Genomic DNA, 72,089 nt, shown 5'->3' on the forward strand with positions numbered 1-72,089 from the left:
TTAATTCTTATTAATTATTGACTAATATTAATTAAACAATATGATTTCTCTTTTAATATATTATTCTCATAATATATTAATAGATCATATTTAATCCTTTCTCTCCATAATTCATCCTATCAAGTTGCTTTGGTGAAGGCAACCCAAAAGGACCATGCACCATCGGGTCAAGTACATACCAAAATAGTTATGGACTTAGACACTAATCCAACAGTCTCCCACTTGGATAAGTCTAATAACTATTATGTGTACGACTTCAGATCCTGATCTGCAATCGTAGCTTTCCTAAGCCGCTGTCAACTCTTATCCTATCAGATACATGTGTCCTTTAGATAAGGGATCATATATTCCTCCATTCTAGATATCATATGAGATATGGTTTCAAATCATTCTCTTTGTACTATATCTCGATTCTCGATTTATGACGACTGACTAATTGAACAAATCAAATTAGCCCTAGCCCGGCCGAGCATTTACGTTTGTCATCACAAAATCATCGAGGGGTCCAAAGATATCACTTTTATCCTACTTTAGATAAAAGGAACGGATAAACTTTGATACAGTGCTTGCTTGCACTCACTCACCGAATTACACACAACAATATGTTTTATGACACCAAGTTACTGGTGCGTTTACATATTATCAATATGCAACCGACTCGCAAGATACAACTCACACATCTCGGTTTCAAGAATATAAGATGTTATCGTCTCACCAATCACTCGTGATACAATTCATGGAGTGATCCAAGTGAGCGTGGGTTTAATCCAATGCTTAAATTCATATTCATAAGCACACACGAACGTTGCAGCAAACATTTGCTTATGTCTAATACACTTTTAGACAATCCACACACCAATTCATGACAGTCTTCATTCATACCTACTTCCAACATATGAACGACTGTGGCCCGTTCGAATAATTCGATTATTCTTAATAAACTCAATTATTCTGGAAGTCAAAACATGCAAAGTGAAACACAAGAATAATACTAATCCCATATGGCCTCAAACCTTTGAGTATAAATAAAACTTCTTTTATTTATCACCATATCGATTACTCATTATTTGTCGTTTCGGGTAATCAACTTCTTACTTGAATTATTACACTTGTCCCATGCTCTTAGCATGCACACAATGTTTACCTACGTTTCTTGCTTTTTTGAAATAGATCAAATTGAACACATTTCCAACCATTCTCATTTCACAACTCCAAATCCGTTTTCATAAGTGTAAGAATATCAAATACTTGCCACTTATAGAATATGCTAGATTCTAACATTTTATGCAATGATCCTTTCGTAATATCACTTCACCAAAGTCACAAAGACTATTGTCAATGTTATTACAAAGTCTTCTATCGGGGATTGTTACAAGACAATTCCTTAGATATGATGTCTCTCACTCAAAGTACATTCTTTTGAACATCCTTTTGCATAAAAGTTTCTAATCTAGTCATAGATTTTTCAATATTCAATTCCCAATATGGACACATTTCCATATTTTCCATATGACAACTTATTCTTAATAGAATCTTATCTATTCATAATAATGTCGATATGGTCCATCTAATATGTAAATATTTCCATATTTTCCAATACTATACTTCCACTACTCACAAGCGACCAATCCTCGTCGAACTTTGGATTGTCCTTTGATAGTTGTTTAATTATTTTAGTCAAAACCGATTCTAGTCCTTTTTCCCTCTAAATGCGCTAGACATTTGGAAAATTTTAGAATGGTCAAGCATTAAAGCATTTGCAATCGGTCTTATACCCGAAGCGTATGGGACACGATGCATAATGTTTTATTTGTTGTGTTCTCAAAAATCGAATAGTGAAGAGGAATGCCGTAATCATAATCGAAATTTTAAGAACACACTATGTACCTTTGACTAAATTTTATTAACATTTCACAACCTAAGCCTTTAGATTTGAAATGAAGCATAATATTCTCTCCCTTAATTATAGCAAAACAACTATTCCATCCTTACAACTTTGCAAAGAATGACTCTTGTTTTCTATAATTAATATTGCCAACTTGCAATACTTTCCTTAATAATCATACAATCATAACATTTATGCTCCCACTATCATGATGATTATTATAAACATAACACTTATGCTCCCACTAGCTTCGACATGTATTCATAAACATCTTAACTTTCAAAAAAACAATACCTATTGAATTTCTTAAGTTCATGTTTCTAATACTTAATGCTTTGATAATCTTTTATCAAGGATTCTTGAACTTATACACCTTTGCCTTAGATAGTTCATATGTATGTCTAAACAATTAAGACTAATTGCCAAACCTCACAATTCAAATTATGGAAAGGGATACCGTAACCATAATCGAATTCGAGAATGAAATTTTACAATCACTATCTTCTTAAAATCTTTCTTAGTGAAATCATTTCCTCACAATCATTTTCATGAAGGAGGAAATCTTATGACACTTAGATTTAAACGGTGTATTTGTTCCTATCCATGTGAATTTGTCAAAACCAAAGTTTACGACGAATTCAAACTCATATGGATCGAACTTTCTTAATCTTGATTTCTTGCCTTATGGTAGCACAACTGCCCACCATGTCTTCCAAATAGTCAAGTAGCTCACCTTTTCTTATCAATGTACTTTCCATTGATCAAGGTCCTTGCTTTTTATGCATTCAAATGAGAACTCATAGGAATCATATGCATAATTAACTCAAGTGGAACGGCACAGAAACAAAATAATGTCAACACGATAGGTTGTAAACCTCAACTCGTGTGCTAGTGATGATCAATAAGGTCTATTTGATTTGTTCTTGAAACCTTTCAAGACCAATAAGACTCCCACTGACTCCTTGACATATAAGATTCTCTTGTCAACAAACATTTCTTGACAAACAAATATTCAAGAGTTAGTGTAGTTTTTATCAAAACATTTCATAAATTGGTCCTAGTTGGTCTTTGTCTTATCCAAGACATCACAACTTTCCACATTTGATGAATGTTATAAACCTTCTTAATACTTATCCACTCAATGTCACAATCTTAACTTTAAGACTTGTTTTGGAACGAAGTATGATTGACTTCTTGATTTAACCATTTCTCCAATCCTTGATTCCTCTTCTTAAACATACAATTGTACTAAGACTCACTTAGAGGATCAATTGAGATATGGTTCTTAATCATTAAGACCTATCATAAAGCATAAAAGCTACTCTCCCTTCTTCTTAGAATGGAGAAACTTTTATCTTTCTGCCTACTTGATTCTTCTTATTCGTTTTGCTATTGATTTAAACCTTTTTAATCAATTATGAATTACACTTAATCTTATAAGTATAATCATATTTACTAAACCTTTAGTAAATCATGACGAATATCTTTGTTACTCTTATGGTGGACTTGATCAACACGCAACTTTGTGTATTCGATCTCCTAGTCCTTCACTTGACACTTTGTCAATGAATTAGTCTAATTTCCAAATATGAAATTTCTCATTCATCGTGCAACCAAGTTGCATGATTCCAAGTTTCTGTCCAATTGAAACTTGGGCGATGAGAAACTCTCCCTATTTGGTAAACTCTCGACTTTCCATAAATAACATAATAAGAACCAAATCCATTATTGCTAATAATAGAAACATTCAAACATCAATTTTTCATATACGCCATTGCAAGGATAAATAAATAATATAAAATCAAAATTTATTTTACTGCGGAAAATTTTTTGTCCTTACAATGCAATTCATTGAAAAACTATGCTAATACATCTTTCTTAGCAATCTAATTCTAACTCTAAGTAGTAGCTCAAGAATCTAATCTTCGAGAAATGTGATCGAAATCCATTCCTTCACGGTTAGATTCTGCTCACTTCTTCCCTTAAGCTTCCTTTCTTTTCTTCCATCCTATAAGACATCAATTGTAATCTTATCACATTATGTATTAAGAATCTAGAACAGAAGCTTAAAAGAGTTAGTTAATGGATTTTACCTATATTAGAGCCATACATTTTCGACTCTCCCATCTCTTATATCTCTTAGGTAAATGGGGCAGCTTCGTCTCCAATGCCCTTTCTCTTGGCAATAAAAGCAAATTCACTCTTTTGGAACATGACATGGAACTACTTCAGATATTGCCTTTCTCTTATGATCAAACTTTTCGATCATAGCATGTCTTTCGTTGCCATTAAAAAACGTCTATATCCATAGAGGTCTTGAAGGCAGATTCACCAATCAACTTTGTTTTTCCATTGCGCCAAAACATTTCTGATTCAGCAGCAATAAGCATATAGGTGAGATCTATAAGGGTCACGTCACGGTTCATCATATAGTACTCTCTTACGAACTCACTATATGAGTTAGGAAGTGACTGAAGAACCCAATCAACAGCCATTTCCTCACAGACAACGGATCCCAACATTCTTAACCTATCAATGTGTGACTTCATCCCTAGGACGTGTACACACACCGACTTTCCTTCTTTATGTTTACTTGCCAAAAGGGCTTGAGTGATCTTGAACTTTTCAAGCCTTTGAACTTGTGGGTTAGGGAGAACAATTGGAGGAGGTGGAGGAAATGAAGCATGATCTCTTGTTCCTCGATCGAATCGTGGAATATCATCTTCATGTGGAATGCTTGTTCCATGGGATTTGGGAAGACCATAGTTGTCGAACTTTGACATCTACAAAACGGGAGAAAACAAACTCAAGTTATTTGATTGATTGAGTTCTTAGTAAATCACCCAAATGAGATACTAAGGCTAGGACCCAACACAATATTCTACAACTCGGGAGAGGGATGCCATAACCCTAATTGCAGAATATTTGAAGGTAAGTGAATGACGATTCACTAATTTCCACCACGAAAAACGAAAAAGAAATTTAAGTTTTAAATCTATGAAAACTCCTAGATCCTTTGAGATTCATTGAACATTCAATGGCATGTTTAAATCTCGATATGCCCCTCTTGTTTGTGACTGGGATGCCGAGGATCACAAAGCGGGTGTGAATGACCATGCAAACTTACATGGTGCCCTCACATGTTACAGTCACCTATTCGACGTGCCGGTAAACCACACACGCTCCACCGAAATATGACAAACATTGAGTCACCCTTTGCTACCTTTGCTTAGAACCATTTAGTGTGCCGGTTAACCACACACGCTCCACTAACGTCTTCGCAAGGGCACAAAGTGTAATTTCATGGAATTGCATCAATTCACTTTTGCCTAAGTAACTAAGATTGGGAATTTTATGAAAACATTTAGTTACTTTTGTACTTCATTATACTTATAATGGAAGGTTTCGTCCTATCCTACCCGTTCGGCTAACGACCCTCCACTAGTCAAGAGTGCGGTGGGTAAGAGTGGATACCCATTCAATCGCCATTTTATAGACAATTTCCTTAAACACCCCTTATAGACCAGCTTCGTGAATGAGGCATACTAACGGTAAGACTGACTTTTACTCATACATATATATATAATGTTAGACTTTTAATGTTATATATAGTATAGGGTGTATTTTACACTTTTAAAATATTAGGTGGTCAAATTTAACAATTATACTTTTAATTCAATTAAATTTTAAACCAAAAACTTTATGGATTTATTAAACCTCTTTTAATTATACACCTTAATTAATTAATAAAACCATAAGGATGTGATTTGAACTTTTTCAAAACAATACTAGGGTTTTAGAATTTAATATTCCTAATTAAACTTTTAATCAACTTTTAAATTCCAAAACTTGAGGGCAAGTTTTGAAACATTTCAAAAAATTAGGGTTTAGAATTTAAATATACATCAAATTAAACTATTAATCAAAATTTAAATTCCAAAACTTAAGGGCAAGTTTTGAAACCTTTTTCAAAACATTAGGGTTTCAACTATTTAAATTTCAAAACGACAAAACTTTTTGGGTTCAAATTTAAACTATAAAACCTAAAGGGGAAAATATGAAACTTTTCAAAGCATAAGTATCAAATAACAAATAATCTAAATTAACATTTAATCACATAATTATCCATATTTGATTTATTTAATGATTTCTTGCAAAACAATTTACCAATTTAATCAAAATAAACAAATATTTTATTAATTGATAAATATCTTCAATTAGATCAAGAATATAGTCAAATATATCATAAAAATGGATTTATATTGATCTAATATGATAAGGCAACTATCCTTAAGCAAAAACAGCAAAAAATCCCGAAGATAGCCCCATCTGACGAGTTGACTCGTCGAGTCAAGCATGGACTCGTCGAGTCAGCATGGACTCGGCATGTTCAGCTATGGACTCGGCGAGTCCAGCCTCCAAAAACAAAAAATCAAAATTTTCAAACATGTATAGCATCAATACAATAGAAACTAGTCTAGGCTCTGATACCACTGATGGGTTTTGGTCCTAAGAACATCTTATGTGCTCATACAAACCCTAATGCTTGGATCTAGGTTTCTCTATTGTACATGCAAATTATCCAAGACTATAAACCCTAATTCTAGCATTCAAGTAATCATATTAACATGATAATAGGTTTAAGATGTTACCTTGATTGTTATGTAGCAATAACAATCCCAAATCTCCTTGTATTGACTTTGGAAGGCTTAGAGTCACAAGTGTCGCTCCTCTAATGGTTCACAAACACCATAAGCAAGAGGATGAAGAGGAGAGAGGTTAGAGGCTGCCCAAAAACATGTGAAACCCTAGAACAAGTCTTAGCCACGTTTTTGGTCATAAGGGATCTCTTTATATAGGAGGCAATTAGGGTTATCTAACAAGGAAACCCTAATTTGGATGCTTAAGCCCTAAGCAACCCATGGAGCCCTTTCCTCATGGCCTTGGACGATTTCATATGGGCTTCCCCCATAGAATTCGTCCACCTTATAATATAAGGCAATCCATGGCCCAAATTGCAATTATCTTATAATTACAATTCCAGTCTCTTAAGTTTAATTAATCTCTTTTAGTCACAAACTTAATTCTTATTAATTATTGACTAATATTAATTAAAAAATATGATTTCTCTTTTAATATATTATTCTCATAATATATTAATAGATCATATTTAATCCTTTCTCTCCATAATTCATCCTATCAAGTTGCTTTGGTGAAGGCAACCCAAAAGGACCATGCACCATCGGGTCAAGTACATACCAAAATAGTTATGGACTTAGACACTAACCCAACACCATCAACAAGAGGTTAATTGAATCACCAAATTTAAATAGCTAGTTACAAGTCTTATTTAACCCAAATAACTAACCTAGAAAATCTATTAGTTTAATCAACTGGACAATGCTTGAATTGGTAAGTTTTCAAAGGATTAGTAATAGTGACTGCGAATCTAATCACCAGAGTCGGTAACCAATAACAATTAATCTATAATATTATCATAAAATTGACCATAGGAGTAAAAGAGTTGAGCCTAAACAGAAACCCTTTTTGATCATTGAATTAGTTTGTTTTTACGTGTTTTCATCTTTTCATTGAGTAGTCAAGTTGTAGTTAAATTTATAGTCTTGCAAAACTAGAGAAACCCCTAATTTATATTACTTGTTTTTAGTTAATTCTAGTTTTTAGTATTAATTTTCCGTTCCCTGAGTTCGATACCCTACTTATTTAGTTTTAGCACACTTGATAGGTCCACTGCCTTTGTGTGTCAATTTATAATTAAACGTAGGATTAAAACTAGTTGAGTAAATACACATCAAGTTTTTGGCACCATTACCGGGGAACAGTTCAAAAATTAGCACTAATTTCTAGTTTTATCGATCCATTGTGTGTGATTTATCTTGCACAAAGTTATTTTTAAGTAATTTAGTTATTAGGTTTAGTTTTAATAGTTTTCTGTTTTAGAAATTTAATTAGAATTTTTTTCTGTTTCTGCCTTGAACTCGCCGAGTGTAGTCGAAGCTACTCGACGAGTCCGTCGCAGTTTCACACTTTTGTTTTTTATTTACTTTTTGTTCTTTTTACACGTTTTCTTACTTTGGTTGCAGTTGTTACTATTGGATAAGGTGTCTAAGTCCATAACTATTTATGGTCAGTACTTGACCCGACCCGGCATGGTCCATTTGGGTTGCATGGCACCATGCAATTGGATAGACTAAATGAGAGAAATAACACTTGGAGATTATTAATATATTATAATTTCTAATATATTAATAATATTATTTGATTAGTTTGATCAAAGAATTAATTAAGTGATCAAAAGATAACTAATTAAATATATGGGTTGATTATGTAAATCATTCATATCTTGTATAGTGGGCTAAGAGGCTCCATGGATTATCAAGTTGGGTTCCACCCATAGGATGCTCCATGGATGCTCCATGGGAGTTACAAACCCATGGGTCATGGAAATGAAGAGTCATGACACATTAGGGTTTACATGGTGTAACCCTAGATGTGTCATCACTATATAAGAATCCCATTCTCCACCAAAATCGACTACACATATGAAACAAGAGGGCTAGGCCGATTTCAAGAAGTGTGTATTCTCTCAAAAGTCTTTCCAATAGCATTTGGTGTTGTGTGAAGCGTTTGAGGCATCACACTTGGGGTGCTAGGCTCACAAGGTTTCAAGGAACATAAGCAACAACAAGGTAAGTTATTCTATCTTTCATTCAAGTTAAAAAATTGTTCCCCATGTATGCTAGATAGGAATATAACCTTGGAATTCAACTTTGCATGATAATTAGACAAACATAGATCCAAGGTTATTAGGGTTGCATTTACACTTAGGAAGTGTTAGAATGCTCAAAACCCATCAGTGGCATCAGAGCTTAGGCTTGTTTGTTTGTTATTTGTGCTTAAAAGTTGAAAAAAGTCGAAAAGCTTGTTGTCTGCCTGATGAACTCGCCGAGTCCATGGGGGGACTCGCCGAGTTCACTTGTATCTTCAACCTACTCGCCGAGTAGGTTCATGCACTCGGCGAGTAGGAGCCACAAAATGCATATTTTCGACTTTAGTTGCTGGAAATGGACTAGAAACATTACCCTAAACTGTTTTGGTACTTGAAAACTTGTTTTAGATGGTGTAATGTCTTTGCTAATCCATTTACAACAACTAGTTATCAAAATTACAAAGTTTTAAGTGTAATTTTGATTCATGAAAGTGTTCATGTTCATGTTCTTGATCTTATGATGTTTAGATGATCATAGGAATTATTTGTAACCTATGTGGTAGTTTAATTCTTGATCATAATGTGTTTTAATGGAGTCCATAACTTGTTCTCAAGTTATGTAAAACCAAAAGACACTTGAATTAAAACCATTAAAAGAACACAAGAGTTAGAAAAATGAAGGTCTTCATTTTTATTACTCTAATAAACTCATAAGTTACAAGAAAATGAAAAGTTTTCAAAGTTTACAAAACTTGCCCTCAAGTTTTGGAACAAGAAAAGTCATGCTAAAACTTTAGTTCCAACCCTTAGAATTTTAAAAGTTAAAATTCTACCCTTATACTTATAATATTATAAGTTAATAATATATATATATATATATATATATATATATATATATATATATATATATATATATATATAAGATTAAAGTCGTCTTACCGCTAGTATGCCTCATTCACGAAGCCGGTCTATAAGGTGGGTATAAGGTTGTTGCCTATAAAATGGCAACTTAATGTGTGTCCACTCTCACCCACCGCTTGCTTGACTGGTGGAGGGTCGTTAGCCGAACGGGTAAGACAAGGACTTATAAATTCTCATTAAAAGTGTGATGAATATTATAAAGTAACTAAATGTTTTATCAAATTCCCAATCTTAGTTACTTTAGTAAAAATGTGAATAATGTTTCTAGTCCATGAAATTACACTTTACACTTTGTTTAAGTCGTTGGTGGAGCGTGTGTGGTTAACCGGCACACTAACTTGGACTTAACAAGGTAGGTAAAGGGTGAATTAAGGTTTATTATAGTATCGGTGGAGCGTGTGTTGTTTACCGGCACATCGATTGAGTGATAAACTTTAAGGGTACCAAGTGATTTGCATGGTTACTTCACACCTCGTTTTGTGATCCTCGGTATCCCAGTCACAAAACTTGGAGGGCACACTCGAGATTGAAACATGCCTTTGAAAAGTTCATTGAATCTCAAAGAATCTAGGAATTTCTAAGAACCAATCAAAAAGCTAATATTTAATATTTCGTTTTTCGTGGTGGAAATTGGTGAATCGTCATTCACCTACCTTCCAAATATGTTATAGCTTGGATTACGGCATACCTCTTCTAAGTTATAATATATTGTGATTGGATCCTAGCCTTAATATTACATTTGGGTGTTTTATTAAGGACTCTCTTAATATCTAAACTAATCTTGTCCTCTTCCTTCAGATGTCTACAAACAATGCTGCTTTTGGCTCTAATCCTAATGGCTCTTTTACTCTTATGAACTTGTGTGGGAAAGTCAATTTTGATGGATCCAACTTCAATGAGTGGATCAGAAACATCAAGATGATTACCCGCTACGAGGACAAAGAATATGTCCTTGACAAGGAGCTTAAGGAGATTGATGAGACCACTACAACTCCCCAGGATATCGCTGACTTTCAGGCACATGAAAGGGATGCTACCAAAGTGGCATGCATCATGATGGCCACGATGACAGCGAAACTCCAAAAGTCCTATGAGGATTTCTACCCTTATGAAATGCACCAAGATCTGATGGAAAGATATCATCAAAGTGCACGACAAGAGAGGTATGAAATCATCTGCTCCATGATAACAACCATGATGAAGGACGGGGAATCCGTCACGAGCCACATGCAGAAAATGCAAAGGTATGTGGATCGATTGCTGAAGCTTAATGTGAACTTCCCTGAGGAGCTTGCAATAGATATCATTTTGCACTCCTTACCATCGTGCTATGATCAGTTCCGCATGACATATCACATGAATAAGGATGAGGTCACACTCAGCAAACTTCAGGGACTTCTCAAGACCGCAGAAACAGGTCTTAAAGGGAAGTCGGTTGTTAACACTCCTACTCCAAACTCCACTCCGGTTTTGGCAATTGGGAAAAGTCGAGGGGAGAAGAGAAAGAGCTCTTCAAAGGGTACCAAGGCTCGGACCCTTGATGGCTCTTCTTCAAGTGGAACCAAGAAAGGTTTCATCACTCCTTCTTCTGACCCAAAAGAGGCTGAATGCTTCTATTGCCATGAAAAATCACATTGGAAGCGGAATTGCCCAAAATACCAGCAAGACGTGAAGGATGGGAAAGTTAAACCCAACCATGCAGGTATTTACACTATCATTTCTAATAACTCAACCCATTCTAAATCTTGGGTCCTTGATACCGATTGTGGTATTCCTATTTGTTGTGACTTGCAGGGACTAAGAAGAAGTGAGAATGTGGAGCAAGGAAGAATAAACCTAATCATGGGGAATAGGAAAGCTTTACCTGTCACCAAGATTGGAGTTTATACTTTATCGCTAAGTAGTGAGTTTAGTTTAGATTTGAATAAGTGTTGTTATTCGCCAGAAATGGCAAGAAATATTATTTCCTTTCTTGCATTGTATAAACAAGGTTTCACCTTTTCATATGATAATGAAGTTGGTTCGATTAATGCTTTCTTTAATAATGTTCTTTATTTTAAAGCATTACCTTGTGATGGCGTGTATGAAACAGTATATGTGGTTGATAACTTAGGAAATAATGTATTGTGTATTGATTCTGTTAATAATAACTTGGATAAAGCATCATTATGACATTGTCGTCTTGGACATATAAGCAAGAAACGCATAGGCCAACTCCAAAAGGATGGAGTCTTGGAGTCATTTGACCTAAAGTTAGATGATAGTTGCGAATCATGCTTACATGGAAAAAAGGACAATGTCACCCTTCACAGGCTCGTGTGAGAGGGGTGAAGGTTTGTTGGACCTTGTACACATGGATGTGTGTGGACCATTCAAACATGCCACAAGGGATGCTAATCGTTATTATTTGACTTTTACTGATGATTACAGTAGATATGGATATGTCTACTTGATCAAGCATAAGTCAGAGACTTTCGAAAAGTTTAAGGAATTTAAACAGGAAGTCGAGAATCAATTGGGCAGGAACATTAAGATGCTTCGATCCGATCGTGGTGGTGAGTATCTTAGTTCAGAGTTCCTTGACTATCTAAAGGAATGTGGGATAGTCTCACAATTGACACCTCCCAGGACACCACAGTTGAATGGTGTGGCTGAGAGGCGTAATCGAACCTTGTTGGATATGGTTCATTCCATGATGAGTCGAGCTTCGCTACCAATTTCATTATGGGGGTATGCCTTAGAGACTGCCACCCATATCCTTAATCTAGTCCCTACAATGAAAGTTGCCAAAACTCCTCACGAGATGTGGACTGGTAAAGTACCTAAACTAGACCACATCAAGATTTGGGGTTGTGAGGCTTTCGTGACATGCGAGACTCATGATAAGCTCGAACCTCGAAGCGAGAGGTGTATTTTCATCGGCTACCCACAACAATCCTTTGGTTATCTCTTCTACAGACCTAGTGAAAATGTGGTCTTTGTAGCTAGGAGGGATTTCTTTAGAGAGAGGGAGAGAGTTCATAAGCCAAGGAAACAGTGGGAGGCAAGTTGATCTTGAAAAATTCAAGAGTCAAACGATGAAGGAACTTGAAACCCTAGCACTCAACTTGAGGAGGAAACTCCTGAGCCAATTGACAAGTCTGTACCTATGAGGCGTTCCACAAGGGCTAGGAATGCTCATGAGCATTACTATGGATTCCACATTACTGCAGAAGGTGATACACTTATCAGTGATGAGACACTGATAGGTCTGGATGAACCTAACAGTTATGCGAAAGCCATGGCAGGCCTTGAGTCAGCCAAGTGGAAAGAGGCAATGGACAACGAAATACAGTCCATGTATGACAATCAAGTTTGGAACTTGGTTGAAAATGTACCAGGTCATAAGACAGTAGGGTGCAAATGGATCTTCAAGAAGAAGACCGACATGGATGGTAAAGTACACACTTATAAGGCTCGACTGATTAGAAAGGGCTTCTCTCAAATTCCTGGAGTGGACTATGATGAGACCATTTCTCCAGTAGCCAAGATTAAGTCTATTCGGGTTCTGTTAGCCATAGCTGCATTTCATGACTATGAAATATGGCAAATGGATGTCAAAACCGCTTTCCTTAATGGAAAGTTGGCTGAAGATGTTTACATGAGTCAGCCAGAGGGTTTTGTCAGCAACGAGTACCCTAATAGAGTGTGTAAGCTTGAGAAATCCATTTATGGATTAAAGCAAGCACCTCGCAGATGGAATCTTTGCTTTGATGAAAAGGTCAAGGAGTTTGGCTTTTCTAGGAATGAAGATGAGTCTTGCGTGTATGTCAAGGCTAGTGGGAGTATAGTTAGCTTTTTGGTATTGTATGTGGATGACATACTACTCATAGGAAATGACATCCCAACTCTGCAGGAAGTTAAGTCCTGGCTTGGGAAGTGTTTCTCTATGAAGGACCTAGGAGAAGCTGCCTATATTCTAGGGATAAGGATCTTGAGAGATCGGAGTAAAAGACTAATTGGACTTAGTCAGAGTACCTACTTGGATAAGGTGCTGAAGAGATTCAGCATGCAGGACTCCAAGAAAGGAGAGTTACCCATCCAGAGTAATGCTAGATTGAGTAAGACACAAAGCCCTAGCACTGAGGCTGAGATAGCAGAAATGAGTCGAATACCTTATGCTTCGGCTGTAGGATCGATCATGTATGCAATAACGTGTACTCGACCTGATGTAGCCTTTGCCCTGAGCATGGTTAGCAGGTATCAGGGGAACCCTGGCAAGGCACATTGGATTGCGGTAAAGAATATCCTCAAGTACCTATGGAGGACTAAGGACTGGGTCCTTACCCTTGGTGGGAGTGATGACTTGAGAGTTGTAGGGTATAGTGATGCTAGCTTCCAGACTGATAGGGATAATTTCCGCTCTCAGTCGGGCTGGGTCTTTACCCTAAACGGAGGAGCAATTTCTTGGAAGAGTTCCAAGCAAGAGACGGTGGCTGATTCAACTTGTGAATCAGAGTATATTGTAGCTAGCGAGGCGGCAAAGGAGGCGATATGGCTGAAGAACTTCATTGGAGACCTTGGAGTTGTACCAGCTATTAAAGAGCCAATGGAAATTTTTTTGTGATAGTGAAAGCGTTGTTGCCTTAGCCAAGGAACCAAAGGATCACGGGAGATCCAGACACATCGACAGAAAATACCATTTTATCAGACATCGGATAGAAGAAGGACTCCTCCTGGAAAAGAGGGTATCATCGGATGAGAACCCAGCAGATCCCCTCACGAAGGGACTGACTCGGGTTAAGCATCTCCAGCATGCTCGGAGCATAGGGCTGAAGGATGATATTAGATTTAGTAGTTAGATAACCTTGAAATTTGTAAAGTGTAATTGACATTAGATGATGAATAAAAGGTGTTTTATTTATGAGTGAAGTGTTGCTATCTCTTGTCGATCGTTTACTATATTTCTTTTGCAAGTTTTGACTTCCAGAATAATTTTGTTTGGTATAACATATTATTCAAACCTCCACAGTCGGTCATATGTCGGAAGTAGGTATGAATCAAGACTGTCATGATTGGTTGCATAGGTCTACGGTGTTGGACAAGGCCACAACAATCATGAGTGCTCATAAGTTCTGAGCATTGGAATCAACCCACGCTCACTGGAATCACTTCATGGAATTTATCTCGAGTGATCGTGAGACGGTAATATCATATAAGTCTTCAAACCCAGAGATATGATTTGTTACTTACAAGTTGGTTATGCATTGATTGTACGAAAACGCATCGGTAACTCGATGTTATAAAACGTGCTTTTGTGTATAATTCAATGAGTGGTAGAACAAACATATGAGTCGAAGTTTATCTGTTCCTTCTTGGATTAGAAGCTGATATTTGGGACCCTCGATGATTTTGTTTTGACCTATGTACCGGGCCCGGTTAGAACTAAGTTGATGTGTTCAATTAAGTTCTTTGTCAAACAAATCGGAAATCGGGAAACAAACTGCTGGACAATAAGTAAGACATTGTTCCATGTATTTGTCCGGCTGATATCTAGAACAGAGGATTATATGATCACTTATCTTAAATGGCGTATCAAAATCTTCTCAGTTCCGAGAGACCTTGAAAGTGCTACGATTGCCGGACGGTTCCTGAAGTACTGGAGTTATAGTTATTAGACTTATCCAAGTGGGAGACTGTTGATGGGTTTGTAACTCCCATGGAGCATCCTATGGGTGGAACCCAACTTGATAATCCATGGAGCCTCTTAGCCCACTATACAAGATATGAATGATTTACATAATCAACCCATATATTTAATTAGTTATCTTTTGATCATTTAATTAATTCTAAATTAATTCTTTGATCAAACTAATCAAATAATATTATTAATATATTAGAACTTATAATGTATTAATAATCTCCAAGTGTTATTTCTCTCATTTAGTCTATCCAATTGCATGTATGCTAGATAGGAATATAACCTTGGAATTCAACTTTGCATGATAATTAGACAAACATAGATCCAAGGTTATTAGGGTTGCATGTACACTTAGGAAGTGTTAGAATGCTCAAAACCCATCAGTTACATGACCCGAGGATCCAATACGCCTTCAGTCCTTCCACTTGAAGACTCGGAGTCCGCCCTAAAGAAGAATAAAGGAACAGTCGTTGGAGAATCCGTTTCTTCGAAGAGCTTGCCTTTGAAGAATCTAAAGTCCGTTTTTAGCAAGAAGAAGAGCAGCAAATCAGGAGCATCCAGCAACTCTTCCTTGGAAAACGAAGACCCAATCAAGGAAGACACCGTGAACGAGTCCAAAAGGGAAGAAAGCGAATTTGGAGAAGACAGCGATCTAGAAGGTGAATTTGACAACACCATGGCGAACATTGATGAAGTTCCCATGGGCGAATGGAAGAAGAGGATACGAGATGACACCGGCCCGGGACTTGTGCAACCTGCCATTCCCGTGACTGCCACTTTTGAGCTCAAGGGTCACATACTTGCTCAACTCAAGGAGAACCCCTTTTACGGAAAAGACCACAAAGATGATGATAAACACTTGGATGAAGTCAATGATATAGCTGATTACTTTAATGTTCCAAATGTGCCTCATGAAACCCAGCTGCTTCATATGCTTCCAGTTACATTCAAGGGTGCTGCAAAAGATTGGCTCAAGTCACTCCCTCCCGGATCCATCACTACATGGGCTAAGATGAAAGAAGAATTCATTGACCAGTTTTGCCCACCTTCTAAAATAGCCAACTTTGAACAACAACCTAGAGAGTCCCTTTATGAGGCGTGGGAGAGGTACAAAAGTCTACTAAGGAATTGCCCACACCATGACCTTAATAGCCAACAAGAAGTCTCCATCTTCTATGATGGAGTCAATGTTACAACTCAACAACTCCTTGACTCGCAAGGACCCCTCACAAAGAAGGCACCCCCGATAATCAAGGAATTGATTGAGGAGTTCTCTAACCATTCTAGAGAATATCACAACCTATGAAATGAAGTAAGTAGGCGGGTAGTGAACACGGTTAACGATGACATGGAGGCAATGATGGCCAAACTAGACAATTTAGATAGGAGGATGACAAAGATGGAGCAAACAATCCATGTTATTCGGGTAGGATGTGAGAATTGTAGAGGACCTCACCTCACAAGGGATTGTGACTTGGATGAGAATGGAAACAAGAAGGCTCAAGTATTCTATTCAAGTGGCGACAAATTTGATGATAATTCGCGGAAACCAAAGAAGGAATGGGTCCTGTATGAAGAATACAAAAAGGCAAAGGAGAAGAAATTCAAGCAAAAAGAACGACGTTACTATCAAAAGGAGGAACCGGTTGTGGAGAATAAAGTTGATTTGGAAAAGATGCTTACTAGATTTGTAGCCGCGTCCGAGAAACGACACAATGATACCGATACTACACTTAAAGATCAACAAAATATTTCGAGGGAACACCAACTTATGATGAAAGATCAGCAAGCCTTACTTAGGAATCAGCAAGCATCCATTCTCAACATAGAAAAACAGCTAGGGCAACTTGCCCAACAAGTGAATGAGAGAAGACCGGGTGGACTTCCAAGCAATACCAGAAGTAACCCGAAAGGCGCACATATAAACATTGTCACAACTAGGAGTGGGAAGATTATAACCCTTCTAGCCCCTATTCAGAACGAATATCCAAAGCTGGTGCAAGAGAAGGAGGCAGAAGGGCAGAATCAAGACCAGAAACAGTTGAACCCAGACCCTACTCACCGAGTCCACGATATGGACTCGACGAGTCCGACACCTGATCAGAAAAGTAAAACTCTTGTTAGGCCATATCAGCCTCCACTGCCATATCCAGCCCAAGCTAGACAAGAAAAGAATGAAGAAGACTACCAGAAGTTTCTAGAACACATAAAGGCTCTTCAAATCAATATACCATTCATAGAAGCGGTTTCCTAAATGCCAAAATACGCCAAGTTTCTCAAGGAGCTTCTAACTAATAGAAGGAAGATGGAATAAGTGAAGAAGGTGGTCCTAAATGAAAACTGTTTTGTTGCTATGTTGAACACACTTCCTAAGAATAAAGGAGATCCGGGAAGTTTAACATTGCCCTGTCAATTTGGAAACTTGGCCACCATATATGCACTAGCTGATTCGGGGGCAAGTGTAAACCTCTTGCCTTATTCATTTTTCAAAAAGTTAGATCTCCCCGAGCCAAGACCCATTCGCATGGCAATCCACCTAGCAAACAAAACGGTTACATTTCCTAAGGGAATCTGTGAAGATCTTTTGGTAAAGGTGGACAAGTTCGTGTTCCCCTCGGACTTTATAGTTCTCGACATGGAAGCGGATCCCCAAGTCCCGATCATATTAGGAAGACCTTTTCTCAATACAGCAAGCGCTATAGTCGATATGAGAGATTCTAAACTTACCCTTCGGGTAGGGGATGAATCAGTCACTTTCGGAGTTGATCAAGCCATGAAGCATGCAAGGAGTAGTGATGACACGACATTTTCAATTGACATGTTGGAAGAGTTATTGGCAGATTGGAAAGAAGAAAAGCCAAGCAAGCCCACCGTTTCATTTGAAGAAGAGTTTGATGCAGAAAGGGACCTGATGGAGTTAGAAAGAGTGCTCGAGGAAGCTGAGTATGACGATCTGATCAGAAGTGTTGAAGAAACGACTCGCCGAGTAGCCTCGATCTACTCGACGAGTCCATTCGAAGAACCCCGTACATTCGCGAAAATTACATTGGACTAGACAAGTCCCCTTTCTGGACTCGACGTGTTCAGCATACAGAACACAAAAACCGAGCTCAAGGCACTACCAGATCAATTGGAGTACGCATTCCTTGAAGATGGCCAACAAAAACCTATAATTATAGCTGTTGATTTGGCCAAACATGAGGAGAGCCTTGTGGGGGTACTAAAGAAGAGACAAGGTGCTATAACATGGAAAATAACCGACATAAAGGGAATTAGTCCAGCCTATTGTTCCCACAAAATCAACCTAGAAGAAGGGTCAAAAGCTGTAGTACAGCGCCAAAGAAGACTCAACCCGAACATGCAAGAAGCTGTGAAAAAGGAGGTCGTGAAATTAATAGATGCTCGAATCATTTATTCAATCTCCAATAGCCCATGGGTGAGTCCGGTCCAAGTAGTTCTGAAGAAGGGAGGGATGACGGTAGTGGCTAACGAAAACAACGAATTAATTCCAACAAGGACGTTAACCGGGTGGCGAGTTTGCATAGACTATAGGAAGCTAAATGAAGCCACATGCAAGGATCACTTTCCATTGCCTTTTATCGATCAAATGCTTGAGAGGCTTTCCGGTCATCTCTATTATTGCTTTCTCGACGGGTTTTCGGGGTATTTCCAAATTCCAATCGACCCACAAGGCCAAGAGAATAACACTTTTACATGCCCAAGTTGTAACAACGCAAATTTTCAAACAATTTTTTCATTTTTAAAATAAAGTATTTCCATTCAAAACAAGGCATAAATAATTTAAGTATTATGTCAAATACAAATAGTCTAAATCCCAAGATCATAAAAACATCCTTTAGTGTGTATCGATCACGCCGGCGCCTTCCCACGGTCCTCGCTAGTACCTGAAACACATACATAACAACTGTAAGCATAAATGCTTAGTGAGTTCCCCAATATACAACTTACGCACATACGCCTTTCCAGGCCCTGACCTTCCGGTCCTCAACACAACGCCTTCCGGCCCATAGCATAATCGCCTTCCGGCCCATAACATATTGCCTTCCGGCCCACATAACATACATAACACATATAACAAATAACTTACCACATATAGCATACATATCACATATCATATCTGACCTTCCGGTCACACAGTCAAACCCTTCCGGGTACAGTATAGTGAGAAGACTCACCTCGTGAATGCTGAAAGCTAGCAAATCCTGAAATCACTCGTGCACAATCCGACGAGCTACAACCTCCCTATAACATCACATATCTCTCATTAACACGTATATCTTCTAAGTGTGACTATCCCTAAGAAGTCAGACTTAGGTCAACTCTGGTCAACGGTTAACGGTCAACGGTCAACTCGTCCGGACTCGGCGAGTACCATGTCGACTCGGCGAGTCTAGACGTCCTCCAACTCTCTGAGATTCCCTATCTACTCGTCGAGTATCCTCCTTGACTCGACGAGTTACTCCCGGAAGAATCGCGGGGCCACCCCGACTCAACTCGCCGAGTCTGAAGAACAACTCGACGAGTCCCAGTTAATCTTCAAGCTACTCGCCGAGTCTGTTCATCGAACTCGGCGAGTCCATGCCATGCAACCGTTCAAACTGCATCCTAAGGTCAGAACTGCTTCGACCATTCCTAGGCCTGGCCTTCCTAGGCTGATCCATCACATAAAGTCCTCATTTCAGTTCTCATGATACACCATATGATTCATCATTTACATTTTGACCTAAGGCATAAGGATTCCAATCCAAAACCTTCATCAATTCCCGAAATGCACAGACATGGGACATTCTGGACCTCCCAAAGGTCTCAATACAGGGTTACACTCGTTTAGGGGACTAGGGTAACATTCAATCTAATCACAAAAGGGTTCCATAAACCCTAAATCCATAAATACATCAATATAGCAGAGTATACTCAAATTCTTTCCTGGATGATGTATTCTCTGTGTCCCCAATCCTCAGAATGTGACTCCCTTGCTGTTCCTCTAGCCAATCTCTTCTCTTCCTTGCACAACAACTCTTCTATGATCAACAATGGCCTATAATCCTTGCTCCAGATGCACACAATCGATTTAGGGTTCTTCTCAGAAGGCTAAAATGAACAATGACGGCCAATGAGTCCTTTTTATACGTCCCAAACCTGAACGGTTAGGGTTTTCGCTAAACAGCGTAGACTCGCCGAGTCCATATCTGGACTCGTCGAGTCCAGTCGCGAACCCGCGACCAAGTCTGCGATCCTACTCGGCGAGTGTAGGCTCCAACTCGCCGAGTCCCCTCTTAAATCGCCCCAAAAACATAATTTAACAATACCTGAGATTCCGGGCTGTTACACAAGTGGGACATTTCCATATAGACGCATTCCCTTTGGGTTATGCAATGCACCAGCTACTTTCCAAAGGTGCATGATGGCTATCTTTCATGATATGATTGAAAGGTTCATGGAGGTGTTTATGGATGATTTCTCGGTTTTTGGATCCTCTTTTGAAGATTGCTTGTCCAACTTGGATCTAATGCTAGCGAGATGTGAGAAGACCAACCTTGTCCTTAATTGGGAGAAGTGTCATTTTATGGTGAAGGAAGGAATTGTATTAGGACACAAGGTCTCAAGGAGGGGGATAGAGGTGGATAGAGCAAAGATGGACATTATAGCCAAATTGCCACCTCCAACAAATGTCAAGGGAGTAAGAAGCTTTTTAGGCCACGCAGGGTTCTATAGGCGCTTTATTAAAGACTTCTCCAAGATCACAAGACCCTTGACTCAACTACTTTTGAAGGACGCCCCATTCAACTTTTCTAAGGAATGTATTGAAGCCTTTAATTTGTTGAAGGAAAAGTTGACTACTTCACCTATTATGGTAGCTCCAAATTGGAGTCTCCCTTTTGAGCTAATGTGTGATGCTAGTGACTTTGCGGTGGGAGCTGTTTTGGGACAAAGAATTGACAAGCATTTTCAGCCAATTTATTATGCAAGCAAGACATTGAATCCAACTCAAGAGAACTACACTACTACCGAGAAGGAGCTGTTAGCGGTGGTATATGCTTTTGACAAGTTATGGCCTTACTTAGTGTTATCCAAGACAATCGTGTTTACCGATCACTCCGCATTGAAGTATCTATTTGCCAAACAAGATGCAAAGTCAAGATTGATACGTTAGGTTCTACTTCTTCAAGAATTTGATATCGAGATACGCGATAAAAAGGGGATGGAAAACGTAGTTGTCGATCATTTATCAAGACTAGAAAACCCACTTTTGGAGAAGCTAGATGAAGATAAAATTGGGGATGATTTTCCCGATCAGTACATATTGGTAGTGGCGGGAGAAGTGCCATGGTTTGCGGATATAACAAATTATTTGGCAACCAAATACATCCCAAAGGATTTGACTCACCAACAAAAGAAGAAATTCTTTTCAGAAATTAAATACTACTTTTGGGACGAGCCATATCTTTTCCGAAGCTGCGCGGATGGAATGATAAGAAGATGTGTATTCGGGAAAGAAAGTCAAGACATTTTGGCACACTGCCATAGTGGACCCGCTGGAGGACATCATGGAGCACATTACACCGCGAAGAAGATTTTTGATATTGGGTTTTATTGGCCTACAATTTTTAAGGATGCTACTAAATATGTCAAGGAATGTGACTCATGCCAAAGAGCGGGAAATATATCATCCCGGAATGAAATGGCCCAACATAGCATCCATGTATGTGAAATATTTGATGTGTGGGGTATTGACTTCATGGGACCCTTTCCCATGTCTAAAGGAAACAAGTACATCTTGGTGGCGGTGGATTATGTATCCAAATGGGCGGAGGCACAAGCATTATCCACTAATGATGCTCGGGTGGTGGTACGATTTTTAAAGAAATTATTCTCAAGATTTGGAGTTCCTAAAGCTCTCATTAGTGACCGGGGCACTCACTTTGCCAATGATCAATTAGCTAAGGTGTTGCAAAAATATGGTGTTCAACATAAATTTTCAACATCCTATCATCTTCAAACGAGTGGGAAAACGGAAGTTACAAATAGAGCATTAAATAGAATACTAGAAAGATCGGTTGGAAGTAATAGGAAAGAGTGGTCGGATAAGCTTGATGATGCACTATGGGCATTTAGAACAGCTTTTAAGACACCTATTGGCACTAAACCATATAGGCTAGTCTATGGAAAACACTGTCACTTGCCGGTTGAAATAGAGCACAAGGCTTATTGGGCATTAAAGGTGTGCGATTTTGATCTAGTTGAACTTAGAACTAACCGGTTGATGCAAATGAATGACTTGGAAGAACTTAGGAATGAGGCATACACTAGTTCCTTAATTTACAAAGAGAATACCCAAAAGTGGCATGATAAAAGACTCAAGGACAATAAGGACTTTTCCGAAGGACAAAAGGTGTTACTTTTTAATTCAAGGCTCAAATTATTTATGGGCAAGCTTAAGACACGGTGGGATGGTCCGTTTATAGTAAAGAATTTTTTTCCATATGGAGCTATTGAGCTATTATCAAGAGATGGAACTCCTTTCAAGGTCAATGGCCATAGGGTGAAAAAATATGAAGAAGGAATTTCGAGAAATGAAGAACTTGAAGAAGGGCTGCTGCTGGAAGGGATTACAAAGACGTAAGCAGGAAGGAGTCCAACTAATGACTCCTTAAAAAGAAGCGCTTCCGGCAGGCAACCCGCGTTTAGAGTTTGCTTTCTTTTCTTTTTCTTTTCCTTTTCATTTTGCTTAGGATTTGTTTCTATCAATCTTTTTCTGTGTTCAAAATGATTGCTTGAGGACAAGCAATGCTCAAGTGTGGGGTGGCATATATTTTATTTTGCAAACTCAAAATTTTCACAGAATAAAAAACTCGACGAGTCCATTTTAAAAAAATTGAAAAATCGATGAATCAGGCATCAACTCGCCGAGTAGGTCCGCCTGCTTGACAAGTACACATATTTATCCGATTTTTTTTTATTTTTATTACATTCTATAAAAGGGGGGGGGTTACCCTAATTTGTAAATACCCAGCCACTCAAACGAGCAGCCTCCTCATACTCGACGTGCAACGCTCTCAAGTATCCATCTTGATTCTTCTCCTCTTCTGCGAATTTCAGCAACATGGTAACAATTTTAGCCCTTAATCCTTTACAAGTTCCGATCTTTGGTGGAATAACACCTTTAATTTCTGAAAAATCTCGTTTTTGGGAAGACTTAGATTCTAGGGTTTTGATTTTTGACAAATTAGGATGTTTTAGACGAAAATTTTTACATTCATAGACTCTTGGAACATACCGAACCAAACCCCTGCAATGATTCATGGATTTGGCCGGTTAATTTCGACAAGACAAAATTGACTTCCGCTATTCGTCCTACTCGCCGAGTAGTTTGTGGACTCGGCGAGTCCATACTGCAGATACCTAGTATTTTGCCATTCTTAACAGTTTAGGTTTTTTGTTTGTGGTTTTCTTGTTTCTTTACTGTGCAGGAACCATGTCAAGGAGAGGTCAAAGCTCACGAGGAGGCAGTTATGGGGACATCCCATGGTTGGCTTTTCCAAGCATCACCAACAAGTCTTTGCTCATACGAACAAAAAACAAGCTGGAAGCTTTAAGGAGGAAGGAAATAGATGTTCCCAATTAGTTGGACTGGTCATGGATGGGGCAAGTTGGGCTGGAAGAAGCACTAAGCTATTATTTGGTCAAGTCTTGTGAAATTAATGGGGTGCAAATCATCTGTGACTGGTGGACTCAGTTGTTTAAGCTGCAAGAGTCGGTGTATCAGGAGCTTTGCTGGGAATTCTTTGCCACCATCTCTTTCCGGGGTGGTGATGACTACTATAGTCTAAATATTATTTCATTCTGCCTTGGAGGAGAATTCCGCCAGTGTAGCATTGCTGAGTTAGCATGGAGGCTAGGGATTTATGATCAAAATGAGATCATGTCTGAGACTTTTGAGTCATTTCTGGAGCAATGCCACAAAGATTTGCCCGAGGGTGTGGTAGCCTCTACTTGGTGGAACACCATTGCCAACCAAGTCTATATTCCTTCATCCGCTCAAGAGGGGATGATCCGCTCCCCGATCCATCGCCTAATACATCGTCTGATCACGAGCTCTATAAACATGCGAAAGGATGACGATAAAGTCCCCACCCTTGACGTCTTTTACATGTGGAGTATTATTACTCCTGATGTATTTTGCAATTTGCCATATTGCATGGCAAAATACGTGGCAGAGGGGGCAGTCAAAGAATGAATAAATTCAAAAATCAATGGTGGCATGTTTGTGACAAGGCTTGCAAGAACCTATGGCATCTTGGACCGACCAGAGGCACGAGTATTGACTATGATTCCTAGTCCTCCCTTCACCAAAACTTTATTTAGAAGGGCTGGGATCATTGAAGATTATGGAGGAGGCCATGTTAGCATTCCCAATGATGATGAACCGTTGGTACCAGAAGAACCGGGAAGGAGGGTAAGGAGAAGGAGAGAGCGGGTGCCACAAGACCCACCAGTTATTCCGGTGGAGAAGGAGCTACCTATGGATTGGTATAATGTGGAGATGCGGAGATACCAAGACGACATAGGACGGGGAGTGAACTTTGTTAATGAATCTTTTGCTTGTTTATTTGAGCAAATGCATTCTACCCCAAGGCCCGGATTCCCGTATATCTCCAGTTGGGATGAGAGTGTGCAAGCAAGAGGAAACCAAGTGAGTGGAAGTGGAGCCGGAGGAGATGAAGACGAGGAGGAAGATTGATGTTTTATTATGATTTTGGATGTTTAAGACTATTTATTTTTATTTATGTTGGATGATGAACTTGTAGGATGATTAAGTAGGAACTTGTTTTATTTTATTATTTGTGGTTGTTTTTTTTTTCAGATTGAAGGATTGGATGCATCCAAGAGTCATAGTTCTCAAGTTTAGAGTGAGGATCGGGTCTAGGTGAGAATGTGCATGAGTTAGGGTGGAGTCCGTTTTCAAGGAAGGTCTTAAAGTGTTATTTGTTGAAGAAAACTGAAGAAAACACTGAAAAATCATACCCAGCCACATCAGAAACGGAACCCACAAGCAGAATAATTTTATTTCACTCAGCGATGGACTCGCCGAGTGCACGTTACGTACTCGACGAGTCCGGGTTCAGTTTCACACTTTCTATGCTTAATACGCTACTGCTCGACGTGTTTCCGTATAGACTTGACGAGTTTATCACTTTTGCATTCTCAAGGCTTATATTATGCTCATATTCACCATGGGTTTCACTCATATTCCTTAGCATTTTAATTTCTGAAGATTTCCGAGTATTTTTCCTGCATTTTTGGAGCTTTCTCACACAATATATGACACCCAAGGCATGGATGGGTTGTTCCCATGTCTAAAGTCAATTGAAGATGGAGCTTTAACATGAAGAAGATCGACCTCGCCACTACTACCCTATGGGAGTTTGTTCCAATTCTCTCTTTATTTTATTATTCTTTATCATGCATAATATGCAATGGGGACATTGCATAAATTAAGTATGGGGTAGGGGGTTGGTTATATTAGTTAAAATTTTAGTTGAATTTTGAAAATTTTGAAAAAAAATTGCATACAAATTGCTAGGGCTAAATTAGAAAACTTTGGTAAAGGCAATTAGGAATCATGCTAGTGTTATGTTGATAATTGCATAAAGACCCAAATGTTTAGTTGAGCTTATACACGTTATAACGCATTTGTGGCCTCCTTTACTCTAGTGAAATCATGGGACAAAAACACAACCTCGCTTAGTTTGAGGGATGCAATATGTTTAGCATCGTGTACCAGAAATGTATCCAGGAAAATTATTATCCTTAGTCAATAAAGGTTGAAGTTGAGCGCCCCTGCTTAAGCATGTAGGGTTTTGAGTGAAAAAAAAAAGAAAAAAAAAGTGAGTTACATGTAAAAAAAGAGAGAAAATTACAAGAAAAGTTGTGAGAATTTTGGAGCAATTAAAGTAAAGATCAAAAGATCAAAATTCCAAGAATTTAAAAGTTGAAGATGCCCAAAAATCAAAAGGTTGACAATTTTGAAGAATTTAAAGAAATCAAAGTTCAAATTATCAAGCAAGTGAAGAATTCCAAAAGTTCCATAATGGTATCGAAGAATTGTAATTTTTAGAATATGTATGCTTGGGTTGCTCAACCAAAAACACCTTGAGACTGAGAGGTTGTCTACGGATGGATTCAGCGGGATGCATAAAATGAGCATTGTTTGGAAAAAGTGGGCAAGTGTTATGCATGCGTTGCGGTCTTGACATAATGACTGGTTTAGATTGGGAATGTCTATACAAACATTGACACTAAATACTTATGAACTCACCAGCTTAAATACTCATCTACGCTTTCAAAATAACTTGTATTCTCAGGTCATCAGTAGACAGGTACAGTCGACCAGGTTTTGAGAAGATGGAGCATGTTCAAGACTCGTCTTTTATTTTGATCACTTGTTTTGGTGTCTTATTACTATGAATGAACACACTTGTATCAAATTATACTAGTAATGTAATGGATGATGTTGTTGCTTGTTTACTAATTTGCATTGTTATAATACTGTACATGACGTCCTCCGCCCCCGAACGTTTTCACCGTTCCGATTTTGGGGTGTGACAGTAGATGTAATAGACGATGCGTGATAAAATGATGAGAGGCCTCGATGTTGTTGTTGTTGATTTTGTCATCTAGCGGAGTATGGATGACGACCATAGACTCTTCTTGACAGTCCAGTGGAACACTATCAGGCTCGCAACCTGTAGGTGTTTGTGAACGATGTGTTCACCGGTGTACTCCATCCCTCTCATAGTTGCCTTAAGGACATTTATTGCTGAGGAATCCCCTTGGTAGTAGTGTCCATCCTGATGATGATCCTTAGCCTAGGTCCCTTATGATAGGTGTTTAGGGTCGTAAGGTGAGGATAACGGGAACGGGTAATCGGGTTATCGTTGGTTGATTAATTTAAATAACTTATTTATTATGGGTTGAAAACCTTATGTGCTCACCAGGCTCCTAAGCTAGACCCACTCAGTTTCATGTATTACAAGTAGTGGCGTTCGAGCATAGATGTGATGTTTTGGATGATGGATTACAGATATAGGCCTGTAGATATGAATAAATGTAGTAAAACTTATATTGTACTGTTTATGCTTTTGATCTGTATCGAACATGACATCATGAGGTTTTTAATGAAACAAATTTCTACGAAAATGCTTTGATAAATCTTTATCATATTTTATTTTGGGAACAAATTCCGCAACACTTTATTTAAAATGTTACTATGATTTTTAAACAAATCATAAACAAAATCGGTCTTTTCTGGTTGTGAAAATGGGGATGTCACAACTACATCGTGCCATAAAGATCCTCCCCCTTTCTTAAACCGCCACCACCATTTTGAGAGGAGAGTTAGGTTAAGTGATTGAAGGCTTCCAATTCCAAGACATCCATTAATATTCAAGTTTATAACCTTCTTCCATGCAACCAATGCGATTATTCTTTTATCCGTTTCACAACCCACCCACGCACCCCCCCCCCCCCCCTAAAAAAAAATTGCACCAGATACTTTCTAGTTTATTGATGACTTTGGCAGGAGCCTTGTAGAGCGAGAACATGTGCGATCCCAAGTTCCATAGAACCACTTTACAAAGCACTAATCTTCATCCAAAGAGAGACAACAAGCTTTCCAATTTGAGAGTTTATTGTGAAAAATTTCAATTATAGCTCTCCGGTTTAACATGAAATACATCCACCAACCGACATTCCAAGGTAATAGAAAGGGAGAGTCCTTTCCTCACACCCTAAAAAGGTAGCCATATTCATCACCTATTCCTTATGCACGCCAATACCCATAACTCTACACTTGTCGATGTTGATCTTTAAACCTAAACAAATATGAAAACATCTCAAAAGCCTCATAAGATTTAAGGCGTTTGATATATTCCATTCTCCAAGGAAAAGAGTATCATTCGCAAACTGGATGGTTGAAAGATTGGAATCATTGTTGGTAAGGTTCACGCCTTTGTAAAGGCCTTTGTCCAAAGCTTCCGCCAAAGCAACTTGAAGCCCTTTTGTAGCAATAATAAATTGGAAGATGGAAAGCGGGTCGCCTTGGCACATTCGCTTTTGAAGTTTGAATTGTTGTGTGGCAACCCCGTTACCTAAAGACTCTTGAAGAAGATATATATAAGTGATACCCATTTTCTCCATTTCTCGCCAAAACGCCATTTGTCTTATCACATCATCTAAGTAGTTCCAATTTAAAGTATCAAACACCTTCTCAAAATCAACCTTAAAATCAACATTTTTTTCTTAGCCCAAGTAATAGCCTCAATGACCATCAGAGGTCCGTCAAGAATGCTTCTACCATTGACGAAAGCTGATTGCGCCTTACGAAGGCATGACATTTTTAAGTCGCTCGGCAAGGCATTTAGATATAATTTAACCAACACTCCCAATAAGGTTTATAGGATGGAAATCCGAGATGTTAACAGGGTCATTACAATTAGGAATCAATGTGATAAAGGATGCATTGCTACCCGAATTCAAGACAAAGTGCCCTGCAAATTAACGAACAACCATGAAAATGTCTTCACCAATCTTGTCTCCACACCTTTTTATGAAGGCAAATGTGAACCCATCGGGCCTGTCAAAACAACTTTTTCCGCAATATAGTAACACTTTTAAATTTAATATTTATGTATCAAATTCAAATAAAAGTTTAAGTACAAATTTTTAAAAAAGAAAAACACACCAATTTCAACCGACATACAAATTCCAGATGCAAAAAAAATGCCACAAAATGATTATATAAGTCTTGGATGTTAAATATGATTATTACGTGATATAAATTAACAAACGAAAATGAATGTCATGAATAGAATGATAAATGTTACAATATAAAAGCCATAAAAAAAGTTTATTTAAAAAAATTCCAAAGTTTGATTACAATTATAATTTTCATGCATAAACTTATTTACTACTCGATTGTTATTTACTATATAAAATTTTAACCAATCAAAAATATTAGTTTTCAATAGCTGTTTTTTTATTAATAAAAAATAAAGTACAAGGTAATTATTAATTTAAAATACCTTCATAAAATAATAAAATACCTGATTAGAATAAAAAAAGAAAAAACTATTATTAAAAACAAAAAATTATTGGTAAATAAAAAACAATTCAAAAGATTCAATGTGATCGGTTAATAATAATGCATAAGATTCTAATTAAACTCATGATCTTGACACGGTTAGTCCCAAACGGTTCATTTGACTACAAATAAAAAGTGAGGGCGACTTAATCGTTTGGAGCAAGCTTAATCGTCTTCCTCTTCGCATCAACTTTTCCAATGTGGTTCCTCCGAACACTTGTTTTCCTGACATTAACAGGATCTTAATTGTGTGCTCCAAGAATAAATTAGATTGATTTCGAGAAATTGGTGATAGCGGGAAGAAGACGATGATGTTGGAGGGCAAGCTTCATGGCCGTTCTCCTTCTCATGCTCTCCATTTTTTTTCTTCAGTTATCTATTCTACAAACCCACATTATTCCTACACATAACTTCCATCCGATGATCAATTGCACCTTCACTGTTCATCTCATCCCACCTAGCGTGCTGCTTCCCTTCTTGATCGAACGCTTCACTTGTCTCAGTAGCTTCTCCTCTTCCGTCTTTGTTTCTTGAAACCCAAACCTCTCACCCCCAATATCAACCCCTCTGAAGCGAACACTTGAAATATTCTTTCGTCTGATCTCAGCAAATCAAACGTCCAGAATCTCGAAACAAAGCAGACAAATCAAGAATGATGTTCTTCGTGGTTTTCCTATATAATAGTGTATTCATCGACGTCTATGCTTTCACCCAAATCGACACCTTTCTCCTGCTCTGCACAGGCGATGGCCACAGTGGACAGAGGGTTTCTTTTTTTAGTCTGATTCCACTATTTGTTTCCTAAATTCACAATCTTGAGGTATTTTTGAACCCTGTTGGTTTTAATGTAACATTTATATGAGGTGTGAAGTTCATCTGTTTCATTAAACTTACAATTTTATTGGGTTTGACGTGTTTTTTTATTAGATCAGGGACCTGTCACATGTTATGGAAAAGTCAGAGAAGAAATTTTGTTTATATTTACTGCTGCTGTTATACTTTTTCAGCAAGATGCCAAGGAGTTGGTTCACGTTATGGTTAGTTTCAGATTATTTCCTTATTCTAATTTTCTATTTCATTCTTCTTTTTGAAGATTATAAAGTTTTGTGTAACATAAATTGTACAAAAAAAAAATTATAGAGATGTTGGCAGAATTGTCGAGGAGAGAGGGAGATGCAAACATAAAACCTGATCCGGATATCGATGTCTTCATGAAGGTAGCAGAATAATTTTTTTTTTGAATCTTTCATGATAGAAATTTAAAATCTTTATTGTTTTTCATTCAGGCTGCTGCTACTGAAGGTTAAGAAGGTAGCGTAGTCACAGATTATACTCTCAAGCTATTGGGATTTGGAACATCTCATCTCTTTTGAAGGACAGGGTTAGGAAGATTGAAGGAAACCCTGATTTCTGTTGCTTCATCTCTCAACAAAATACTGTAAATCAAGGTGAATTACCACATATATTATATATTATATACCAGGTTTGTTGTGTATAGATGTTTTTGTTTTGAGAGTATTTCACTATCTGTTTTGCTGATGCGTTTTATTTTGGTGGATAACATGCTGCATGCTGCTCCACTTCATTTCCCTGCTTCATCTCAAGAAAAAACTGTAAATCAAGGTGAACTACCACATATTATATACCAGGTTTGTTGTCTATATATGTTTTTGTTTTTAGAGTATTCACTATCTGATTTGCTGATGCTTTTTAGATATTGTTCAAGAATCTTGATTTGGACATGAAGGCAGTTACTCCTTTTCCCTGCTGGTTGAAGATATGAATATGCTTTTTATTTTTCTCTTTTGATTGCAACTGCCAACTAGATAATTAAAAACTGTTTGCTGAAAAACTTATTGATCCTTTACTTTTGCAGGGTGCTTCCAATGGTAAAAGAAATATTGTCGAGAAGAGTGTTTGAAACAACAATGGTCATTCTTGTCATTTAGTTAGTTGTTTGTATGGGGATGCTTTTGAATATTTATTGAAGGTTTTGTACATAATTAACAGGAGCTTGACAACAATCTGACCATGTATCAGGGCCTGGCCTTATAATGTAAGTAACATTCTTTATTCATGTGTTGAAGTTGATGAGTTTCAATTTCTGAATGTTTTGTAGCACATATATATGATATATGCATATCAATCAATCAACAGACTTTTCTTCCACCTTCAGCTTCCAAGTGTTTTATAAGCAAACCTTCATTAACTACTGGTTGGACATTGTATTTGATTTGCTTGAATTCTTAAGTATCTGGAATTTCTGAATGGAAACAATGCATTTTTATAATAATGTGTTGTAGAGCTTACAGAAACTTATTTTCATTATCATTTCTTTCAGTTTGACTTTTTGATTGCTAAAGAAGCTGAAATTGATGTATTATATCTTCATTTTCATTAATAAATTAGTTCAACCTTTTCATTACTTGTTTATAACTTATAAACTGTAAGTATCCAAAATCATTTTCTTTCTTCCTTCTTGTTCATTTTAATATTTTTATATAGCAATGAGATATAAATAACAAAACAAGAGGATGAAATATTTTTATTGTTGTTTTCACAGAATCTTTCATCTCCCTTGTTGAAATACTGAAGATGAGTGATGCAAGAGTAGTATTGTTTGCTCTTCACAATGTCATTCACACTTTATTCAAGGTCATTGATTTTGCTCCTGATTGCTAGAATCCACCTGGGTCATCAATTTTTTTTTTACATATGTTCTAGAAAAAAAATCATTCCAATAAGGTCCTTTAACTGGTAAGTTATTGGTGACATGGGGTCTATGCATTTGACAATTCTATGACCATTATTATATTTACCTTTGATGACGTGTCAAATACTTGCCATGTCACCTCCCCAAAACTTACTGGTTGGTTAAACTAGGAATATAGCATTTTCCAGTGGAACCAATTTTCAAACAACCTAAAGAAAGAAAAAGCTAATAGTATATGATTCTTTCTTGTTAATGATATTCATGTTGCTATGTATCCAAATATATAGAAAGCAATTTTGATAAGAATTCTTAGTTTTATATTCAAGAAAACAGATTGCACTATTCAATTGCGTTTTCAATTTTTCCCTTAATAAAGTTATGCTTCCAGAACTCTTATTTATTACAACGTTTTAATTTAATTTAAAAAAGTTTACCCATTACATTGATTATGTATGACTTATGACTTGTGTTTTGTGGTATGTGTTTGTAGGATCTGTCATCACATGTTATGGAAAAAGACAAAGAAGAAATTTTCTACCACCAATTATATTTATATTTAGAGTGATGGGTATGTCATTCTTTTTGAATTTGAATTTTGTCATTGACAAAATTGTGTGATACTAAACATGTGTATATTTCCACTTTTATAGTGGGGATCCAGAAATAGCAAAATACTTTCATTTCTTACTCCAGGTATGTTCCACCACTAAACCACTCTATATTTTGTCGTGTTTTGCTTCTGTTATTTTTTTACACTTACAATTTTCTCATCTATGCAATTTTCTTTGAAACTAACATACAATCAAAGCATATTACTTTCAAAAACATTCATTTTACATTCGATATTCAAAAATTATCCAATTTTTTGCATTTTTCTTTATTTAACATCATTGAAATATCAAACATCTCTTTTTCTCATCTATACATTTTATTGCGAAAAAACTTACAATTAAAGCATTCTACTTTCAAAAAGTTATAATTAAAACATTCAATTTTCAAAAACTTCCATCTTATATTCAATTTTCAAAAATTATCCCATTTTCAGGATTGAACTTTAACTTTTTCTTTATGTTAACATCTTTGATACTTCAAACTTCTCATTTCTCATCTATGCATTTTACTTTGAAAAAACTTTTAATCAAAGCATTTTGTTATCAAAAACTTTCATTTTACATTCGATTTTCAAAAATCATCCCATTTTTAGCATTGTACTTTAACTTTCTTTTCTGTAACATCATTGAAACATCAACCTTTTTTTTTCCTCATCTATGTATTTTACTTTGAAAAATGTTACAATTAAAACATTCTATTTTCAAAAACTTTCCATTTTACATCAAGTTTTATAAAATCATCACATTTTTAGCATTGTGCTTCAACTTTTTATTTATTTATTTATGTTGTTTTATTTTTATTTTTATGTAACATCAAACTTCTCATTTCTCATCTATATATTTTACTTTGCAAAAACTTTTAATCAATGCATTATATTTTCAAAATTTTCCATTTTACATTCGATTTCTAAAATCACCCCATTTTTAGCATTGTACTTTAACTTTTTCTCATCTATGCATTTTAATTTGAAAAAACTTCCAATCAAAACATTCTTCTTTCAAAAACTTTTATTTTACATTCAATTTTTAAAAATCATCCCATTTTTATCATTTTACTTTCACTTTTTCTTTATCGTATTTCAAACAACAAACTTCTCATTTCTCATTTATGCATTTTAATTTGGAAAAACTTCCAATCAAATCATTTTATTTTCAATAACATCCATTTTACATTCTATTTTCAAAAATCATCCCATTTTTAGCATGTTACTTTAACTTTTTCTCATGTATGCATTTTAGTTTGAAAAAACTTTACAATTAAAGCAATCTACTATCAAAAACTTCCATTTAACATTCAATTTTCGAAAATCATCCCATTTTTTGCCATTGTATTTTAACTCTTTCTTTATGTAAATCTTTGAAACATGAAAATTCTCATTTCTCATCTACGAATTTTACTTTGTAAAAAAACTTCCAGTTAAAGCATTCTACTTTCAAAAATCATCGCATTTTTATAAATCATTCATTTTATGATGTATTTTAAAAAATTATCCCTTTTATAGCGTTGTACTTTCAATTTTGTTTCTGTAACCTCATTGAAACATCAAACTTCTCTTTTTCTCATCTATGCATTAATCCTTTGAAAAAACTACCAATAAAAGCATTTTATTTTCAAAAATGTCGATTTTATACTGAATTTTAAAAAATTATCCCATTTTTAGCATTGTGCTCTAACTTGTTTCTTTCTGTAACATCATTGAAACATCAAACTTCTTTTTTTTCTCATCTATGCCATTTACTATGAAAAAAAACTTACAATTGAAGCATTCTACTTTCAAAACTGTCAATTTCGCATTCAGTTTTCAAAAAACATCCCATTTTTAGCATTGGACTTTAACTTTTTCTCTATGTAACATCATTGACACATCAAACTTCTCTTTTTCTCATCTATATATTTTACATTGAGAAAAACTTACAGTCAAAGCAGTCTACTTTCAAAAACTTCCATTTTACATTTGATTTTAAAAAATATCCAATTTTTAGCATTGCAGTTTCAGTTTCTTATTACTGTTAACACATTGCATTTTTAAAAATCATCCTATTGTTAGCATTGCACTCTCATCTATGCATTTTACTTTGAAAATACTTACAGTTAAAGCATTATACTCTCAAAAACTTCCATTTTACATTAAATTTCTAAAAATCATCACAATACCTTTTTCTTTCTATAACATCATTGAAACATTAAACATCTCTTTTTTTCATTTATGCATTTTACATTGAAAAAACTTCCAATTAAAGCATTCTACATTCAAAAACTTCCATTTTTCATTTAATTTTAAAAAAGCATCCCATTTTTAGATTTTTAATTTACATTCTTCTTTTTGTAACATGTTTGAAAATCAAACATCTTTTTTCTCTCATCTATGCATTTTACTTTGAAAATACTTACAGTTAAAGCATTGTACTCTCAAAAACTTCCATTTTATATTGAATTTCTTAAAATCATCACAAATTCAACATTATACTTTACCTATTTCTTTCTATAACATCATTGAAACATCAAACATCTCTTTTTCTCATTTATGCATTTTACATTAAAAAAAACTTCCAATTAAAGCATTACATTCAAAAACTTTCATTTTACATTCAATTTTCAAAAATCATCCCATTTTTAGAATTTTAAATTACATTTTTCCTTTTGTAACATCTTTGAAACATCAAATATCTTTTTTTTCTCATCTATGCATTTTACTTTGAAAAAACTTACAATTAAAGCATTACACTCTCAAAAACTTCCATTTTACATTGAATTTATAAAAATCATCACAAATTTAGCTCTATACTTTAAAATTTTCTTTTTATAACATCATTGTGACATCAAACATCTCTTTTTCTCATTTATGCGTTTTACATTGAAAAAACTTTCAAGTATAGCATTCTACATACAAAAACTTCAGTTTTACATTCAATTTTCAAAAATCATCCCATTTTCAAAAATCTTTTTCTTTCTCATCTATGCTTTTTACTTTGAAAAAACTTACAATTAAAGCTTTATACTCTCAAAAACTTCCATTTCAATCTGAATTTTTAAAAATCGTCACAACTTTAGCATTATACTTTAACTTTTTCTTTCTATAACATCATTGAAAGATCAAACATCTCTTTTTCTCATTTATGCATTTTACATTAAAAAACATTTCAATTAAAGTATTCTACAATAAAATACTTCCATTTTGCATTCAATTTTCAAAAATTATGCCATTTTTAGAATTGTACTTTACATTTTTCTTTCTGAATCATTTTTGAAACATCAAACATCTTTTTTTCTCATCTATGCATTTTTACTTTGAAAAAAGTTACAATTAACTCATTCTAAATTTAACTACTTCCATTTTACATTTAGTTTTCAAAAATCGTCCCATTTCTAGGACTATAGTTTAACTTTCCTTTCTGTATCATCTTTGAAACATCAAACATCTTTTTTTTTCTCTTCTATGCATTTTACTTTGAATAAACTTACAATTAAAACATTCAACTCTCAAAAACTTCCATTTTGAATTGAATTTTTAAAAATCATTACAAATTTAGCATTATACTTTACCTTTTTCTTTCTATAAAATCATTGAATCATCAAAAATCTCTTTTTCTCGTTTATGCATTTTACATGGAAAAAACTCACTAAAGCGTTTTACATTCAAAGACTTCCATTTTACATTCAATTATAAAAAATTATCCCATTTTTAGAATTGTACTTATCTTTTTTTCTTTATGTAACATCTTGGAAACATCAAACATCTATGTTTCTCAAGTATGCCTTTTACTTTGAATAAAACTTACAGTTAAAACATTCTACTTTCAAAAACTTCCATTTTACGTTCAATTTTCATAAAAAATCCCTTTATTTAGAATTGTACTTTACATTTTTCTTTCTGTAACATCTTTGAAACATCAAACATTTTTTTTTCTCTTCTATGCGTTTTACTTTTAAAAACTTACAATTAAGGCATTATACTCTCAAAAACGTCCATTTTACATTCAATTTTTAAAAATCATCACAAATTATACTTTACCTTTTTCTTTCTATAACTTCATTGAAACATTAAACATCTCTTTTTCTCATTTATGCATTTAACATTGAAAAAACTTCCAATTAAAGCATTCTACATTCAAATATTTCAATTTTACATTCACTTTTCAAAAATAATCTCATTTTTACGACTATATTTTATCTTTCCTTTTTGTAACATCATTGACACATCAAACATCTTTTTTTCATCATCTATGCATTTAAATTTGAAATTTTATTCCAATTAACGCATTCTACTTTCAAAATCGTTCATTTTACGTTGAATTTTCAAAAATCATCCCATTTTTAGCATTGTACTTTCTTTAACATAATTGAAACATCAAACATTTTTTTTTTCTCATCTATGCATTTTACTTTGAAAAAACTTGCATTTTAAGCATTCTACTTTGATAAACTTCCATTTTACATTCAATTTTCAAAAACCATCATATTTTTAGCATTGTACTTTAACTTTTCTTTGTGTAACATAATTAAAACATCGAACTTTTTTTTCTCATGTATGTTTTTTACTTTAAATAAACTTAGAATTAAAGCATTCTACTTTCAAAAACTTCCATTTTACGTTCAACTTTCAAAAATTATCCCATTTTAGGACTGTACTTTAACTTTCTTTTCTATAACATCATTGAAACATCAAACTTATTTTTTTTCTCATCTATGTGTTTTACTTTGAAAAATCTTACAATTAAAACATTCTACTTTCAAAAACTTCCATTTTACATTGAGTTTTTTAAAATCATCACATTTTTAGCATTTTAGTTTGAAATTTTTCTTTAGGTAAAATCATTAAATCATCATACCTTTGTTTTTCTCATCTATTCATTTTACTTTAAAAAAAACTTCCAATTCTAGCATTCTACTTTCAAAAATATCCTATTTTTAGCATTGTATTTTACCTTTTTCTTTATATAACATCATTGAAACATCAAACTTTTTTTTCTCATCTATGCATTTTACTTTCAAAAAAAATCCAATTAAAACATTCTACTTTAAAAAACTTCCATTTTACATTCAGTTTTCAAAAATCATCTCATTTTTAGCATTCCATTTTAACTTTTTCTTTATGTAGTATCATTGAAACATCAAACTTCCTTTTTTTCTCATTTATGTGTTTTGCTTTGAAAAAACTTCCAATTCAAGCATTCTACTATCAAAAAGCTTCCACTTTACATTTAGTTTTCAAAAATCATCTCATTTTTATCATTGTACTTTAACTGTTTCTTTAATTAACATCTTTAAAACATCAAACTTCTCTTTTTTCTTATCTATGCATTTTACTCTGAAAAAAACTTACAATTAAAGCATTCTACTTTCAGAAACTTCCATCTTACATTCACTTTTCAAAAATCATCCGATTTTTAGCATTTTCAATCGAAGCATTTTATTTTCAAAAATTAGCAGTTTACATTCAAATTCAATTTTCAACAATCATCCCATTTTTAGCATTTTATTTTCATAAATTTCTCATCTATGCATTTTACATTGAAAAAACCTACAATTAAAGCGTTGTACTTTCAAAAACAACCATTTCATATTCAATTTTCCAAAATCATCCCATTTTTACCATTGCACTTTAACTTTTTCTTTTTGTAACATTTTTGAAACATCAAACTCTAATTTCTCATCTATGCATTTTAATTTGAAAAAACTTCCAATCAAAGCATTTTATTTTTAAAATTCATCACATTTTTAGCATTGTACTTTAACGTTTTCTTTATGTAACATCATTATAACATCAAACTTCTTTTTTTCTCATCTTTGCTTTTTGCTTTGAAAAAACCTCCAATTTAAGCATTCTACTTTTAAAAACTTTCATTTTACAATTTAATTTCAAAAATAATTCCATTTTTAGCATTGTACTTTCTGTAACATCATTAAAACATTAAACATCTTTCCGTCACTTCCATTTTACATTTAATTTTAAAAAATCATCACATTTTTAACATTGGACTTTACCTTTTTCTTTCTGTAATGTCATTGAAACATCAAACTTATTTTTTTTCTCATCTATGCATTTTAATTTTAAAAAACTTCCATCTAAAGTATTCTACTTTCAAAAACATCCATTTTTACAATGAATTTTTAAATATCATCCCATTTTTAGCATTGTACTTTACCTTTAATTTTAAAACTTCCAACCAAAGGATTTTGTTTTCAAAAACTTCCGTTTTGCACTGAATTTTAAAAAATCATCACAATTTTAGCATTTATAGGACTGCACTTTTACCTTTTTTTTTTATATAACATCATTGAAACATCAAACTTCTTATTTCTCATCTATGCATTTTACTTTAAAAAACCTGCTAATCAAAGAAGTTTACTTTCAAAAACTTCCATTTTACATTCAATTTTAAAAAAATATCCCATTTTTGGCATTGTACTTAAAATTTTTCTTTTTGTAACATCATTGAAACATCAAACTTCCCTTTTTCTCATATATGCATTTTACTATGCAAGTTACATTGAAAAATCATCACATTATAGCATTCTAGTTTCGATTCTCTTATTATTAGCATCTTGCGTTTTGAAAAATCATCCTATTTTTAGCATTACCTTCACTTTTCATTCTTTACAAAATTGAAACATGAAACTTCTTATTTTCTCATCTATGCATTTTACTTTGAAAGAAACATAAACCAATCAAGGGGATGCTAAAAATGTAGGGATAATAAAAAAATGTATTTAAAAATTTTATTTAGAGTGGGCACTTAGTGTAAGGATATGGAGCATAGTCTTATTATATTTAGAAATTTTTATACGGGTGGACTTTTTGTGTAAGGATATTAAGCATAATCTTATAGCATTACCCATGATTATGTTCTATCATAATAATAACATAGCAAAAAGATTAATGACAACAAGATTGGATCTTTGTACAAATACATATCATTTAAATGTTTAAGCATCATATATGTGTATGTGCTCTCAGTTCATGATAATAGGTGTTAATTAGGACTTTATATGATGTTGATATATAGTTTAAGAAAAAGAAGAATTTAGATTGTTAAGAGTATGAATAAATCATAAATTGATCTTAGTAGGAAGTCAAGAATTGAGGATTTGAAGGGTACAATGACCAGATCCCTACACTCTTTCCATCTACCCTCTTATGTCATAACCTACTATATTAAGTGAATACCAAAAATACCCCTCTACTAAATACATGCTCTTTATTTGCTGATTTTCTGATATTACCCTTATCTAAAATACATCACTTAAGTGGATTCTTAGAAAATTTTCTCTACTGCAACTTTGCAACTTCCATTCTTTCTTATTAAAACATTTTATTTTGAATTAGCACATTGCAATGTCAAAAATATCCCATTTTTTATCATTGTAGTTTCAGATTTCGTTTTTATTAAAACATTAAAATAGCAAACTTTTTATTTTATTTGTTCATTTTACTATGAAAAATCTTCCAGTTATAGCATTTTACTTTTTTTGTTTCTTTTATATATAGCACATTGAGTTTTCAAAAATGTTACTATTTTAGCATTAGTCTATCACTTTTTTTTGTTACATTGTTGATACATCAAACATATTTTTTCTCATCTATGCATTTTGCTTGGAAAAATCTTTAAATTATAACATTCTATTTCAATGTTCAAATTATTGGCGCATTGAGTTTTTAAAAAAATCTTCTCATTTTTAGAATTGAATTCACTTTCCAATCTTCTTTTTTTCTCATCCATGCATTTTATATTGAAAGGAACATGAACCAATTAATGGGATGCTAAGAAATAATGGATGACTAAAGATATATTTAGAAATTTTTATACGAGTGGACTATTTGTGTAAGGATATTAAGCATAACCTTATAGTAGGAATACATTAGGATTGAAATGATGACCTGAAAGATGAAATATGATTATCTTCTATCATATTAATAACTTTGATAATGTGTGTTAATTTTAGACTTTATCTAGTAATAATCTAAGGAATATAATGAATTATGGACATATAATGAAATGATATATGGATTAAGAAGAAGAAGAAATTCATAATGTTAAGTGTATGATAAAATCCTAAAGTGATCTTAGCTGGTAGTCAAGGATTGAGGGTTTGAAGGATATGAATGGATCATACACTTAAGATTATTTATTGATTCGAGGATTATGTAAGCCTTGGGTGTCATAACTAGACAAAAGAAGTATGATTCTTCTACTTTGATGTTAAATACTTCGTAGTTCATAGTAAAAGTATGATCTAGATTTAGTCGTAATGACATGAGATATAATGATCACTTTAGGTATGAATGATAATACATGATACATTTTTGTTCTCTTATTATTAGCATATTTCGTTTTAGAAAATCATCCCATTTTTAGCATTTTACTTTTGTCTTTTTGTCACTTTGAAACATGAAACTTCTTTTTCTCATCTATGCATTTTACTTTGAAATGTTTCCTAACTATAGCATCCTTTTTTTGATTTCATATTATTAGTGCATTGCATTTTTTAAAAATCATCTCATTTTTAGAGTTGTATTCTAACTTTTCTTTCTGTTACAAAATTAAAACATCAAACTTTTATTTTTTTCATCCATGCATTTTACTTTGAAATACCATCCTATAATAGCATTTTATTTTAAATTTTCTTATTATTAGCATTTTGTATTTTCAAAAATCATCCCATGATTATGTTCTCTTATTATGATAGCATAGCAAATAGATTAACAACAAGGTTAGATTTTTGTATTAATAAGTACCATTTGAATACTTAAGCAACATTGTATATGTGTTTTGAGGATATGATTAGTAATATGAGGCCAAGTATGGATAATAGGTGTTAGTTTTAGACTTTATTTGGTAGTTATTTAGGATAATGATAATTTATGGGTTAAGGAAAAGAAGGAATTTTGAATGTTAATTGTATGAATAAATCAAAGTGATCTCAGTTGGAAATGATTGAGGATTTGAAGGGTATGAATGGATCATAAACCTAAGATTTTTGGTAAGTCGAGGATTATGTAAGCCTTGGGTGTCATAATTAAAGTAATTAGACAATAGAAGTACGATCGTTTAACATGTAATAAACATTTCATCTTTCTTGTCATCTGTTCATTTATAGCTTCCCCTTCATTGGTTCTTTCTTTTACAATATGTATATGTTCTTAGAGTATATTTTCAAAAGTCGTCTCATATCTAGCATTATACTTTCATTTTTCTTTCCGTTACAACCTTGAAACATCAAGCTTTTTTTCCTTAACTATGCATATTATTTTGAAAGAAACAAGAACCAATCAAGGGGATGCTAAGAATGAACAAATGACAAAAGATTTATTTACCTGAAGCATAGCTTTATTGTAGGAATACATTAGGATTAGAATGATGACAAAAAAGATGAAATTTGTATTACATGTGACATGGCCATTGTTTTAAGGATACCATGATTATGTTATGTCATTGTAATACCATACTAAATAGATAAATGACAACAAGATTGGATCTTTGTACTAATAAGTTCCATTTGAATATTTAAGCATCATATATGTATATGTGCTTTGAGGATATGATTAGTAAGATGAGGTTAAGTATGGATAATAGGTCTTATTTTGTTAATGATCTAGGAATATGGTGAATTATGGACATATGGTTATATATGGACTGAGGAGAAAAAGGATTTTAGAATGTTAAGCATATTAATAAATCATAAAGTGGTCTTAGCAGGAAGTCAAGGATTGATGATTTGAAGGTTATGAATGGATCATATAGTTAAGATTTTTGGTATATGTAAGCCTTGGGTGTCATGATTAGATAAGATAAGTATGATTCTTCTACTTTGATGTTAAAAACTTCATAGAGAAAGTATAAAGCCAGATTTAGTTGCATATTGATGTTAAAAAACTAATAGAAAAGAATGATTCTACTACTTTGATCACTTTAGGTGTGAATGATAATAAATGATACATATAGGTACACTTTTAAATTTTTATTTTCTTATTATTAGCATTACATTGTAAAAAGCTATCCATTTTTAGCATTTTACTTTCACGTCTTTCTATAACAACAATGAAACATGAAACATCTTTTTTCTTATATATGCATTATACTTTGAAAAATCATCGAGTTATAGCATTCTACTTACATTTATTATTAGCACATTGCATTTTAAAAATATAGCAATTTTAGCATTGTACTTTCACTTTTCTTTTTATAATATTAAAACATCAAATTTCTTTTTTCTCATCTATGCATTTTACTTTAAGTTCCATATTATTAGCTTATTGCAATTATTAAAAATCATCTCATTTTTACAATTGCACTCACTTTCCTTTCTGTTACAACATCGAAACAACAAACATTTTTTAATCTTGTATGTAGTTGACTTTAAAAAATCATCACATTATTATAGGTTTTAGCAGGAAGTCAAGTATTAAGGATTTGAAACATCAGACTTTTTTTTTCATCTATGCATTTTACATTGAAATTTTTTCAAATTATAACATTCTAGTTTTAGTTCTTTATTATTATTACCACATTTCATTTTAAAAAAAATCATCCCATTTTTAGCATTCTAGTTTTAGGTGTTGGTTTAAGACTTTATACGGTAATGATCCACAAATATGATTAATTATGGACATATGGTGATGTGTAGATTAAGGAAAAGAAGGAAATTAGAATGTTAAGTGTATGAATGAATCATATAGTGGTTTTAGCAGGAAGTCAAGGATTAAGGATTTAAAACATCAGACTTTTTATTTTTTTTCATCTGTGCATTTTACTTTGAAATTTTTTCAAATTATAACATTCTAGTTTTAGTTCTTTATTATTATTACCACATTGCATTTTAAAAAAATATCCCATTTTTAGCATTTTACTTTCACATTCCTCTTTGTTGCAACATTGAAACGTCAAACTTTGAAAACTTTTCCTATTATCAGCACATTGCATTTTTAAAAATCATCCATTTATAGCATTCTAGTTCTAGTTTTTTAAATATTTACACATTGCATTTTTTTAAAATCATCATTCATTTTTTAGCATTGTGCTTTCACTTTTCTTTCTTTTACAACATTTAAACATCAAACTTTTTTTTCTCTCATCTATGTATTTTACTTTGAAAATACATCCATTTATAATAATCTACTTTCAATTTTTTAAATATCAACACATTGCATTTTAAAAAATTCATCTCATTTTTAACCTTGTGATTTCACTTTTCTTTATGTAACAACATTGAAACATCAAACTTTTTTTTATCATCTATGTATTTACTTTGAAAAATCAAACCAATTTTATAAAAATTGAAACATCAGACTTATTAGCACATTGCATTATAAAAAATCATACCAATTTGAAACATCGGACTTATTAGCACATTGCATTATAAAAAATCATACCAGTTTTAGCATTATACTTTTACTTTTCTTTTAGTAACATAATTTAAACATCAAACTACTCTTTTCTAATCTATGCATTTTACTTAAAAAAACTTCAAATTAAAGCGTTCTACTTTCAAATTTCTTATTATTAGGACATTGATTTTTTTTTAAAAATCATCCCATTTTTAGCATCGTACTTTGACTTTTCTTTTTTAAAGGCACATTGGATTTCAAAAAACATCCCATTTTAGCATTATACTTTCATTTTTGTTTTGTGTTAAACTATTGAAACGTCAAACTTTTTTTTTCTCATCTATGCATTTTACTTTGAAAAATCCTAGAATTTTATCGTTCTACTTTTCACTTTCTTTTTATTAGCAAATTGCATTTTAAAAAATCATCCCATTTTTAATATGGTGCATAACTTTGTTGTGGGAGTACATTAGGATTGGATTGATGATAAGAAAGATGAAGTATGTATTACATATGAAATGACCAATGTTTTATGGATCTCATAATTATGTTCTATCATAATAATAAAATAGTAAATAGATTAATGACAAGATTGGATCTTTGTACCAATATGTACCATTTGTATATTCAAGCATCAGAAAAGTATATGTGCTTTATGGATATGATTAGTATGGTGAGGTTAAGTGTGGATAATAAGTGTTAGTTTTAGACTTTTTTAGTAATGATCTAGGAATATGATTCATCATGGATATATGGTGATATATGGATTAAGGAAAAGATGAAATATATTGTAATGATATAGGAATATGATGAATTATGAACGTATGATAATATATAGATTAAGGAAAAGAAGGAATTTAAAATATGTAAGTATATGAATAAATCATAAAGCAGTCTTAGTTGGATGTCAATGATTGAGGATTTGAAGGGTATGAATGTATCACAATCTTAAGATTATTTGTAAGTCGAGGATTATGTAAGCCTTTGGTGTCATAATTTGAATAATTAAACAAGAGAAGTATAATTCTTCTACTTTCATGTTAATCACTTTATAGATAAAGTAAGAGCTAGATTTAGTCATAATGTCATCAGATATAATGATCACTTTAGGTTTGAATGAATATACATGATCCACGCGGCCTTACCAGTTTCTACACGATGAGTTAAGGCCTCCAACTCGTTGAGTAGGTCTTATGTGATGTACAAAATCCTTAAAATTTTATAGCTGGGAGTCGGGATGTTACAATATTGGGCGGGGCCCGTTATGCGAGTGTGGGTGGAGCCGGATACACTCATTGGGTGGGGCCCATTATGTGTTTGTTTATGTATGATATGTGGTATTTTGGGAAACCCACTAAGTTTTGTGCTTATGGTTTTTAATTTATGTTGTAGGTACTTCAGGATCAAAAGAGAAGAGCCTGGGATGATTGCACAGCAAACATCTTTTCCGCATTTTGAGATTTACATAGATATGTTTTGATGTAGTGATATACTTTGATCTTTTGGGGTTGTATGAAAAATGTTTGGATTAATGTTTATTAAATTAAAAATGAAAATTTTGGGTCTTATTTGGGATGATACAGAAATGAATAGTCCAAGTTTAATTCAAGCAGATCTTGATCAAGCCATAAGGAAGTCTAGAGATTGGGATCCCTCCTCCCTCTTTTAGGTAGAAAATTTTGTAAGTTACTTAGATAATGAAAAATCTTTAATTTTTAAGTATCTTTTCCTTGATCTTGGAAAATCTCATCAAGAAAACCTTAACCTTCAAAACAAAAACAAGTTTTTAAAAGAAGTTAAATCAAAAAATCGTGAATTAACAAATCTTAAAAATGTGCTCATGAATCATAATTTCTTTAATCATCAATATTTGGACTACTCATTCAAGATTCACATAAATTGTTAATAGTCAAACCTCATCCCAGACTCTTAAAATCATTGGAGAAAATTTTAAAGATGCTATTGACTTTTCAAAACAGATCAAAGATGAACCTAAATTTCCAACCATTTATGAACCAATTCAATGATATAAAAACTTACTTTGTTAAACTTGTTAATGATAATGTTCTTAATCATGTTAAAAAAAAATCATAGAACCGACATTTTCTAAAAAAATGCATTTACTCTATTGATCCATAAGTCAAAAGTATTGTTCAAGAAGATTTTAAGGCTGATGGGAAAAGGTTATTAAATTTCCAACCTCATATGGTGAAAAACACTATGCATTAGATGTTATTTCTAACAATCTGGAATTCTGGATACTATTGTTTGTATGGAAATTCCTGAAATTATAGAGTCATTAGAAGATAGTAAGTCAGTTGCTTCTACTTCTCCATCCTCTAAACCAGTAGCCAGTAGATACTGGTGGTTATTTTTAACACCACTATCTCCCTAAGAACTGTGATGTCCCTCCATATCTAGATCTCTTAAAATCAAACAATTTTAGAAACATAAATATAAAAATATTAAAACATAATTGTCAAAATCTAAAAGAAAAGGCACGGACTAGAAAATGTTATAAATTTGGTAACATAAGTCATGAAGCTCATAATGGTCCTCGTGAAAAAGGGTCCAAGAGAAGTGACAATATAACGCTCAGTTGTTGGAAATGGGAAATGGATCTGAAAGAAAACTCTTTAAATTGTCTTCCTTTGGATTGCTATAATATCCTTCCTTCTCTCAAATCTTCCATAACCAAACCCATTTCAAAATGGGTTAAAAGGAAGATGGTACCAATGTTTCCTTTGGTGACAACACCAAATGATTTAGCAAAGGACATGACACCATCAAATACAACTCTATTGAATTTTCTAATGTTTCTTATGTTACAGATTAAAAGTACAATCTTATTTGGTCTAATTTGGTCTTTATTTTTAGAGAAAAAAATACAAATTTTTGGTTTATTTAGTTTTTTAATAAAAATAAGGTCTGATTTGGAACCAAATAAGTTTTTTTTTTAAGTCACCAACCACCAATAATTAAACAGGCTAGAAAAATGTAAAATCTATAAATTTCTCATTACATGAAACAGTAAACAATAAATATTATTGATTAAAATTCAAAGTTTGATTACTATAAATATTTTCTTAATAAATCCATCTTGATGCCTGGAACCTCTCCATACCTACGGATTTCTGCATTATACATACATATGGTGTTAGTAGTATATATATATATATATATATATATATATATATATATATATAAATCATATACATAATACATGCATGTAAATTAACTAGTTTTAATTTTAGACGTTTCAAATTAAATAAAAAACATTTGAGTTGTTTAAAGATATCACCCATATGCATGATTATAGTAAATAAACTTGAAAGATTAATTAGTGTAGAATGAGAAAATTACTTTGAGCAATCGGCAGTTGGTCCAACATCAGGGATTCCTAGTCCTTTCGAGAAATCAAAACTACACAAGCCTCTGATAAAATGGAAATGCCTTATGTCGTGATTCTGCAACAGCGCCTGTAAGCAACTACATGTACTCATGTAGCCGCACGATCTGCCTTGGTTTTTGTTCCCGCTTGTACCCCATTGTATCCCTTACAACATGCTTTCGATGGCCTTTCTTCCTTATGGTCAAAGTAGGGCAAACATGGTGTAAATGCGAGAGCCACTGCTGGGCCAGGACACAACTTGCTTGCAACCATTGTCCTACTCTTGTAGCAATAAACACCATACCAAGGGAACCCATTCTTTAAATTCGTCCTTCCAAACTACCTATATATTGCCCATGTGTTTATATATAACTTGACTCAATGCTTTGAAAATAGTCTCTTATACTTATATAGAGAGACTAAAACTAATCACAACCCTTAATTAATCATGAGTTTGGAAGTTGTTTGTAATGAAATATGGTAATTAGTTTGAACCCTTTAAACATCTTTTCAAAAGTTATACGGAAATCTAACCAAATATTACCTAACTTTTAGATGGCAAATGAAGAAATACTTGAGTTGATTATTTGAGATCTATATTATTTTTATTTTTAATTTCCTTAACTATCACTGAAAATCACTGCTCTAAGTGAACATGAAATCATTTGTGATAACAAAATTGTTTTCAAATGTAAATTGAACATAGTTGTGTATAAGAAAGGCTAATTGTAAAAAAATGTTATATACTTTTTTTGGAAAATAAAGGGTTTTTTACATTAAAGTTCCAACATTTTGGGAAAAAAATTTAAAACAATCCTAAATTTTTTTATTATTATTTTTTTTAATAAATAAGCCCAGAACAGGAAAATTTTACTTATTAGCCGGTCATCCGTCTATGTCATTATACCCTTAAAAATGGGATTTGTGGCGGATGAGTCTCCAACTCACGTCATTTTTCTCCCAAAACATGGCTTCACCCAGTTGAATTAGAATGTTTTGATGTTTTTTTGTCCTTAACGCACATACAATGTCTATTCGCTTTTCCTTATAAAAAATACATACGTGAAAAGATGGGGAAGGGTATCGAACCTAAGATGGCTTCTCCTTGACAAAACAACTGAACACTTGATCTAGATGACTATTGGTCTTCTGTCTATATTTAATGTATATAACGCTGTAGATTTAAAATTTGTTTTTAGTATTATTATTAAATAAACACATGTATAAATACTTTGAAAATGCATATTTATACGTATAAAAGCATATTTATACGTATAAAACACGGATAAATATAATAAATACATATAAAATATGTTTTTATACCTTAAAAACGTTTTTAAAGTTATCTTTTGTTTTGTATGTTTTTTTTTCATTCTCGAAACATATAATTACTTTTGCTGTTGCAGAGGTGTTACTGCTATCGAAGTCAAGGTGCTACTCTTCAGATGTTGCCTCCTGAAAGTAGAAACCACAAAGCATATCAGAAATTTGTGTGATTTTATTTTGATTTTAGCCATAGTGTGTAAAAGGGAACAACATAGTGAAACCTCTTATTTGGCAAAAAGTTGCTACAATCTTTGGTAATTTTTGAATGTTGACGTTGATTGTCTGTAAGGTCGTTAATGACGATCGGTGGCAGTTAGTCAGTGCTTTAGTGGGGGGAGAATTAGAAAATTCTCCGGGAGATCGATGAGTATGTGAGTGTGCTTAGCTGTTGGGATTCAGCAGTGGTTGTCAGCGCAGAGTATAGGCCGACGAGAGCGAGTGTCGAGTATGCGGGGCGGGATACAGACCTAGGACATTCGATTGTGGAGGCCTGAGAGAAGGCCGGGATCAAGCTTGAGTAAGTAACCGGGGTTATGTGATCAGAGTATTGGTATGTTTGAGGTACGTGATGGGTTGTACTGCATTAATCCCACGGGATTATGTTGTACATGTTTCTAGAGCTGGAACCGGAAGGTTCCAGAGTTAGAACCTAAGGGTTCGCAGAGTTGGGTGTACGGACCCACAGAGATATAGCCTCGAGTGGCTAGTATGTGTTATGAGAGTCGGTCCAGTCATGCTGGAGACTCTGTTGGTATTGCTGGATCAGTTTGAGATTGCGGATTGTGTATGTTGCAGTGTGATTGCATTGGAAGGTCTGGCCCCGGGTTAGTGATCTTGTTTAGCTGAGGCAGTGATTTTGATGAGTGGAGAGAGTGCATGGGATTGAGAGCCCCTGCAATGGGAACCAGAGTATGTGGATAGCGGTTACGCAAAAAGGGTGGTGTCGCTTGGGGCGAGCACCGTGGCACCGGTTGGAGTGGCATTATGGCCAAGAGGGTTCCTTGGAAAAAGGAAAAGAGGAAGGTGTGTAACTCCGAAGGGGTGCAAGTTCACGAAAGTGAAAGCTGCAGAGCAGAATTATGGTTAGAGTATTTCAAGTATGGTTTCGAGCATCGTGTTTGCGGCAGTGAAGTAGGAACCCATCCGGGTTGGGATGACTGACGAGACTCAGAAAGGATGCAAGGGAATAGAGAATCTTGAATTCTCAGTGTGATTCTGATCAGGGTATAGGACGGATATTAGTGGTTCGTCTTGGGAGATGTTCGAGGATATCATCAGTGAATCGGGTTTTTCAACCTGCGAGTGTTGGGACTAGTTCAGTATGTGTATGTGATGGCAAGAGGGAACTTGTGAGAGTTGATCTGAGAAGGAGAACGGATCTCTCAGTCGGTCCGGAATGGGCAAAGTGGGCTTTGGATCGGGGATCCGGTGGTTCAGGGTTTCCTAACCCTTATGGGTTGAGTGATCGTTGAGAATTGGAGCAGAGTGCATCTTGGGTAATTTCCGATTACAGAGAGTGATGAGCAGTTCAGAGTTCGTACTTTAGTTGACAAAGCAGACTCAGCAGGTTAAATAGAGTTAGTGATCGTCTAGAGTTAACAGGAAAGTTATGCAGGCAGACGCCGCTGCGAGCATGTGATTCAGGTCGGCGACTTCATATTGCTGACGGGGTGTTTCGATTTAGGAAGAGGGGTAAATGGGGGGCCCCGGTATGTTGGGTCTTTTCGTGAAGGTGCGAAGGTAGGAAGGGTGGCCTACCGTTTGGAGCTGTCAACGGAATTGGGACGGATCCATGACACTGGTATGTGTCGCAATTGAAGAGGTGTATAGCGAATGAGTCAGCAGTGGTTCTACTAGAGAACGATTAGGTGGATGCGAGCCTGTGTTACGTCAAGAGGCCAGTGGCCGTCGGAGATCGGAAGATCAAGGTTCTGAGGAACAAGGAGGTACCTCTGGTATTGGTTCAGTAGCGGCCTCGGGAGAGATCGGTAGTGTCTAGGGAAGCCGAAACGTGAGATGCGGGAGCAGCAGCCAGAGCTATTTTCAGAGTGAGACTTCGAGGGCGAAGTCTAATTCTAGTGGGGGAGAATTGTAACAGCCCAAAATCTCAAGTATTGTTAAGTTGCATTTTGGGGGTGTTTTAAAGGGGAGACTCGACGAGTTGGAGCCAGACTCGCCGAGTAGGGTCGCAGGTTTGGTCGCAGGTTCACGACTGGACTCGACGAGTCCAGATATGGACTCGGCGAGTCGACGCTGTTCAGCGGAAACCCTAGCCGTTCAGTATTGGGTCGTATATAAGGGTTATTATGCCGTCATTTCACGACTTTGGATCGATTGGGTAAAACCCTAGGCGACTGGGGCGGCTAGAGCAAGTTTGAAGGCCATTGGTGACCTTGAAGGAATTGTTGTGCAAGGAGGAGAGGGGTTTTAGCTAAAGGAACTGCAGGGAGTTCGAGTTCTGAAGTTTGGGGACATGGAAGGTACATCATTCAGGTAATAATTCGGATTACATTCTCCTGTGATTGATGTGTATATAGATTTAGGGTTTATGGAACCCATTTGGAGTCTAGATGGATTGTTGTGTTGTTATTCAATGTTTATAACCTTGTATTAGGACCCTTAGAGGTCCAGAAGGTCCCATGTTTGTATATTCGAGAATATATGTATCTCAGGAAGCAGTTCGATCGACTGCATGGCGTAGACTCGCCGAGTCGGATGATCAGACTCGGCGAGTAGCTTGAAGATTCACTGGGACTCGCCGAGTTTGTTCTTCAGGCTCGGCGAGTAGAGTCGGGGTGGCCCCGCGATTCTTCCACGAGGACCTCGTCGAGTCAAGAGGGATACTCGACGAGTAGAAAGGGATCATGTAGGAATTGGTGAGGACGACTAGACTCGCCGAGTCGCCAGGGTACTCGCCGAGTCCAGTCGAGATGGCCGTTGACCAGAGTTGACCTGTGTGTAACGTTTTAGGGTCAGTTAACGTGGAAGATAGAAGTATTAAAAAGAGATATATGATGAGACAGGGAGCTTGTAGCTCGGAGGATCAAGTGCAAGAGATTTCAGGAGTTGCTATCTTCCAGTGTCCGCGAGGTGAGTCTTCTCACTATACTGTACCCGGAAGGGTTTGACTGTGTGACCGGAAGGTCGGATATGATATGTGATATGTATGCTATATGTGGTAAGTTATTTGTTATGTGTGCTATGTATGTTATGGGCCGGAAGGCGATTATATTATGGGCCGGAAGGCAATATGTTATGGGCCGGAAGGCGATATGATGTGTGATGGACCGGAAGGTCGGCGTGGGTAAGGCCGGAAGGTTTACCCAGCAGGGACGGAAGTCCCCTGAGACACATGGACCGGAAGGTCGGGCCTGGAAAGGCGTATGTGCGTAAGTTGTATATTGGGGAACTCACTAAGCTTCGTGCTTACAGTATTTATGTTATGTTGTTTCAGGTTCTTTCAGTAACGCGGAATGGCATCGGCTTGATTGTACACACCGAGAAAAGAGTTGTATTTTGGAGGATCCTGGTTGTCTATTCAAATGAAAATGGAACTATGTTTTGTAATTCGAATATGAATAAGATTTTAAACAAGTGTTTTAATATTAAATTGATTATTTAAATGAGAAATTTTGCTTTGAAAATCACGGTGTTACAATTGGTATCAGAGCCTTGGTTTGAGGGATTCGGACGCGCCTACGGGTGAGTCTGGACTCAAACTGAGGAATTAAGAAAAGGTTTTCAAATAAATAGTTTTCTAAAAGTGAATAAGAGTTCAAAGGGAAAGCAAGAAAGAGCAGTGTGTACAATCAGCCAGAGCCAAACGGTGATTTCCCAAAATACCCTTACTTTGTATTATGAAATATCTATTATGCACTTTATGAGACATTATTGCATGCTAGAGACAGGCTAGGTATTTCACATCTTAGGACTAGAGTGGCCTGATTTGTGATGCCTTAGTCTAGGGTTTGCTGTTATATGTGCGTTATGCTTTTGTGTGTATGTGATGAGTGAGAGTATCTAGTTAGAACGCACAAGGGGTAAAGCTACGGGGTACAGAGGTACTTCCGAGGATGAGCCGAGAAGGTGGAGCTACCACAGGTGGGGAGTCCTATGTATGCTTCAATGCTCGAATGCTGCTTGCTTTGTGCTTTGTGGAGTTATCGATGATGGGAGTCAGCTACTAAGTGAGTATGACGATACTCAGGAGGTAGAGGGCTGGCATCATTAGGAACTCTTCAGCAGCTGATAGCAAAGAAGTGGGAGGACAGCGGAAGGGACTAGGGAGTAAACCTAGCCAGATGAGTGCGCTGGTAGAGTAGAGGATTTCGCTGGAAAGCGAGCACGCGCGATGAGATGGGTGAAAGAGCAGGTTTATCGGCTACTTAGGAACTCTGGGATGGTCCGTGTGGAAAGTATGGGTAGATGTGGCAGGTAGTATGGGCCCGTACTACTGAAAGCAGAGGACCCATACTTGATACAGGGGGCATCCTAAAGGTCCTAAGGAACAGATTGAGGGGTGATGTTATGGTTCGGATACCATACATCGGAGCGGATACAGAGTGATGTTATGGTCCGGGCACCATACATCGGAACAGATTGAGATAGATGTTGTGGTCCGAGTGCTATACATTAGAGCAGATTGAGGAGTGGTGCTATGGTTCAGGTACCATACACTGAAGCATGTTGAGGAGGGATGTCATGGGATGAGTACCATGGTTCGTAGTGGATGATGCTTGTGGCTATCTTGTTATCCGGTTATGACCGATGAGGTAGAGATTGGACGCTATGGGTTTCAGGCCTGTAGACCATGATTGAGTACGGAGAGGCGTTCCTCGAGGGGAAAGACAAGTGCCTATCAGAGTATTTTGGTAAGAGTCAAAGACAGGGGAGAATTTCAGTTGAGTCGAGCAATCAGACGACAGAGGAGAGGTCACCTTTTGGGTGGGAAGTGTCATTTATGCTCGTGTGCAAGACGCGAGGGGTCTGATGTTTCAGTTCTGGATTTGGGAGTACACCCTGCAGGTAGTTATCGATAATGACTTCCCTCAGAGCATCAGGTAGCGGGTGTACCGCGAGACAGAGATTTACCGTGAACGGACAGTCAGTTGGGGCTGAGGTAGTCGAGGACCACACCACACCTAATTGAGAATAACAGGTTGGGTTATAGTGGTAGCAGTGAAGAGTTCAGACGAGTTTTGCAGTGCGGAGAGTTGTCGTCTAGGTTGAGAGTAAGTCCCTGTTCTTGGGACAAATCCGGCGTTGGATACGGATTGATGAGTTGAGATGAGAGGAACGATGATGCTGCGGTGCGGTCTACGAGCCAGATATGTTATCGAGCAGTGCAGGTGCTTAGTATTAGATCAGTATGGGATTTGGAACGATTAGAGGCAGCCGTGATGAGAAGTTCTTGAAGAGTTAGCTAGAGGTTCAGAGTATAGGGGATTGATTGACTTCATAAGGGGAGGGACTATCGGGTGTTGCACAGCACTTTACTGGGGCAGGTACGATTTCGCTGGTGAAAGATAGTCGTGGGTTGATTGTATACTAATTGGTGTGGGTTCGAACCTTAGTGGGGGAGAACCGGGTGCAGTATGTAAGAAAGCAAGAATTGTCAAGAGTAGTAATGAGTGGAGTATAGAGATGCAGTAGGAAATCATGAGACCATAGGTGTCGATGATCGAGTGAAAAGGGGTTACATCGGAGCTTGCGGGTCCGGTGGTGCATGCCGCAAGTGCGGAAAGGAGGGGCACTGTGCACGGGATTGTTGGCAGTCAGTGCCAATTCGGGATTTGAGGAGGACAGGATGAAGCGGAGCCCCAGAGGACTCAGGGTCGTGTTTATCTGCATGCGACAGAGGGAGACGGAGCAGTGCCGGAGACAGCTGCGGGTATGATGCTTTCATGATGTCTAAATTTTCTTGCATTGATTTGGCGTATTGTTTGTGCTGGTATCTTGTATGGATTTCGATGCGGTATTCATTGTTTCGCGGGTCAGGCATGGTTATGGATTGGTGCTTCAGGTTTTCGCTTTGGCATTCGCTATTCCCTGATGGTTGGGTATGGTTATAATTGGTGTTTTAGTGTCAGTAGTCTGGTGCGGTTTTCGATGTGGTGTTCATCCTTTGGGCAGATTGTGAGTTTGGTTATGGGTTATTGTCGAGGATTCCTTTGGTCATCGTTCGTGAGGGTTGATAGTGGAGATGCGGCACTGGGTTGAGTGTCGGGTAGCATCTGCAGTTGTGGAGTGGATAATTGAAAGATCGGATTCTTTTGAGCGGATTGATCAGGGAGGAGATGTGTTTTGCTGAGGGTTGCTTACGCTTGTGGGAAGCAGTCAGTGTGTAATTGTTCTCTTTGTACAGGATTGTCTGTAAGGTCGTTAATGACGATCGGTGGCAGTTAGTCAGTGCTTTAGTGGGGGGAGAATTAGAAAATTCTCCGGGAGATCGATGAGTATGTGAGTGTGCTTAGCTGTTGGGATTCAGCAGTGGTTGTCAGCGCAGAGTATAGGCCGACGAGAGCGAGTGTCGAGTATGCGGGGCGGGATACAGACCTAGGACATTCGATTGTGGAGGCCTGAGAGAAGGCCGGGATCAAGCTTGAGTAAGTAACCGGGGTTATGTGATCAGAGTATTGGTATGTTTGAGGTACGTGATGGGTTGTACTGCATTAATCCCACGGGATTATGTTGTACATGTTTCTAGAGCTGGAACCGGAAGGTTCCAGAGTTAGAACCTAAGGGTTCGCAGAGTTGGGTGTACGGACCCACAGAGATATAGCCTCGAGTGGCTAGTATGTGTTATGAGAGTCGGTCCAGTCATGCTGGAGACTCTGTTGGTATTGCTGGATCAGTTTGAGATTGCGGATTGTGTATGTTGCAGTGTGATTGCATTGGAAGGTCTGGCCCCGGGTTAGTGATCTTGTTTAGCTGAGGCAGTGATTTTGATGAGTGGAGAGAGTGCATGGGATTGAGAGCCCCTGCAATGGGAACCAGAGTATGTGGATAGCGGTTACGCAAAAAGGGTGGTGTCGCTTGGGGCGAGCACCGTGGCACCGGTTGGAGTGGCATTATGGCCAAGAGGGTTCCTTGGAAAAAGGAAAAGAGGAAGGTGTGTAACTCCGAAGGGGTGCAAGTTCACGAAAGTGAAAGCTGCAGAGCAGAATTATGGTTAGAGTATTTCAAGTATGGTTTCGAGCATCGTGTTTGCGGCAGTGAAGTAGGAACCCATCCGGGTTGGGATGACTGACGAGACTCAGAAAGGATGCAAGGGAATAGAGAATCTTGAATTCTCAGTGTGATTCTGATCAGGGTATAGGACGGATATTAGTGGTTCGTCTTGGGAGATGTTCGAGGATATCATCAGTGAATCGGGTTTTTCAACCTGCGAGTGTTGGGACTAGTTCAGTATGTGTATGTGATGGCAAGAGGGAACTTGTGAGAGTTGATCTGAGAAGGAGAACGGATCTCTCAGTCGGTCCGGAATGGGCAAAGTGGGCTTTGGATCGGGGATCCGGTGGTTCAGGGTTTCCTAACCCTTATGGGTTGAGTGATCGTTGAGAATTGGAGCAGAGTGCATCTTGGGTAATTTCCGATTACAGAGAGTGATGAGCAGTTCAGAGTTCGTACTTTAGTTGACAAAGCAGACTCAGCAGGTTAAATAGAGTTAGTGATCGTCTAGAGTTAACAGGAAAGTTATGCAGGCAGACGCCGCTGCGAGCATGTGATTCAGGTCGGCGACTTCATATTGCTGACGGGGTGTTTCGATTTAGGAAGAGGGGTAAATGGGGGGCCCCGGTATGTTGGGTCTTTTCGTGAAGGTGCGAAGGTAGGAAGGGTGGCCTACCGTTTGGAGCTGTCAACGGAATTGGGACGGATCCATGACACTGGTATGTGTCGCAATTGAAGAGGTGTATAGCGAATGAGTCAGCAGTGGTTCTACTAGAGAACGATTAGGTGGATGCGAGCCTGTGTTACGTCAAGAGGCCAGTGGCCGTCGGAGATCGGAAGATCAAGGTTCTGAGGAACAAGGAGGTACCTCTGGTATTGGTTCAGTAGCGGCCTCGGGAGAGATCGGTAGTGTCTAGGGAAGCCGAAACGTGAGATGCGGGAGCAGCAGCCAGAGCTATTTTCAGAGTGAGACTTCGAGGGCGAAGTCTAATTCTAGTGGGGGAGAATTGTAACAGCCCAAAATCTCAAGTATTGTTAAGTTGCATTTTGGGGGTGTTTTAAAGGGGAGACTCGACGAGTTGGAGCCAGACTCGCCGAGTAGGGTCGCAGGTTTGGTCGCAGGTTCACGACTGGACTCGACGAGTCCAGATATGGACTCGGCGAGTCGACGCTGTTCAGCGGAAACCCTAGCCGTTCAGTATTGGGTCGTATATAAGGGTTATTATGCCGTCATTTCACGACTTTGGATCGATTGGGTAAAACCCTAGGCGACTGGGGCGGCTAGAGCAAGTTTGAAGGCCATTGGTGACCTTGAAGGAATTGTTGTGCAAGGAGGAGAGGGGTTTTAGCTAAAGGAACTGCAGGGAGTTCGAGTTCTGAAGTTTGGGGACATGGAAGGTACATCATTCAGGTAATAATTCGGATTACATTCTCCTGTGATTGATGTGTATATAGATTTAGGGTTTATGGAACCCATTTGGAGTCTAGATGGATTGTTGTGTTGTTATTCAATGTTTATAACCTTGTATTAGGACCCTTAGAGGTCCAGAAGGTCCCATGTTTGTATATTCGAGAATATATGTATCTCAGGAAGCAGTTCGATCGACTGCATGGCGTAGACTCGCCGAGTCGGATGATCAGACTCGGCGAGTAGCTTGAAGATTCACTGGGACTCGCCGAGTTTGTTCTTCAGGCTCGGCGAGTAGAGTCGGGGTGGCCCCGCGATTCTTCCACGAGGACCTCGTCGAGTCAAGAGGGATACTCGACGAGTAGAAAGGGATCATGTAGGAATTGGTGAGGACGACTAGACTCGCCGAGTCGCCAGGGTACTCGCCGAGTCCAGTCGAGATGGCCGTTGACCAGAGTTGACCTGTGTGTAACGTTTTAGGGTCAGTTAACATGGAAGATAGAAGTATTAAAAAGAGATATATGATGAGACAGGGAGCTTGTAGCTCGGAGGATCAAGTGCAAGAGATTTCAGGAGTTGCTATCTTCCAGTGTCCGCGAGGTGAGTCTTCTCACTATACTGTACCCGGAAGGGTTTGACTGTGTGACCGGAAGGTCGGATATGATATGTGATATGTATGCTATATGTGGTAAGTTATTTGTTATGTGTGCTATGTATGTTATGGGCCGGAAGGCGATTATATTATGGGCCGGAAGGCAATATGTTATGGGCCGGAAGGCGATATGATGTGTGATGGACCGGAAGGTCGGCGTGGGTAAGGCCGGAAGGTTTACCCAGCAGGGACGGAAGTCCCCTGAGACACATGGACCGGAAGGTCGGGCCTGGAAAGGCGTATGTGCGTAAGTTGTATATTGGGGAACTCACTAAGCTTCGTGCTTACAGTATTTATGTTATGTTGTTTCAGGTTCTTTCAGTAACGCGGAATGGCATCGGCTTGATTGTACACACCGAGAAAAGAGTTGTATTTTGGAGGATCCTGGTTGTCTATTCAAATGAAAATGGAACTATGTTTTGTAATTCGAATATGAATAAGATTTTAAACAAGTGTTTTAATATTAAATTGATTATTTAAATGAGAAATTTTGCTTTGAAAATCACAGTGTTACATCAGTCGGGTCAAAGGGGCCGCAATCTCGGAGAAATCTCGCATAAATCTCCAGTAATAACCCGCTAGACCCAGGAAACTCTGAATCTCAGTTGGAGACCTCGAAATCTCTCACTACATCTCGGCCTCTATCTTGGTAGGATCGACCAGAATACCCTTCTGGTTGACATGGTGCCTAAGAGATTGTACCTCGCGCAACCAGAACTCACATTTGGAGAACTTTACAAAAAGTCTCTCCCCCACTTAGATTCGACTAAGTCTTCACGGTACGTGAGAATTGAAGGATTCCCAATCCTTCTTACTTCCTGATAGTCTACTGCCGACAATCTAAGCTTACCAATGATAACGATCAATTACCAGTCAAACCTTAAGATCGCCCATCCTCTAAAATCTTGAAGAGTACTCTCAAAATTTGGTCCACTCTAACACCTCAATCCATCTCACATCCTATCAACTGAAGGCCTTAATCTTCACTCTGGCTGACCAATCCTCGTTCCCACTTCCAATCTTGCAGCACCACTGAACTCTACCCGAACACAGCCCATGCGAAAAATACAATTCCCGTGAACATCCAATGACCAACCACTTATGCATCTAACACCCGCAACTGACATCACCATCTTCATGCTACCAGTCCTTTCCTAGCAACAGTAGTGCCTTGAACTCTCAAGGTTTTTCTATAGGCAAATGTCGACCATATACAAACAAATGATAGAACCACTGATTTTTGACCTCATTGGAGAATCATCCCACTAATTCCTGACCAAGGATCTTCCAAATAATACTCCTGCACAGATCTCGACAAAGATTCAGAATGATAACGGTACACGCAGAACCCACTCCACAAGATACGTCTCTCGGTGGGTTCATCAAGGACTTTTTGGCTTGTAGGATAACATATATGATCCTTGATAACCCAAACACTAGCAGAAAACCGACCCGAGATCTGACTTATCCAAACTCACTCACAATTCCAAAGTGATACGTATTCCCAACATTGACCTAATAGTAATAGAAGATGGCATACCCGCAACATCTGGAGGAATCCTGGTCACCTTCTGTTGACATGACCAACCCCGCTACCCTGTAGCAGCTTAAACCCTTGGAGCGACAAACTACCTTGTGTACTTTCCCATACGTGTTGCACTGACTCCGACTATGTTGGCCTTTCACCAGATGCTCAGAATTCATAGGTCTCTTCTCGGGACCCTCTACTATACGCACCTGGCACGACCCTCTCTTCCCAGGGTGCTCCAATTCGATCTTGCATCTACAAACTCTTGGAAGTCATATCCTTTAGGGTCTAACACTCTGTCATGTTCACTGGCTTGCCAATGGCTGAGCTGTAACAGCTGGAACATCCTCTGTCCCCAAACCGGGTCACAAACTCCTCCCAAAAGCTTCTTAGATTCTCCAAGACTCTCACGGATTTGAGTATGGATCATGTGCTTTCAGTAGTACGGGCCCAATACTACCTTCCACACCTATCCATACTTTTCACAACAATCCTCCCGAATCCTCCAAGTCACTCCCTCAAACTGATGCACCCAAGTCTCACTAAACCTCACTACTAAACCACTGAAGCATATCCTAGACTTTCCTAGGTTCCTGAACTCACCCAGTCCTCAGTTGCTGAAGGATTCCCAGTAATGTCAACTAGCTACCTCATGAATATAGCCACATGCAACCAATGGTTTAAAAATTGTTTTGAACCGGCAGGTCGAACGGTTGGACCGGGAACTGGGAGAGGGAACGGTTCAACTATCACCGGTTTTACATTGATTTCTAAACCGGATTGAACCGGCCGGTTTTTAGAAAAAACCATTTGAACCGGTCAAAATAAACCAGTTGAACCAGTTAAATCGAATAAAAACACATAAAAAAGAACCATTTACATAATAAACTTTGGTAATTTTTTTCAAATCTATTTAGTTTTCTCTAAATAAAAACATATGGTAAATGTTATAAATTCTTTTGATGTGTTTGTATTCATCAAAAACTATAATTCGTTTCGGTATTATACTTTATTTTCTTTTTTACGTATATGGATTGATGTAAAACACTAAAACTTATGGTTATGTGTTATTTTAATGTATTTGGATTCATCTACAACTTATTTTTATGTGTATTTTTAATGTTTGAACTTGTAAATATCAAATTCATAATTTCTATATGTATGTATGTGTAGGAAAATAGAAAAAAAACATGAAAAACACAGAAACCGGTTCACCCGGCGGTCGAACTGGTTAAACCGGTTGAACCGGGAGCCGATCACCATACCGGTTCAACTAAAAAACCGGTTTTTAAAACATTGCATGCAACAGAGATCAGATAACCCTTCGAGTAGAAGAATCATCTCTAGAACGGTTAGACTCAAACAAGAGTTGCGCAATAGGATCAAGTCTATCACTCTGAGATTATCCGGCCTGTGTCTCATGTGACTTAGCATATTCACTTAATAGCTAACTCACATCACTAAGAGTCCCACAAAGCACAAAGCAAACAACATTCAGACAATGGAAAATCTAACCATCATAATCCAACCAAACCGTTCTATCCTCTAATCAGGAATCTGTACATGCAATTCAAAGGCTCATATAATCAGGCATAAGCTAAACAAGCTATCCTATCACTGACTGATCAGTACTATCATGCAGCTCATCAAGCACATACAGCAGGCATATAAGGCATCTTCCTAGATCCTTAGCCCTATTCTAGCATGCAGTTCTCATACATATACAGTAGGCATATAAGGCATCCTTCCTAGATCCTTAGCCCTAATCTAGCATGCAGTTCTCATACACATATCATATCATAACATAACATGTATGAGTATCTCGGGGAAAACTTACTTGAGCTCGGCTGATTGCACGTATCACACGCCTTGTTCTTTTCAAAGTTCTTTTCTCTTTTTAAATTCTTTTCAGAATCCTTTTTATAAAATGATTTTACTTTTGAAAATTTTCATACCAAGTCCTTAGTTTTAGTTCAGACACACCTAAGAGTGTGCCTAGATCCCTCAACCAATGCTCTGATACGAACTTGTAACATCCCAAAATTTTCATTTTAATTAAGTTATTACATAAAACCAACAATATAAAAACATTCATATTAATATCTCATGTCAAAACCAAAGTGTCAATAGTCAAGACATAGTATCATAAAACCATATCAGAGTGTAATCCCAAAGATCTCATGTGCGGAAAACATAGTGTGATGCGCTGCGATCGAGCCGGCTCCGTTCCATTGAAAACATAATACCTGAAACCAAAACTAAAAACTGTAAGCATGAAGCTTAGTGAGTTCCCTCATCATGCCACACACCATACAATAACATACTGCCAGACAATTATGGGATGCCCGACCTACCCATGTCAAGCCATTCTGGAGTGCTTGACCTACCCAGATAAAGCCATTCTAGGATGCTTGACTTACCCTAGTCAAGCCATTATGGGGTGCTTAACTTACCTGTCGGTTTATCCCAACCGACTACTGGGTAGGGGTGTTGATCGGGTAATTTTTTCGGGTTTCGGGTAATTCGGGTTGCACGCATCACACACCTTGTTCTTTCTCAAACCTTCTTATTTTTAAATTTTAGGAAAGCTATTTTCTTGTAAAAATCTTTCAAACCCTCGATTTGAGTCCAGGCACCCCCGAAGGCGTGTCCGAATCCCTCAAACCAAGGCTCTGATACCAACTTGTAACATCCCAATTTTCAAGACCATTTTCTTTTGTTTTTAATTAAGTAACTTATAAAACAGTTTACAAAAAAAAAAACATCAACGGATCCTATCATTTCATAAAAACTAAGCCATGTGTCTCAAGAACCATAACATAAAATAGTAATAATGTCATAGTACAATCCCATGGATCTCAAAATGCGGAAATCATATGTGTGCGATGTGTCGCTACCATGCTGGCTCCTTCCCCTTCACTGAAGAGGTACCTGAAACAAAACTGAAAACTATAAGCATGAAGCTTAGTGAGTTCCCCCATACAAATCACATACTGTCGATCATATTTGGGTGCCCGACCTACCCTGTCAGGCATATATGGGTGCCAGACCTACCCTGCTGAGCATACCAGGGTGCTCAACCTACCCTACTGCCAGACATATCTGGGTGCCCGACCTACCCTCCGGTGTATCTCAACCGGTTACATGGACTATTTCACCACTACCACTACCACATAATAACATAACATAACATAAACATACTATCTAGCATAACTGAGTACTAGACTAACCCTTGGGCCCTATTGACTAGTAACCGGGGACTATTCCCCCTACTACCACTATCACATAAGTCATATCATGCTAACACATAATCATAATAGATAACAACATACCAGATAATTATCACGAAGACAATTATCTCTACTATGACTCGTACTAGTGGGCCGACCTTGATGCCTTAGACCCATTTCTATTGGAAGGTAACTCACCTCAATGTCGTGTAGTAACTGAACTGTCCTCGACATTGGAAACGACTCCTCTCAAATTCCTACACATACAACCTTCCTTAATTACCATTTCATACACTTAACCCTTTCAAGGGTTGCTCAAGTCAAAGCCACAGTCAAGGTCAACATCTTGGTCAAAGTCAACTTTGGGTCAAAGTTAATGCCTGGTTGACTCGACTCGCCGAGCTCACAACTTCCCGAGTCCCCGAATCCTCAAAGCCCTAAAACCTCGACCCTACTTGCCGAGTCTTGCACGTACTCGCCGAGTTCTCCTTCATACAAAAGTCGGGACCTTCTTTAACTGACTCGCCAAGTTTATCCTTGAACTCGTCGAGTTCTTTTTCATGAAAGAAGACACCAGTAGTCATGGACTCGCTGAGTTCCTTATGAACTCGTCGAGTTCGTCTTCATGCAGTTGGGACTTGTCTTGAACTCGCCGAGTTCCGATCTTGAATTCGCCGAGTTCCATGATTTCCAGGTCCAACATCACATCTAACTTGTTGTGTCCTCTTCTAAACTCAGCGAGTTCGATCAAAGCAGAAAAAGGGTTGGGGAACCATAACCCGACTCGTCGAGTCCCATGAATGACTCACCGAGTACCCCAAAGTCCATGTCCTTACAGTTGATTACAGTCGGGTTTAACACATCCAAAACATAGATCTAGCATCCTACGGTCCATAATACACGTAAAGTTACAAACTTGACATTCATGCATGGGGTATTTGGCACTAAAGGCCCTAAAAGGAGTCTACAAGATGCATGGGGCTCTTATGACAATAGAGTTGGCACCTTTATGCCATAGGAACCCTCAATGGTTCCAAATCTGAAGTCATACCCCTTTATAACCACAAAATTCCGAATATGGCACTTCTAAGGCTTAGAAAAGGTAGAAATGAACCCTAAATAGAGATCTAAGAGATAGATGGTCAAGGTTTTAGCTTTATACCTCAAATGAGCTGGAAATGTGCCAAAACCTCTGGATCTTCTTGCTTCCTCTTGATCTCTCAAGCTTCCTTCTCCTTCTCAAACTTCACATACACACAAATGGCACCAAAAAGCTCAAGAACACTCAATAAATGATTAGGGTTTCAAGTTAGGGCTTTTCTGGACTGGGAGGGACGATGGATGCTGGGTTGAGACAGGATAAGGTGTTTAAATAGGGTGCAAACCCTAAATATTAGGGTTTCATCTAGACATACCTACTTGTCGAGTCAGGCTCTCCGACTCGTCGAGTAGATTACTTAAAACCCGCGTCCAAGAGTCTAGTCTACTCGACGAGCTGGGCCTCCAACTCGTCGCGTCCTGGTGTAAAAACATACAATTAATTAAATTTAAATACGTACCGAGAACCGAGTGTTACAAGGTGGTTGGTGGAGAGGTTGTAGTTGGTAGTGGTAGAGTTTGTGTTTTATTTCTTTGAATATATGAATTAGTGTATAACGAATTGTATTAAGTTGTGAATTCTATGTAATAGGATGAGAATAGACTATATTAAGTTGTGTATTTTATATAAATTTCGTGTTAAAATATGAATGAATGTATGCATTAAAACAATAGGTTGTGAATTAATATGTTTATTAAATTATGAATATGATATTTTAAAATGTAAATTTGTGAATTAATATGTTTATTACCAGAGAAATGAGAGTTATAATGTTTTTTCTACCGAATTATGAATACAACTAGAAAAATACCACTGAATTTATTGGTAGTCTGACGACGGTCCGACCACAAATGACACATGATTGTAAACTATGCAAAATAGTTTGATTCGTATAATATTAATGTTTGATTTATCCAAAATATACTTAATAAAAAAAAAATTAAACTGATTCTTAGAATTCATAACCATTTTTTTAATCTTGATAAATAAACAATTTATAATATTTTACATAAAAACCTTATTACCTTAGAGTTGTTTTTCAAGATATTTCCATTTTAAAAGGTTAAAAAAAAGGTTTTTTTTGGCAACAAATATGTAATCGTTGAGGCCGGAAATGTGACATTATTTTCATTTATCACCCATGATCCTTGTTACGGCAGTCTGACCACCGGTAAACACTCATCCTGCCGCTTCTCTTTTCTTCTCCTCGGCCAGAAACCAATGCGGGTGCCAACTACTGGCGTCGGAAAAGCCACCTCCTCCGCCGCCGCCACCGAATTAAGCACCAAATCAGACGCGGCATTCGATTTGACACACCTCGACTTACCCTTCCAACTGATCAAATCGGAAACTATCCCTCCTGCTCCGACCCGAACCGAATCCGCCATCGATTGGTTACCGGACTACCTAGGTCACGCATGGATTGCCTACGCAGCCTCGTCGCTTCTCGTGATCTCTCACTTTCCATCTCCTTCTGAAAACAACGAAAGCCCTGTGGATCCCTTTTTCCGGCAAGTTATTGAACTTTCCTCCGACGGCTCCGGGGATGTCTCTGCGGTTTCATGGTCTCCGTCTGTGCTGTCGTCTGGAGAAGTAGCAGCCTCTTCGGACAACCGTATTGGAGTATTTTCACATAATTCAGAAGGTTAGTTAGTATAGAACCTTGCTGTATATGCAAACATATTTGAATATTAAGCTTAAAGTTATGCTACTGTTTTCTTAGTGATAGCTTTCCATTTCTGCCGATGGATACCATTTGATATCTAAATGTTCTTTGATTAATTATACAAAGCTGGCTACTTTCAAGAATGAAAAAGCAACATCCCTTGAATGCATCCTGTTTACCTGTTTAACATGGTCTTTAAAATCATGGAATTGAGATCCTAATCGGCAAAATAATGCATTTTCTCTCTAACGAGCCAAGGACTTCATATGTTTGCAAAGGTTATTAGGATTTATAGTTGATGGATCGTCATGTGGAGTAGGTGTAAGTGTAACTTCCCAACTTCAAAAGAAGTACACCCCAATATTTTTCCTTTTAAAACAATGGAAGCTTTAACAAATATTTAAGAAAATATATACTTCATTCACCAAGGGAATACACAATAAACAAGTTACATCATCATGACCAATCATACATACAACATATTATTGCATCCTTTACATAACCAACACCTTATATGCTTTTCATTTCTCATTTGAGTAAAGTAGTAATGCAAAACATGTCATTTCAAACATCCTTAACTTTGATACATCTATTACCTTGAAAAGCTTCATCTTTTACTCCCAAACTTGGATGTTGTACATTTGAACTTTCTTACTCATATTCAGGTTCTTTTTGTTGGAGCCAGACTGCAATCCTTGTGCAAGCCACAAACATCAAGGCCATTAAATGGACAGGTTCAGGAGACGGATTAATCTCAGTTGGAATCGACATTGTCTTATGGAAAAAGAAAAACCTCTCTTGGGAAATCTCTTGGAAATTCACACCCGAGTTCCCTCAAGCTTTACTTTCTGCCACCTCATCAATCGAAGGCCCATTTGCAACTGCACCTCTAAATAAAGACACCAACAATTCTGTACTAATCGGTCATGGAAAATCAAAATGCATCAAGTCTGAGCTCCATCATCATGTCCCCATTTCCATGATCCAATGGAGACCTTTAGTAGCAAACCATTGGAAAAAGAAACCCACAAATGCCCTCAAGATGGTTTTGCTAACATGTTGTGCTGATGGAACTGTAAGATTATGGAGTGAGATTGATGATGGTAAGTCCAGGAAGACAACAGGGAAGGGCAATAAAGACCAATCATCTTTTCGAGTTGCTGCCACAATTGAGATAAATGAAACCCTAAATGGCATTCTTGGTTGTGATGTTTTCATAAGATGGGCCACTGAACTTGATGGTATTGTTAACATTGGTAAAAAGGGTACTCCATATTTTCCTTCAGAAGAGTATCACCATGGTAAATCTGGGAAATGTGATTGGTTAATTTCTTTTGGTCCTCAAATGATGGTAACCTTTTGGGCTATCCATTGTATTGATGATTTTTCACCACTTAGATTCCCACGAGTTACAATGTGGAAAAAGCAAGAATTACCAGGTTCCAAAACAGGAACAAGCTTTCTACTAAACAAATCTTTCATATCAAGAAACGGATTCTTTGGCCCACCAGACGTATGCTCTGTAATTCACTTATTACCTAATAATCATTTGAAGTGGTTACAATTTCATAAACACACATCAAATACAACTGATTCGATTTTGTCTATTGCTAATGGAGCTTTAAACATAAATGGTCACACTGGAAAGATTTTGCAAATTGCATTGCATCCTTATGGAGGTTACCCTGAACTTGCTGTTTCTTTGGATGCTAATGGAGTGATTCTATTTTGGTCATTTTTGAGCTCTGGCTTCAAGCTTTCTGGAGAGTTTGTAGTTCAAGATTCTCCATGTGAATACACTAGCTTGAGGTGGGCCCCTTCATTAATAGATGATCACAGGGTTTTACTAATGGGACATTCAAGAGGCATAGATTGCTTTTTAGTTGAAGTTTGTGAAAAAGAAGACTTGATATCATGTCAGAAACTATGTACTATCCCTTTTGATTGTGATGAAAATGGGCCCACGAGTATCTTTTCAATTCCTTTGACTTCTACATGTAACACCTTTTTGTATAACAAATTTATGGTGATAGCTATATGGAAAGAGAAGGACCACTTTCAGGCATTATCATGGAAAGTTACAATTCATCCTTCAGATACGCCAGGTGGCGAATGTAAATACAGTATTGACTTTGACCGGTGTTCATCTACATTTCCAGATCCATATAACCATGATAACATTACAAGCTATTCTGTGGTTGGTATGTATAACTTCTCTTCATCTAAAGAACAGGAGAAAAGTTTTGTTGGTGAAATGTTTGACAATTCTGTTGCATATCATATAATTACTGGTTCTTTTGATGGTAGTTTAAAACTATGGAGAAGTATGGATCAAGAGTGGGAATTAGTAGGCAAAATTGCTGCTCATGTGGGCCCGATTATGAAAATAAATTCAACTGATTGTGGTAGAAAGATTGCAACTTTATCTAACGAAAACACTATTTATATATGGGAATGTGTGTATCTTGGAGGAATTGGGAGTTTTTTACTTGAAGATACCATAAATCTTGATGGAGGTGGTGTTGTTGTTGGTTTTGATTGGTTGACTATAGGTAATGGTCAACTTCTGCTTGGAGTTTGCTTGCAGAATGAAGTGCATGTGTATACCATGAGGCGTTGTGTAAGTTCAGAAGAATCCAAGGATGGAAATGAAAATAGAAATATTTGGTTTTGTGTTGCAAAAAGACAAACTCGCCCCTGTATCCGTGATTTTGTTTGGGGACCTAAAGCGACAGGTGTGATTGTTCATGATGACTACTTTTGTCTTTTCAGCCAGTGGGTACTTCCTAATGGTGGATCAGATGGATTTAAGGTCCCTGAAATTATTTATGATTCTGATACTCATGCTTTTGAAAACCTGAAATTGAAAGATCAACAGAAATATAATAATACCAATAATACAGGTATTGGTGTAAGGAGTGTTTTGGAAATAGCAGAAAATGTTGGTGGATCTCTTCCTACTTATCACCCTGAAGCTCTTTTGGTGAATATTTATTCAGGAAATTGGAAACGTGCACAAAGTGCACTGAGTCATCTCTTTCAGCATCTTACAAATAACAAGGATTTGAAAACAAACCCTAGAATCCCACAAATGAGCTTGTCAGACTATCTTGAAGGACTAATTTTGAAAAATTCAAACAGCAAAGCGTTCAAATGGAGTGGTGACACATATTCAAACACATCCACATGGGATCCTAATTCCAATGATTTCAGCAATTCAATCGATTCCAGTCCTAAAAACTCTGGATTGAGTGGATTCACTGATTCCATTGAGAAGCTACATGACCTTTCAGACATTGAAAAGATGCAAATTCTTGCTGTTATTGATCTTCTTGATGAAATTAGCAATTCAAACACATCATCACCATATGAAGGTCTTGACATACCTGGTAGAAGGTTCTGGGTTGCAGTAAGGTTTCAGCAGCTTTATTGTGTGAGAAGACTAGGGAGACCACCATCCAAGGGCGATTTGGTCATTAACTCATCCCTTATCGCCTGGGCTTTCCAATCCGATTGTCAAGAAAGCTTGTTTGAATCACTTCTGAATAATGATTCATCATGGGATGAAATGAGAACCATGGGTGTTGGATTTTGGTACACAAATCAAGCACAGTTGAGAGTCAAGGTACTTTTACAAAATACAAACCCTAATTTATATATAGTTACTAACTATACTATATGCATATTTTATAAATTTGGTTAAAATTGCAGATGGAGAGGCTAGCAAAACAGCAATTTTTAAAAAACAGGGATCCAAAAGCTTGTGCACTTCTTTACATAGCTTTAAACAGGATACAAGTTTTGGCAGGTCTTTTTAAAATCAGTAAAGATGAAAAAGACAAACCACTGGTGGCATTTCTTTCACGTAATTTTCAGGTTAGTTTTTTGAAAAAAAAAAAGATGAATAAAAGTAATTTATATATATAGTGTTATTGGATATTAATGAAGTTGAATTGATTTTGTACAGGAGGAGAAAAATAAAGCTGCTGCTTTGAAAAATGCTTATGTGTTAATGGGAAGACATCAGCTGGAGCTTGCTGTAGCTTTCTTTTTGCTTGGAGGTGATACTGCTTCTGCTATTAATGTCTGTGCAAAAACTCTTAAAGATGAACAACTTGCTCTTGTGATTTGTCGCCTTCTTGAAGGGTATAATGGTCCATCAGAACATTATATTACATCAAAGTTTCTGCTTCCATCTGCTTATGAAAATGGTGACTACTGGAAATCAAGTTTCCTTGAGGTGATAACATTAGATATAACTCTTAGTTTTTTTTTTTTTTTTTTTTCTTTTAATTAAAAAAGAGAATCTGATAAACTTTATGGATTTTTTCAGTGGATATTGGGGAATTACTATAAATCTTATCTGAGTTTAATTGGTGACCAAATGGATTTCTCAAGCAATAACTTGGCCTTTATAGATCCAAGCATTGGTCAATATTGTCAAATGTTGACCAACAAAAACCAGATGAAAAATGCTATTGGAGAACAAAATACCTCGATTCTTGTTAGATGGGGTGTCTTAATGAGCTCTACTGCATTAAGCAGATGTGGTTTACCTGTAAGTTCACCTCTATATATAATTTTCATTTTTTATTTGTTGATGTTTCTAGAATATTCTATTTTGTTCTTTTTAGCTTGAAGCTTTGGAGTGCCTTGCAACTTCTAACAGCATATTCAGTGGTTCAACTCAAAGTGCATTAGATAATTCAGAATCCAAAATTCTGAATGAGAGACTGAATCCATCTTCATCTTCTTCAAATTGGGTATCTGCTGACGTGGCATTGCGTATGCTCTCACATGCAAAATACAGTTTTGCAATGCAATACATTTCAAATATGTTAACAGAGCATCCAAGTTGGCCAGAAAATATCCAGACTGAAGCTATTCAGTATAACACACAGCTTTCTAATTTTGGAAAGAAGTTAAACACAGGGCTTGCTTATTTTGAGCAGAAGTATTCCTTAAATCGCCACCATCTGATTAACATGGTATTTTTATTTTATTTTATAGTGAGCATTCTATTGTGTCTTTTTTTAACTTTAATTTTTCTTTATTGTTCAGATTACAGGTTATTTATACAACCAGGACCTCATGTTTATTGCTTGTGATATATTGCAACATGACACTTCTGAAGATATTTCACACAGAAATCCATGTTACCCTTCACTGCCAGCTGTCCTTCTGAAGTCCATTAAAGATTTTTCCTATTTATTTTCAAGGTATATCATATTTTGTAGAATGACTTGCTCTGAGACAAAACTACATTCCATTTATATGAAGAATCTCTTGCTGATGGTGTCAAAGATAAGAAATGGGCTGAAATTGCAAAGCTTTCCACAATCGCCCTTATTCGTTCTTGATTTATGTGAATACTACATATATTTCGCATCCATTTGGTTCCAAAAAGATTCTACAAGTCTCATTATTGTTTTGAAACAAATTCTGCTTAGATATTCCAATGAATCTTCATCTTCTTCATCCTATGGTTCTAACATGGAAACCTTGAAAAAAATCCTTCCGGAAATAGCCATGTTGGTATGTCACAATAAAATGAATGTGGGGCCCGAAAGCGATAAATGGCAGATTATACGCGCTTTTTTGTGGGGACTCATGTCTGGATTTCTGAAATACCAAATTGATTCCATTCCGGAGAATCTTGAAGATAAGTACTCAGTGGAATTGACCAGGTTACTAAAACTGGAATCAGAGGATTCCATATCTTATTGTGCAAAAGAGCTTGCGTCATTTTTACTGCGGAAAGGGAGGGACCAGTCAAACGAGCCCATAATATTTTGGTTGGAAGATCTGTGTAGGTCAACGCCGATAACCACTTTTCAGAATTTTGGTCAAGGAGTTGACTTTTCTAGAATAATGAGTAACGAAGATGGATTATCAGGTTTTGAAGTACTTTGGAATGTGTTTGATAATCATAGAATGTTATGTGGAGATTTTGTGGTGGAATATTCCAAATGGTCGAAGCTTATCAAACAGAAACATTCTAAAGGATGGAGTGACACGTATGCAGACATCATAGGTGATCATGAAGCTTCTGAAAATGATAATCAAGATGGGATTTCATCTCCTGTAACGGAATTCACGATTCCATTCCAGAAACCTAAAGAAGTACAGAAAGCAAACGGAGAACTTCTCGAGGTAGTAAACGCTTCATATTTTTTTCTTTCATTTCTCCAAGCAACAGAATTCATGATTCCCGATGTTTTCAATCGAACAGGCATTATGCATCAATTCCATCGATCAACAGCAAGCTGCAATCGCTAGCAATAAGAAGGGGATAATATTTTTTAACTTTGAAGACGGACGAACTTGCTTTGACAAGTCAAATTACATCTGGACAGATGTCGATTGGCCAACAGACGGGTGGGCAGGATCCGAATCCACACCCGTCCCGACATGTGTTTCCCCTGGAATCGGTCTCGGAAGCCGGAAAGGCACACAGCTCGGCTTAGGAGGAGCCACAATCGGAGTCGGTTTAGCAAAACCCGGAATCACAGGGGTAAATACGTCAAGTCTGGGTTGGGAAATCCAAGAAGATTTTGAAGATTTCATCGATCCACCTGCAACTGTTGA

General features: G+C 36.6%; 1 protein-coding gene and 1 long non-coding RNA gene across 6 annotated transcripts in view; both read left to right on the forward strand.

The window, feature by feature from the left end:
* The first annotated feature begins 29,503 nt into the window (after positions 1-29,503).
* LOC111876766 (uncharacterized) lies at positions 29,504-45,617 on the forward strand. 4 transcript variants are annotated; one of them, XR_008231502.1, is made up of 11 exons: positions 29,504-30,200; positions 30,308-30,417; positions 30,521-30,597; positions 30,667-31,029; positions 31,095-31,150; positions 31,257-31,311; positions 31,391-31,436; positions 31,944-32,035; positions 32,584-32,661; positions 32,744-32,786; positions 45,424-45,617. It is a non-coding gene; the product is annotated as an uncharacterized LOC111876766 (long non-coding RNA). The 4 variants fall into 4 exon arrangements; XR_008231503.1 differs by having other exon boundaries at positions 30,667-31,003; XR_008231505.1 differs by lacking the exon at positions 31,095-31,150 and having other exon boundaries at positions 30,667-31,003.
* Positions 45,618-64,936: 19,319 nt separating this feature from the next.
* LOC111876767 (uncharacterized) overlaps positions 64,937-72,089 on the forward strand; it is an 8,695-nt gene continuing 1,542 nt past the window's right edge. Inside the window, exons 1-8 of one of the 2 annotated variants that reach the window (XM_042900983.2) lie at positions 64,937-65,480; positions 66,167-69,126; positions 69,213-69,377; positions 69,469-69,741; positions 69,835-70,059; positions 70,136-70,489; positions 70,563-71,654; positions 71,734-72,089. The exon at positions 71,734-72,089 is cut by the window's right edge and continues 88 nt beyond it. In XM_042900983.2, the coding sequence (XP_042756917.1) occupies positions 65,057-65,480; positions 66,167-69,126; positions 69,213-69,377; positions 69,469-69,741; positions 69,835-70,059; positions 70,136-70,489; positions 70,563-71,654; positions 71,734-72,089 (5,849 nt within the window). In that variant the 5' untranslated portion in view covers positions 64,937-65,056. The remainder of the gene's footprint in view (positions 65,481-66,166; positions 69,127-69,212; positions 69,378-69,468; positions 69,742-69,834; positions 70,060-70,135; positions 70,490-70,562; positions 71,655-71,733) is intronic. The other variant, XM_023873333.3, reaches the window with a different exon arrangement.

The sequence above is a fragment of the Lactuca sativa genome, chromosome 4 (assembly GCF_002870075.4).
Source record: "Lactuca sativa cultivar Salinas chromosome 4, Lsat_Salinas_v11, whole genome shotgun sequence".
In the NCBI taxonomy this organism is placed as follows: Eukaryota; Viridiplantae; Streptophyta; class Magnoliopsida; order Asterales; family Asteraceae; genus Lactuca; species Lactuca sativa.